This window comes from Triturus cristatus, chromosome 5_2 (genome assembly GCF_964204655.1).
Source record: "Triturus cristatus chromosome 5_2, aTriCri1.1, whole genome shotgun sequence".
NCBI lineage: Eukaryota > Metazoa > Chordata > Amphibia > Caudata > Salamandridae > Triturus > Triturus cristatus.
Window position 1 is genome coordinate 670,974,986 of NC_140588.1, and position 72,089 is coordinate 671,047,074.

Consider the following 72,089-nt stretch of genomic DNA (forward strand, 5'->3'; position numbering starts at 1 on the left):
TACACCATCAGCGTGTACATTCATAAACTGTGTGTAAAAACATTTTTCATAGAACAGTTTCTAGAAATTAATAGTCTTTGTTATCAGCCTAAGGCAAGTTATTCGCTAAAACAGATTGGTTTTATCAAATGCATTTTAGGTGAGCAAGCGGACTATAAGAGAGACCCATTTCATAACTAGAGTTCTCCCTGAATTCCAGCAGTTTTCATTCAAAGCTACTCTTAAAGAGTTACAGACATGACATGCAAAAGCATCTAGCTAAGTTTTCTCCACAGCCTAAAACATTTTTTTAATAATCTGTTGAATTGAGGTACAATTAAAGATCGGTAGAATAGACTTCTTTCTGGTTTGAATGAGTGGACGCCAAAAAATAAAAGATTTGGACGAGGTCACAAAAGTTGTGAGTAAGGGTTAATTGAGAACATCGTACTGGACACTGCTTGGGAGAAAGATTAAAAAAAACACTCAAACCCTGTTATGAAATTATATAGGTGTCTACTCTCAAATTTATTTTCAAGCATAAATATATGTTTATGACCCAAAATACCTAATTTACGTCTGCCATGAATTCACAAAGGGATGTCTGTGCCACATGTGTATCCACACAAGTAAATACCTCTCAATTTATGGAAAGCAGGGGTTCTAAGGCATGGATAGCCTTAGAAATTTGAGAATCCCCATAAATATGTCCATTTATGGGCATTCCCAAATTCCCTTCCATCCAGTAGTTGATCAGACATAGATGTAGTAACCAATCACACACAAATTTACCGGGGCCACAGGGATTTTTTTTTTCCTTAAGCTGAAAAAAGTGGTATTGCACAAGAAGCTCTTTTCGCCCTGTGTGAGTTTCTACCCTGTGTAGAAATCCACAGATGGAGAACAGGAGTCCTCTGGAATTGTCATTTCCAGTAGTGCATCTGAAACCCTACACCAGACACAGCTATCGAGGCATACTACTGGGAATGATCACGAATTCCACAATCTCTTTTACTTCGGAGAATAGAGCCCATAATGTGCAATGCAAGACTAGCACACGATTGACACCTTGAAATAAACTCTCAGCATTTTCTTCCATACACTAATCCTTGTATCTCGAACTAGTGAAGGAATTTAAATCACCTGTTTGCCTTGCAGCCAATGAGAAATGAGACCTCATTCGTAAAGCTGGTACAGTAAACATATTCTACATATTAGCCACATGAGGATAAATGCGGACGACTGCTGAAGCATTCTACTTATGCTTTCAAGGAAATGAACCTGCCTTATTTATCACTGCAGCCCAGCTGCAAATTATTATCTAAATGGCATGTTAACTGCATTTGTATGCTGTTCGAAAGTGAACTCACAATGGTATCACCAGTGTACTCTGCATGCATAGTTCTCTTCTCATGTTTCACGTGTATAAACACAGATAATGTTAACTATTTTTTGTACTCCCCATGTGACGCATTTCCTTGTAAAAAGAATACTACTTTAAAAGTGATGTTGTAATAATGTGTCAAAAACTACATGAAGTTGATATTTGCTGAGCATTTACCTATTTCAAATTATTGGAATTTTCCAATATTTTGTTTATTATGACACAGCCTTCAGTTGTTAAAACAATGTCAAATGCAATATCTTAAGGTGGCTAATCTTGTTAGAAATTTCAAAATTGTTTGATCCGAATGACAAGCGTTTCTGGGAATGTACTGGGTTTATTTTATTTCTCAAAAGATTAAGAAGAACTTCTCATTTCAGTTCAACTCAATCCGATGATCTGGTTTACGCCCCAAAATATTATTGACTATATTTTCTTTTTGTATCCACTTGGAAGTCACTCAATTGAATATTCTTTTATGTAACCAACAAATGTATGTACTCTTTGATCTATGCTGAGTTTTAATTAAACATACTGGTGCATATGTCATCTCTGACATGATAATCGGCCTCTCATTCTGGGTTTGCTTTAAGGGATGTGCACATTGGTGTTGAAGCTACTCTTTTTGTTTTAGCAGTCATATGGGGACACATTTCTGTTTATAGAAAACGAATTGCACTGTTTTAATCTGCTTTCATCTACAATTGCAAAAAATATTCCTAAGAATGCTTCTTTGAAGCGTTTGTGAATTATGGTGGTGTTGGGAGCATTTATCCTTTGGTGTGTTTGTGATACGTCATGTTGTCTTAACTTTTACTGTTATTCCCAAAATCTGTCAGTAGAGTGATTTTTTTGTCACTAACCTTCTCCGTGTGACAATGCTGCAGAGGTGGTGCATTGGGAAAGAAACAGGATTATAGAAGCAGACATTCACCTAAAAGGAAAACAATCTTCCAGGCAAAACATGGCATCACCGGTAATTTTCCTTGCACGGATTCTCCATTCAATCCTGGTTAAGGACTACAAATGGTCCTAATGCACAGACAGTGAATTCCCTGAGAATCAGGGCAACAGTCCTCTGTATATCTCAAACAAACTTCCACACTAAGAGCTTGTTTGAGAAAACAAAAAAGATCCCTAGGTGGCAAATAAAATATGATGCTCTTTTTCACACACCTTGGCAGATGTACTGTGGGAGCAAATATATTACTATGCTGGTGGGGACCTCTAAACATCTAAACATGGTGAGTGCGCCTCCATCAGGCTAGGGCCACCTCAGGAGTCTTTTCACTGCGTCTAATTCTTTGCATTTGTAACAAATACCTACATATTTATCTATCCGTCGGTCTATCTATCTATCTATCTATCTATCTATCTATCTATCTATCTATCTATCTATCTATCTATCTATCTATCTATCTATCTATCTATCTATCTATCTATCTATCTATCTATCTATCTATCTATCTATCTATCTATCTATCTATCTATCTAACTATCTATATATCTGTCTGTTAGACCCTTTTTGCAGGTTTACCCCTAAATATTTTGCCGTTTGCCTCCTATTTTGTCTGAGGACAGTGGGCACTTTACCACTGCTGATCAGTGCTATAGTCCATATGCCCTCTTTGTAAATTGTAATTATTTTTGGTTATCTATAATTGGCATATTTGATTTCCTGGTAAGTCCCTAGTCAAGTGTGGGGTGTCTGCCAAGGCCTGCAACTCAAATGCTGCTAGTGGGCCAGAAGCACTGGTTGTGCCACCCACACAAGTAGACTTTTTCAGATATAACTCAGACCGCCTACTCCAGTGTCTGTGTGCAAAGTTTTTAAACTGCCATGTCCACCTAGCAAGTGCAGCCACTTGCCAGGCCCTAACCTTCCCGTTTCTTACATGTAAGTCCCCCCTAAGGGTGGATCAAGATACTGCCATGGGCAGGGTGCAGTGTATGTTAAAGGTAGACATGTATTGATGTGTTGTACATGTCCTGTTGGTGAAATACTGTGCATTTTATTTTCTACTATTACAAGGAATAGCTCTCCATTAGCCTATCATTGGAGCTGCCTTGTAGCAATTTACATATGTAACTTTCAATTAGGAACAGCTAGAAATTTGGACTTTAGGCTCTCTGATAACATACCTTTTAATAAAGGTGGTTTTTAAATTGTGTGTTTGAAAATGCCACTTTTATTCAAGGACACAAATGTACAAATGCCAAAACTGACTAAACCTTCAAAACTCAAATGAATCCATAATTGTATTACCACTGTTGTGTATCAATTGTTGTTGGTGGGAGGGAAGAATTTTTATGATTTAATTTTGTTTTTGTCTTCTGTGTGTGACAAAAAATCAAAAGCGTTTGTATGATGTTCCTAAGAAGGTTAAATAGTCATCGTGTTATTGAATAAAGCGACTATGGTTTATTTTGAGTTTCAAAGGTTTAGTCAATTTTGGCATTTGTATGTTAGTATGATTTTCAGGTGGCTCTGCCTAACTCACTATAGGAGCCCAAACCCTATGTTGGGTAAAACATTTGGAAAATGGGCATTTCTTGTTTTACCATCCTGTGTGCCTCTGCCTGTTTGCGTATTCACCGTCTGGTTTTATAGTGACAGGAGCTGGAGATGTGCTTTCACTCTAGAGTCTAGACAGTCACAAAGAGGTGTGTCCTGCCTTTCCGGGGTGACTCTGAGCCAGGCATCTGCATTTAAAGTGGTTGGAGGAGTTCTCACTAGCACCTGAATAGGCTGTATCTGCTCTACATAATGCTGTATCTATATCCTGTAGTGAAGATGGACCAGGGAGGACAGAACTGGTTTTTATTGAGCTCAAGGACTCTTGAAACATAGACTACAAATAGATAATGGTATATAAGTAGTAGATCTTAAACCCTAGAACTTTAGACTACTTCTAGAACCATGAGGAACCTCTGCCAAGGAGAAGAGCTGTAAAGAGGAGTACTGCCCCTTTGCTGTGTGTTGCTTTGCGGGATTGGTCTTCAGTTGCTGCTTTTGTGTTATATACAAATGCTTTACACATTGCCTCTGAGATAAGCCTGTCTGCTCATGCAAAGCTACCAAGCTGGTGAGCAGGAGTTAGTTTAGAAATGTAAACCCACTTAACCTCTATTAGAAGGAAGGGTCCCTACTTGGACAGAGTACAAACCTGCCAACTTGAGACCCTCATTTCTAACACTATCTCTTTCTATCTGAGAAACTAAACTGCCTTTCAATGCCGAAATTCTGATGGTGGTGTAGCATGGCAACCAGATGCGTCCCTCTGATAAATTAATGAAAAAAAAATCCAAATACAAGGTTTAATCCTCATGATGTGCTTCTGTTGCAAAGGCCCTTGAAAAGAGTGGATTGTGCTATTTATTAACCTTGTTAAGGAAACACGTGGTTACTAATGACATCAACAGTGAATGGAGGGAAAAGATGTACACAGAAGGAAGCATCCAACGAAATCATGTAATAGAACACATACAGTCCACTATCAACAGACTGAGCCTCAGAGATTGCAAAGCCAGAACTATACTTGCCTAAACATGCAAAAGGTATAAAAAATGTCTCCTAAACTGTGGGTAGCTTCCGAGACATTCGTACAATGTACACTGTCTACTTGCGAACAATAAGCTACACCTTTTGTTTCTGATGGAGCCATGGCTTTCTGATTGCTCTTTGCCTGACTTTGCTTTTGCTATCCCACAGGGTTTCTATATTCAGTTTATGAACAAAGCTGATCAGAAAGGTGGGGGGATAGCTGTCATGTGCAGAGACACCATGGTTAGTTATACCTCTAAGTTGTAAGACGTCGATCCCATTGAAGGTCTTACCTTTTCTATCTCATTGAATCTGGCTTCTCCTTTGTCTGGAGTTTTAATTTATAGACCCTGAGCAGCTCCATCAAGTCCCTTCCTCTGCTTTTGGAACTTCTGGGCCAACTCTCTGTTGTGCATTCTAACTTCTTAGCTGTGAGAGATTTTAATCTTTATGTCGGTCATCCAAACTGTTCTAGCGCATCACAGTTTGTCAATACCTTGGAAGGTTTCAACTTAGAATAACATGTAAACGGTCCCGCTCACACAGCGGGTCACACATTGGATCTAACTTTCTCTTGCTCTTTGAGTATCCGTGTATGGGCTACCATTGAATTACCATGGTCTGACTACTTCTTACTTCCCTTTACAATTGTACTAGTTATCTCTTAGAGCAGGTGCCCCCTCATCAGAAATGTGGATGACCATGGCGACAACTGTCCCAATCTTGGCTGGGGGAAGCTTTGTTGGCAACTCTTTGACTCTCACAGGCCCTGTCAACTGAGATCAATCTGGAGCTGGTGGACAGTTGATTCTCTGAAGCTCCAGATTTTGTTGCCCTGATTAAATCTTCGGCCCAGAGATGTTCAAGGCCACTTGCCTATTTGTTTATGAAAGCTCTTTGTGAGGAAAAGGCACACTGCTAGTGTTTAGAGCACCTGTAGTGTCCTGCATATGACAAGGATGCAAAATCATTGTATAAAAAGGCATTGGCTAGCTTTTGCAAATCTTCTTGTAGAGTGCAGAAAGAGTTTATTGTGCCTTCCATTGATGCTACTGCTAATAAACCGCAGACCCTCTTCAGCCTCATTAACTCTTCTCTTCCAAATGGCTATACAAAACTCCTTTACTCCCTCTGTTCAATTGTGTGAGGAACTTGATAATTTCTTTGTAACCAAAATTATCACAATGTATGTTCAGTTTCCCAAAAAGGGTACAGCAGACGTTACCCTAGAGGGGGTGTCTCCTACAGGCCCGGTATTGAGGGATTTTGAGACTATCACACTGGAGGAATCTGCCATGCTACTGGCTAACTGTAAGAACCACACTCCAGGACTGTTGCTATCAGTCCCATTCTCAATAAATTACTGAACGCCTCCTTGGAGTCATCTACTGTTTCAAAGAGGTGGAAACAAGCCCTCTTCCTTCCCGTGCTAAAAGAACCTTATGCAGATTCCAAGCAACTCAGTAATTGTAGACCAATCTTCCTCCTTCCTGCAGCAATCAAGATGCTGGAGAAGGCAGTCAATACACAGATCTGTCAGATTCTGTTATCTAACGCCCTCTTACATGATATGCAGATTGGCTTCTAGCCAGGCTACAACACTGTATCTGCCATAGTGAAGGTATCAGAATTTATCAAGCTCAACCTCAATCTGAGTGTCTCAGCATTGGTCATTCCTTTAGTCTTGTCATCGGCTTTTGACAAGGTTTCACACCCCATCCTACTGAACAGGCTAGGGAAGATTGGTATTCAAGGGAAGGCGCTGGCCTGGATCAAATCATATTTGGAGGATGGATCTGAAGCAGTGTTTCTTGGAAACTTTTTTTCAGAAACCAAGCCTCTCAAGTACAGGATGCCTCGGAGCTCTACCCTGAGTCACACACTTTTCATTGTCTACCTAGAACCCCTTGCTTAGTCTTTTAGATTCATGTGGTTTGAAGAACTCCTACACTGATGGCACGCAGCTTCTACGCTTTTTCCAGGATGATGCACCTGTCATCTTCAAGTCCTCAAAGCAGTAGGCAACTAGATGGGGTAAATTCCGATAAAACAAAAGTTCTATTTTTTGGTACAAGCTTGATCCTTGACTCCCTCAGTTTAGTTTGTGGCCTTATGAGCTGGAGGCCTCTTCCCCTCCTCCTGCATTAGAAATGTGGGCGTACAATTTTACGCCGCTCTGTCTTTTGAACCAAAGATCCAAGTGGTCTCTGCCAGCTGCTTTGCTACCATGAAGCCCCTGAGAAGGATGCTACATTTGGTTCATGTGGCATCTTGTAAGACCATTGATCAAGCTCTAGTCCCCACTAAATTGGGCTACGCCAACAGTCTTTACCTGGGTTTGCCAGCTTACCTTCTACAGCGATTGTAGAGTATCCAAAATGCCACCACACACCTCATTCTTAAGGTCTCAATAGCTCAATCGGTGTCCACTCCTCCCCGCAGTTGCACTGACTCCCTGTTAATTGCTGTATCAAGTTAAAGGCTCTAATCTCTGCCAATAGAGCCTTGAAGAACAAGGAACCATGGAATCTGAGATGCAGACTCCAGGCCTATTGTCAGGTTAGATCCCTCAGGTCAAATTCTCTGAAGATCATGCACATCCAGAGGATCTACCGGTTGAGATTCAATGGAAGATCCTTTTAGCTATTAACAGCAAGACCTTGGAATTTGCTTCCATCCTTCCTTCGCCTTGTTCCCTCGGGAAAAGATTTATAGGAAAGGCTTGAAGAGCTACTTGCTTAATGCTTAGGTCGGCTGGCTATCATGCTATTCTGTTCTTTTGGGTAGTCCTGCTGTTAGCGCAGGGATGCTCTCCTGGGAATAGCCACATGCTATGTAAATGCCATGTATTGGAATTAAGTCAAATGTAAGACTTGAACAGCAACAAAGACGCCTTTTGGACAGGGCATGCCACACAGTCTATGTGGTTATAGAGGTATCAATGATCGCAGCCCTGGCTCACCCTTAGCAGCTTCAAAAAATCAATCAGTCAGGGTTTTTTAAATCACGCTACTCACCCGTGAGGGTCTCAAGGCGCTGGGGGAGGGGGGGTTGGTTTGGTTTAAACAGCAAGGTAACCCTTAGAGAAATTGCAATCATATAAATAACTTAAACTGGACAGACTAAACTAAACAAAATGTATGGATAAGTGATGTTTCAAATGGTATAGGCAAAAGTATAATAGTGTGAATAAATTTCAGTGGAAAAATATGTTGCATCAATAATAAATGGAAATGTAGAAAAACTTTAAAAAGTGCTGCATCAGACCCAGTGTAAAATGTCAGCTATGAAAACTAATGGTACAAATTCAACAAAAAAAATTAATGGGGCCAACCATAATTGGTATTCCCAGAGATAAATATTGGTAAAATAGTGTTGACCTAGAATACAAAAAAAACAAAAAGATGAAAGAAAATGTGAAACGGTTTCTATGTGATGTCAATACATTGATTAGGATTTAGACACTCCTTATAGCCAATTTTAAAACTGGTAAACATTTTCACCATTGGACCTAGTAACTTGAATGCTGCTCGAACGTTTTGTGTGGGACCGACTTGGAGGCTGTGAAAAATGGGGTCTGCACCATATAATCCCCCTGTAATATTCTCTTTTTTTACTTTCTTATTTATCGACTTCTGCTATGAATCTAACTGTCTGAGTCTCACTCACTGTAAGCCCTATTGAAATGGATTTGAGTGTGCTAACCACCAGTGTCTGCCTTTTAAAATAAGGCCTGCTATAGTGCAGCTAGGGTAACAGGCTATGAGCTGGTCGCACAAGAACATATACACATACTTGTGTGGACTGACAGTGTGAAACTGTTGTCTGACAGAGTCTGGCATCGCAGACAGATCTGACATTAATTTCCACATATCTGCACTCCTTCTAGCACTTCAAGATTCATTATTTTTTCTCTGACTCACATCCTCCTTAGATAAGAGCCTTTGACTCACCCTTCCGGGACTCTGCTGGCCAGCTGGAACATCAAAGGGCGCTGTAAACAATGGGATTGTTTGCCAGAAATTAGGCCTGCTTCTGGGAGAGGGGAGGTGGGGACAGATTATGCAATGTGCTAATTACTTTTCACACTGTACCTGGCCTGGGAAAGCTCATCCCCATCGAAAAAAGGAGGGTGGCCAGATCTCTGGAACTAGTTACGTGGGAGGACTGTCCTTTGAATTTCTATAGGGAAGGGGCCAGCAGCTATGGCAGTTAGGTGCCGGTCCTAAGACTCTCACAGTAGGTCTTTCAATAGGCCACATGATGACACTATCTTGGAAATTCCTAAAATTCTGTCCTGGAGGTTTGGGTGTTGTAGCGTAATGATTAGTCTCCCCAGGAATTGGTAAAGATTCTAGAACTTTCCACCCCCACTTAAAAATTCCTTCACAAGGGAGAGACTTTTGAATAGTGTCTTGACCTGGAGGAAGCAACTCTGGAAGAATGTTCAGCATGAAGACAACTGACCCACCTGCGGAGATACACTCAGCGGGAGCCTGAAAGGGTGGGGACTGAAATTTGTGTGGGATTTATTTTATTTTTTTATTTTTATTTTTGAAGTTCTATATAGCGCTGGCCTGACCCGAGGGTATCGGAGCGCTTTACAGTGGATACATTGCAGAGATTACAACAAACGAGACAGGAGAACGACAGAATAATAATGCAGGGCGTTGTTGAGAGGTCTGCTTCGTAATCAAGGGAACATCTGCTTCGTAGTCTTGCGGACATGATGTTGGAGCAGTGCGGGGTGTCTGTTACCCCATTCCGAGTGCTCCCATCTATTCCCTAAGGCACGATTGAGGAACAGGATTTTGAGTTCGCTTTTGAATTTGACAAAAGACGGAATGGTTCTGATGTGAGGGGGAATGGAGTTCCAGATTTTGGGCGCGCTTCCGGCAAAGGATCGAGCCGCAGTTTTTAGTTTTCGAGTTTTTGGCGGGATGAGAAGGAGGGAGTTTGAGCTTCTGAGGTTCCTGGCCTGACCGGCTTTTATGATTTTGGCCGCCAGGTTGTCGGGTTTGCCGGTAAGTAGGGCTTTATGAGTGAGGCAGGTTGTTCTGAAGCTGATCCGCATTTCAACTGGGAGCCACTTAAGTTCTCTGAGTGCAGGAGAGATGTGGTCAAATTTCTTGATTCCGGCGACCATTCTGGCTGCCGCATTCAGAGTTGTTTTGATGGGTGTGACTTTGCAATTCCTGAGAGGAATGCATTCCCATAGTCCAGTGTTGACAGTATCAGTGTTTGAGTGGCCGGTTTGAGACCACTAGGCGGAATGAAGGGTTTTATTTTGTTCAGCAGTTTAAGGTTAAGGAAAGCGCTCTTGGCCAAATTCTTGATGTGTCTGGTCAAGTTTAGTTTCGGGTCTAGTGTGATACCTAGTGATTTGACAGAGTCAGCTAGGGTGCGATGGGTTTGGTGCGGGAGTCTAGGGTGGTTGCAGCCAGACTATGACTGCAGCAGATGCAAAACTATGTGTGGACCTCCATGGCGTTCAAAATCCAGGGGGAGGGTATTGGCTACTTGTTGGAGGTCTGGTGACAAACGATGGACCTCAGCCCTGGAGTTGAACTGACCTGGCAAAGTTAAAGCTTCTGTACCTAGAAAACATTATTTGATAGCTTACCTGAAGGGAGGGGAACATGTCACAAACTACAATGCCCTTGCGCCCATCCAAGAATACCTAATGGTTGCTGTGAAACATTTGGCAATTCTGCTCATGTCCATGTGGGAAGCTGCTGGATTCCTTGACGGGGGAGATCAGTGCATTAGACAGCTGCCAGTGCCTGCTGCTTGTCTACCACATTTCCACAATTGCTGTGCTTTAAATATAAATGCAATAAGAAATATGTTTAAGCATACATGGATCATTCAGCATCTAATGAATTTCCACATGCGCTTTAAAGCTATTTGCTTAAAATGCATGGCAGAAAGAGTGATGATTTGTACGCTCTCCTATAGGGCTGAGATGCATTGGTAGAATTGTGTGAGTCAAGACACAGGTTGGCAGTGCTGTGATTAAGAGATGGTTCTAATATAGAACGGGGTGCTGCAAGACTTCAAGTGCGGAGGTGAATTGGGAGAACAGCATGTTAGATCAATTACCGGTTGCTGCTGGATAGGCAGAAGTGTGTTACGAGCTGTATGTAAGCTCTAGTACTGCTAGCAAAGTGACATGTCAAAGCTTTGTGAAAGCTCAATTACTGATATAGCAGAGGATGCTGATGGTCAGAATGAGTAGAGATCATTTAGCAGAACTATGTGTGAGGTCAAGAACTTCTATGGAAGTGTGGTACAGGTCCCAAAACAGAAAAGATAAAATGGCAGAGCTGTGTATGAGCCCTGAATATGGAGAGAGTTTGTGTCTTTGTGCAAGTGTGTATGTGTGTCTGTGTGTATGTCTGTGTTTTATCTCAAACTTTTATGGACGCCACTGCAAGAAGGACTAATCTTATCTAATATTGAAACATGGCAGTAAAGTGTCATAATCAGTTGTCACATATGTTTCAATCTGTGCTTGTGTACTACAGGGATGGCTGAGCTGAAAGGATGTCGGCTACGTAGGGACCAATTTCCAAAGGTAAACTTAGACCTAGAATCTATGGGCCAGATGTTTGAAAGCATTTTACATTCGCAAATGGTGCAAATCGCAAAATTCAGCCATTTGCGAATGCTAAATTACCTTTCCTTATGTATGAAAGGCTTTTTGAGTCACAATTTAGGTAATCACAATTTTGTGTGATTTACTAAATTGCAAATGCAACTAGGGAATCGCAATTTGCGAATCCCTAATGCACATGTAAGAAGACTTTCCTAAATGTGAGCTGTGCATTTACGAAATGCTAAATTCAAGTTGATGGTAACCATGTACGAAATTTGAAAAATGCACAAAAAGGCATTTTTCAAAGTGCCATGTTGTGCACACATGCCACTAGTGTATGTGTGCGCTCTACTTGTGCACTATTAACATTTTGGGGGTTTGCGTTCACAAATTTGCAAGTACTAATTAGGTAATCGCACATTAGCAAATGCACAACCATTTGCACCTAAGGGCCTTTCGGCCCATATGAACGAATGGAATCATATTACCTAATAGCGATTCACTATTTACCGAATGCCTTTAAGTAATATTAAGGAATCGCAAAATATTTTGTTATTCCTACATACATAGCATTTTGCGATTTGGTAAAAATCGCTATTTGAGAATTGCAAAATGCTCTTTTGATACATCTAGCCCAAAGTTTAGATCCAAAGTTTAAGTTTAGACCTGACGTCTCAGTGCCCCATTCACAAAGGGTCTAAACTTAGACTTCAGGTTCAAACATAGACTTCAGGTTTAAGTTTACCTTTGTGAATTGGGCTCATAGTCTCTGCTGAGTGTTTTAAACATGCTACAAACTTGAACTTGTTGTAATTAACATTGAAATCCTACAGCTGATCAGTTGGCTTTACAACCATTATGAATGCTAATTAAGAAAATGTAAAATACTTTTAGAAGAATGCTGGCATATCCTGAGAAATAAAGCCATTTGGCTTGTGGCAAGTTAAGCGGTGTGTGGAAATTTCCTGGGGTAGGAAACACTTTGCCAAAGCTACAATACAATAAAAGTGTGAACTTTCGAGAGGAGAGGAGCAACATCAGTGAGCTAGGGAGAAAGAAGAAACAGGGATAAATATTAAGAAGTAAACGCAAAGGATGAAGGAGTGAGTGAGTGATTATCCGAAGGAGATTGTGCAATAAAGGGAAGAAGAGGAAGGCAAAGATCTGTTATTGTTACTGAAACTGGAGATAGATTTGGGGAAAAAATGAGCAAGCAGGAGTGAGGGGAAATGATATAGGCAAAAAAGTGAGTGCATGCTGAAAATATGTTGTAAAAAGCACCATGTGCTGACATTTGAACAATTTTGTTTTGTGAACCCTGTTAAACCCCTTTAACAGTGATCATGTTCATGGTAGTTGTTCGCTCCATGCGGTATGTGGGTTGGTATGAGAACTTCTTCAGGAGTGCTTTTGTTTTCCAGGCTGGCCCTAAGGACAAGGACTTATTTTTCCAGTGTCAGTGGTGCTGGCACCTTACACCCTCACATTAACAGTAGAGGGATGGACCTGCTGGTAGGGGACCCTGAAAGGTTCACCTGGATATTCTTCAGACCTGGATGTTCTGCGGACTGGCCTTGTAGGAGGGTGGCCTTCAGAAGGAGAGGGACTCTGACTTCTTCTGACCCAGGTTCTCTGCAATTTTCCCAAGGAAGCTGTGGGACCATGAGGGTGCAGGCACAAAGGTCACTCTGCCTTGTGCTTCTACTGAAGAATGCCCCAGGAGAAGCGTCAGGCACCCAGACAGGCAACAGGTTCGTAGAACTGCATAGAATGGCCAAATTTAGAGGCCAGGAGGACTAAGAAAACCACTCCTGTTGGCTGGAGCATGCTATCAGGACCAAAGCACCTTTGTCTCTGGCCAGTGCATCAATTTAGGTATAATGAATGTCATTGTAAGAGGGTACCATCCTTAGTGATTTCAATAGTGTTGCATTGGTTTATCACAACATATTTCTATGTGCTATTATATTGTATCCAGTGTATGTGGGAGGTATCATGGTCTTACGGTTCAAGACGCAACAGGGTTGTATGCTATTAGGGTGATTGCACTGTAGGTATTTTCAACTTCCAGCCAGTAGATCATTGTGCATTAATGTATAGTTTTGGGTAGTGTGCGCATAATAAAGCAATGTTCCCTTTTTAAGTAAAAGTTGGGACTGGACAAGGATTTATTGGTTGTTGTTTATTGCGTGCCTGCAGATTGGGGCACTGCCCCACACCATCTCTCTTTTGTAGGTAATGGACTGCTGTACCTCATTACCATGAAATCAAGTACTACAAAGGGGTACTTGATTTCCAGTAAATAGGAGATTGCAGAGTTATTACTTGTGAATGGCTCACATTCTTCCTAATTCCTGATGGATTAGACTGGGTAGTGGAGTATAGAGCTAGATTGAGCCATTGGAATGCTGATGAACATTCCTGCCGGTTTTACTGATCTGACCACTCAACCTCTCTAGGTTACGTGTTATTGCGGGGTGGTGCGATCTGGGTGGGGGGGGGGCGTCGGTTGGGATGGTAAATTCCTCCTCATGGTTGCAGATGTGTATCCCTGCCCTGTGTGCCCAAATGTACTATTGTCTGGATCCCTAATGTTGATTTTTGTAGTAGGTAAACATGGATCATGCATGTGTGCCTTGACACTGCCCTGTCTAATGGATTGCAGTCTTGTTGGACTAGAAGAGGCACACAAAGTGCTAACCTCATAGTGGTTGAAAGTTATTGCCTTAACCTAAAATTAACCTGCACAAGCATGGTGGTGGCAACATACAGTGTACTGATCAGTAGGAGTGAAATGGTCCTTTTTACCCTGAGTCACTAGAGGGAGACCTACAGGCTTACTCACTTTTTTTTAAATGTTCCACTGTTGTGTGCTTAACTCAGCCTTGGCCTATGTCAGGTAGATGTGGAGTGCTGTGCAACCTAGGAGTAGTGACTGTGCAGTAGATGTATGTGTGCCTGGGATGGCTACAGTACAGGGATGTTAGAAATGGGAGTCTCTAGTTAATAGAGGTAGGTACCCTTGGCTAAATAGGGACCCTTGCTTCTAGTCAGGATAAGGGGGATAGACACTTTAGATAACCCCTGCTCACCCCCTGGGTAGCTTGGTACGAGCAGACAGGCTTATCCCAAAGGTGATGTGTAAAGTCTTTGTACTCAAAATACACAGTAATACAGTGATAACACCACAAATGGACAACACACCAGTTTAGAAAAATGAAGTATCTTGATCTAAACCCAACAAGACCAAAACAACAAAAAATCCAATATACAGGTAATAAGATATGACTTTAGAACAGTTATTTTAAAAAATAAAGCTTGTAGAAAACAAATAGCTCCACCTGGGCCTATTGTAATGTCGTGGCAGCAATAAATCCAAAGTACTGTGCCAACCGCAAGGAGAGCGGCGTCAGGCACAGAGTCATATGGACCTTCAAACAAAGAGTAACTTGGAAACAAAGTCTATAACAATGCACAGAGTCGTGGAGTTGAGGCGTTTGTGCCGAGGTAGAGGCTGGCTCCCTGGATGCCACGGGGGAGATGAGGGATCGTGTCCGCGAGGAGGTGACGTTTTGAGTCCAGGACTGGGGAAGACAGTTGCGTCACCGGTAAGGCGTCAGTTCCGGTGACAGTGCGAAGTCGCAAGTTCGTGGAGTCTCCCTCAGCGGTTGTCGTGGCACGATAACAGGATGCAGGCCCTGGCGATGACGGAGTCTGTTCGAGCACTGGCGTCGGGAAATGCCAATAACTACAGGCGTTGAATGGCTTTGGAGCTGCGGTGAAGGCCGGACGGTGCTTCGTGTGCTTCACTAGCGGTGCCCCAGGCTTGGGTGCAGGATGCATCATCACAGCGGCATCGGTGATAGTGTCGGAGACAGGTTTTCCTACTTCTCTTAGGTTTCCTCCAGCTCCCAACAGCAGGAACAACCTCAAGAGACCCAAAACTGGAATAGGCACCTTCTGGCAGGTCAGAACTCTCAGCAGTAGGGTTCAGGGGAGCTGTGGGTGAAGTCTTTGTGTCCCTGAGACTTCAGAACAGGAGGCCAGCACACTCAGGCCCTTGGAGATTCTTCTTCAAGCAGGTTCACAGCAAAGCTCCAGTCTTTGTCCTTTTCTTGGTAGAAACAGCAACTGCAGGCCAACCCCCCCCCCCACAGCACACAGCAAAAGGGGCAGTACTCCTCCTTACAGATCTCCAGCTCTTCTCCTTGGGAAAGATTCCTCTTGAGTCCAGAAGTGATCGAAGGTTTGGGGGTTTAAGGTGTACTACTTATACCCCATTTTGTCTTTGTTCTCTTGGTGCATGGGTCTCTGAGCCCAGTCTTAACCAGTTCTGTCCTCACTGGTGCAGTATGACCACATGGGGTGGAGGAAGCATTGTGCAAGGGAGACAGGCCCTATTCAGATGCAAGGAAAACTCCTCCCGCTACTCTAAATGCAGCCAAGCCCTATTCAGCTCAGCTCTGATTCATCTAGAAAGGGCCAGGCACACCTCAACCTCCCAGTGGCTGTCTACAGTGAATGCACATCCCCAGCCTCTGTCACTCCAAAACCAGGCAGTCAATCCACAAACAGGCAGAGGCACACAGAATGGTTAAACAAGAAAAATGCCAACTTTCCAAAAGTTTTTTTTTTTTTAAACAGCAAAGAACCTAGCCATCATTTAGAATGCTGCTTTTTATGTTAACAGTCTCAGGCCCAGTGTTTAATTTGTGCCGGTGCTTTCCGGTGCTAAGCACCGGCACTTATTTCTCGGGGCCGGGTCTACTACACGGGGTGGCTACCTCACTAATAGTAAATAAAAGAAAAATTCAGTTGCTTTTATGAAAGGCTCCGTGGTGCTTAGTTTCAGGCAGCACGTAACCTGAAACTTGTTGTTTAGCACTGTGAAAGTGTATGAAGCTGCGTATATGTGAGCTTGGCCTAGAGTGTACTCACCCTCGATGCCCAAGGAAGTATTGTGCCATCAGGATGGTGGCACGAATGGATCTCTCGTGGACCACCGGTTCTGGGCCCTTCCGAGGCCCCTGCCGTGCTATGTTCTCCAGGACTCTAAGGCCCTCATCAGGCCTTGGCTGCCCGAGCTCTGCTCCTTTTTCTGGGGCCGCCATGGCAGCTGGGGTGGGGGGGCGGCTCCCACCTGACACTCCCGGGCTACTTTCACTTTCAGTTCTGGGCGTGGCCTCCACTTTGAGGCACGGACTTCAAGCTGCAAAGCCATGCTGAGGGGCCCTGGGCCGATCCCCAGGACCAGCCATTTCTTCCCAAAGAAGCTGAAACTCCACCGGAACTGAAGGCACAGGTGCTGTGGCCGATGTCCGAGGCCCGCAGGGGGCACTACATGATGACCCTAGTGCTGAGTGAGGTGCTACGGAGGCGGTGGAAGCTGATCGTGAGATGAGGAGGTGAACAGAACTGCACTGACTGGGGGCCTGAGGAAAGGGAGGGGAACCCGAGACAACCAAGAGATTTATTTACGAGCATTAGTTATGTGGGAGTGGGCAGGGTTGTCATTTAGGGGCGGGAGGCAGTGGGGGTCACCTAGCTGCTAATGTGTGCTCACACCAGAGCCACAAAAGTGCCAGAGAACGGAACCAAGTTGTGGAGAAATACACTGCTTACATTAAAAACTGTAGGAGAAAATATCTGTAACATAAGGTTATTTTGTTCCAGAAATGTTTCAGGCAAACAACATTACAGATGTAAACTATTCCCACTAAAAACGTTGTCTACCAAAGAGAACAATTTTGCAAAGTGCAAAAGTTGTCCGATTTCCGGCAGCGGTCACATTGTTAAAATTGTCATAAACAAAGGCAGAGCTCGAAAAGATGCGCACTCTGGGCAATGTAACAACAGTTTAACCAGTGTTGGAATAGAAAAAACATTACTCCTTGAAGCCATAAATTGGGATTGTCAAGGTGTGGCAACGAAAACGAGGTAGCTTCAAAAAGCATCTTGACCGGTCAGTTCATACATTTACTTTATTTTAAAATCTTTTTCCACAAAGGAATTGGAAAGAAAATAAAATGTGACAGAGAATGTGAGCACCATTAGTTCTCTCACAGCAGCCCCCTTGCATAGATGGTCACAAGTCTTTTAGCTTTCGATTAGTCAAAGCTCCGCTGAGAGGAATTGATGCCAATAGGTCTTGCGTATGCGGGATATATTGGCTTTGTTAATATTTTTAGTTGTGTTGCATTGTGGTGTGGTATGCAATGGCCTGTCATTCTATAGTGTTGTATGGTATAGCCTGTCATTCTATAGTATAGTATGTGAGCAGTGTGCCTGTATGAATGCAAGTCGACTCGTGCCTGTATGAGTGCAGGGCGAGTGATGCGCCTGTATAACTGCTGGTTGACTTGTGTGCCTGTATGAGTGCAGGGTGAGTGATGTGCCTGTATGACTGCAGGTTGACTTGTGTACCTGTATTAGTGCAGGGTGAGTGGTGTGCCTGTATGAGTGCAGGTTGACTTGTGTGCCTGTGTGAGTTCAGGGTAGTGATGTGCTTGTATGACTGCAGGCTGAGTGGGGTGCCTGTATGAGTGTCGGGTGAGCGGTGTGCCTCTTTGACTGCCAGGTGAGCACTGGGCCTGTATGATTTCAGGGTGAGCGGTGTGCCTGTATAAGTGCAGGGTAAGTGGTTTGCTTGTATGAGTGCAGGGTGAGTGGTGTGTCTGTATGAGTGCAGGGTGAGTGGCATGCCTGTATGAGTGCAGGGGGACTGGCATGCTGTATGATTGCTGGGTGAGCACTGTGCCTGTAAGAGTGACTCTTGTGCCTATATGAGTGCAGGGTGAGTGATGTGCCTCCATGCAGGCTGATTGGTGTGTCTTTATGAGTGCAGGGTTAGCACTGTGCCTGTATAGGTGCAGGGTGAGCACTGTGCCTGTATGAGTGCAGGGTAAGCAGTGTGCCTGTATGAGTGCATGGTGAGCTGTATGAGTGCAGGGTGATCACTGTGCCTGTGTGAGTGCAGGGTGATCACTGTGCGTGTATGAGTGCAGGGTGAGTGGTGTGCATGTATGTGTGCAGGGTGAGAGGTGTGTGTGTGTGTGTATGCAGGATGAGAGGTGTACCTGTATGAGTGATGGGTGAGCACTGTGCCTGTATAAGTGCGGGCTGAGCGGTGTGCCTGTGTGAGTGCAGGGGGTGCACTGTGCCTGTAAGAGTGCAAGGGGAGCACTGTGCCTGTAAGAGTGCAGGGGGTGCGGTGCAGCTTTTGACTGCAGGCTGAGCGGTGAGCCTGTATGAGTGCAGGGTGAGGAATGTGCATTCATGAATGCAGGGTGGGGACTGTCCCTTTGTGAGTGAAGGGTGAGCATTGTGACTGTATGACTGCAGGTTGAGCGATGTGCCTGTATGGCTGCAGGCAAAGCGGTGCGACTTCAAGACTGCAGGGTGAGCACTGTGCCTGTATGAGTGCAGGGTGAGCACAGGGCCTGTGTGAATACAGTGTGAGTGGTCCAAACTGAAGCCTGCATAGATGGGCATTTCTGACTCGTGCAGTATGTGCAGTTTAAAGAACTCCATTATTTGCGCTGTAATGCCGAAGTCATTTGCACATCTGATAAGTGCCATTTCCAGATACCACAGCATTACATACTGTGCATATTAAGGGTCTGCATTGTGTACTCTAGACATATTTTTGACATTGCATTGTACATGAGCCTATTTTATATGCACATTTTGGAGACCTGATATATGCATATAATCAGAGGTTTTAAATGGCCATAGTGGGCATATTACAGGATTGAATGATGTGCATAAATCAGTTACAGGCTGTGCATGTATGTGCCAGAGAGGTGCATATTGTGCATCTAGCAGTGTCCAATATATTCTTCATGTGCCAGATGCCTTCATATTGGGCTTGATCCTCTGAACTCTATCATGTCATATATCTGTTGGCAACAAAATGTACACACATCAATGGTGAATGCACCAAATTCTCAGAGCAAAAGAATTGAGAAGTGTGTAAGGTGTGGTACTATCTTTTACTACTAGACTGGTCCGGGGCAGTTTAGAGTGCTATCTGAAAATCAAGCCTGGGGAGACACAAAATACAACAGAAGTAGATAGTCATTTCAGCATAACCATAGAGTCGGGCGTTCATGGTCAGAAAGGTTCATTATGTTTGGTTCAAAAAGTCATTACATCCAGTCTCTTTTGCGGTGTTGCCTTGATTTTATTAAGATAGATTTTCCAAGGAGCTGGAAAACCAACACGTGTTTCAATTCAACCATCATGTTGCCAAGGTAGAAATTCTGAGTATTACATTTCGCTTTCAGTGCCAGTTGAGGATGTGGGTGGAGCCAATTGAATAAGTGGGTGAAGCCACTGAAGGAAGTGGGTGGAACCAGGGAAAGTGGGTGTGGCCTCCTACAAAAATTTGAGCACCTGGACTTAAAATTTTACAAATTAAGCACTGCTCAGGCCACTCTATGAATTAAATGGTCTGCAGTATTTTTTTACTTCTCATTGACTCTTTTCAATATTCATATCATCTGTCAAACATAGCAATCTGAAAGACAGACCTCTTACTTCCATTGATAAACATACATGTGCATAAAGCTTTCGCAGTAAACATAAAAATCACAATACAATACATACAATGCACAATATGAAGGGAATTACAATCGTCATAAATACAGTCAATATTCAAAACTAAACGACAGCCATTATCTTAGTTAATCTTTTTTTTGTTTAGAAGGCTGGTGAATACCAGGGACACCTTTGCACCCTATCGGGGCAGGATTATTCACCAAACTGCTCTCTATGTGAAAGTGTGACTCAGTATGCGTGTTTCCTCAGTGGAGATTAATGCTGACGCATTTCGAGCCCCATGGGGGTTATCGGGGTTCTCTTCAGGGCTTAGACTGGGTGGGACCTGAAACGAAAGGCCCAGAAATGTTTAATTGCAGCTTTACGTACTCTCCTATTATGTTATGTCAGGCTCTCCAATTTCTCTTTTAAAGTGTTAAAAATTTTAACAATGGGGTACCTGTTGCAGTTCAATGTGTGCCTAAATATACTGTGTTTTTGTTAAGGATAAAGGGATATTCCCGGGGCAGGCTTTAGTGCTGGTGGCGCCCTGTGCGACAATGTTTGTGGGCGCCCCCCCAATGACCACCTCCACCACGGATTTTCTCACTAGCACCCTTTAACAGTGACCAAGTCTCCATAACCACACTCTCTCAGATGCATTGAATTAGTTATATAGCGCCACTCATACCAGTGTATGGTGTCCGAGCACTTGGCATCACACACACATTACACAGAGACAATCAATCATACGTGTGTAAATCAGTGCATAGGAAATGTTACATAAGCCAAAGGACTAAAAGTGTAGGAGTCACATGCCATCCATACTGGTAGGCAATATAGTTTAAGAGTACTTGGTGTGGAGAAGCATAAACTCAGAGTCGAAAAAGAAACAGCATAGTTAGGAGTTCTCTTTAATAATAAGAATCGATTTCTAGCCAAATTAATCCTTTTTGCAACATTAATCAAAGTTCTAATAATGTATACTTTGCAGTGTGTATGCAGTTCTAGGATGAAAGTTAATAGTTCACTATTCTATATTATGACTTTAAATTATAAATTGCAAGTAACAAAAGGATGTCTCTTTTGAAAGCAGTAACCTGCAGATCTGTTTACATCATACGCACTCTGTAATCTACTTGGTACACGTTCTCTGCAGCAGGCATATTAACCCTCGCACTAACTTCAACTAAGTCAAAACCTCAACTATACAAAATGCTGATCTCTCTCCAGGAAGAAAATTAATCACACGACTTAACTTGACATTTATGTGAGGCCTGGTAATTGCCGGGGGAAAGAAACGATGCAGCAGGTGCTTCAAAAGCATAATATACTTTCAAACAGGGCGCCCCCAGGAAGCCAGCACCCGGTGCGGTGGCACCGGTCGCACCGCCCTAAAGCCGGCCCTGGTCATATTCCTTTCAAGTTAAGGATCTCCGTCTGCAAGTGAAATGGAAAAGGGATTTAATATATACTCCAAAGTAATAGGCTTACTGAGTGGCATTTGTTGTGAAGGGACTTACTTTCTTTTTAGTTGGTGTCGGATTTATAACAAATTTGCAAGATCGTCAGTTGCAGTGTGTGGGTTGCTGCTGTCTCATCAACGGGCAGTGAATGTCAAATTCGGGCAGAATTAATTAAGTGGCACATAGATTTTGATGGGATGCTGAAATGGATAAAGAACATGCTATGAATGTTACAAAGTATCCCCGTAGACTGAGACTCTTCACACACCGCTCGCAGTAGCATTACACTCACTTTCTCAAGCTCTTGTCTTCCTTGTCATTTTCGATGCTTCCAAACTGCCGAGTATGGGGTTTCCGGTTTCCGTTGTATTTGACTTTTAATCTCCGCATTCGCGGACCTGAGGCACAGTCTTTAGTTCCTTCTGGAAATTAGGAACTAAGGGCCATATGTAGGTAATTTCTATTTACCGATTCCTAAATACCGAATTTTACCGATTCGGTATTTAAGAATCGGTAAATAGAATGTAGGTAAAAAATCGGTAATTTTTACCGATTCGGTAATATTCGTTATTACCGATTCGGTATTTTTATTTATTTTTTTTATTTTTTTTAAACTTGAAATGGTTTATTTATTGAAAAGGTCTTGATTATTGTTGAGTTTGAAGCTGTCAGATGCAGTATTGTAACTTCAAAATCCTTCTAAATTCAGTATTACCGATTCGGTATTTACCGAATCGGTAATAAGGCATACCTTCCCATTCATTCCTATGGGAACCATTCACTATTACCGATTCGGTAAATACCGAATCGGTAATAGGGGGAGCATATTCAAGGGTGGCAGGGTGTCACATTGACACCCTGTTGCACCCCTGAATCGTGCACATGTGGCGCACATGTATGTCTGCCACATGGCACTTTTAAAAAAACACAAAATTGCTTTTGAAAAGGTATTCAGTATTTACCATCAACTTGTAGTTGGTGGTAAATAACGAATCCTTAAACCAAAAATGCACTCACTTGAGTGCTCCCTACATAGGATTTAAGGATTCGGTAATTTACAGATTTGGTATTTTACCGATTTCTTAAAATACAGAATCAGTAAATTACCGAATCCTTCAATCCAGCCTCCTAGATCTCAAAGGGCTAAATACCGGTCGGTAACGGAAAATTTACCGATTTTCGGCCGTTACCGACCGGTATTAGCCCACCTACATATGGCCCTAAGTCCTACCAATTTCCAACATCTCGTTCAGTCCATTCCCAGAGCAAATACATCTGAGTATCAAATAAGCTTCTTTCCTCAACAATGCTGTCTCGGTATCTCCTCCTCTGGGATTGAGTTTTATAACGCACAGTACAGTCCATTTGAAATCCTTTTCACTGTGGTTCTTTTCAATGAAATGGCTAACCATCGGGGCAGAGGCTACTTTTGTTTCTATCCTTGATCGGTGTTGCACAAGTCGTTGTCTTATTTCTTAGTTCGTCCTCCCTATGACATGTTTTTTGACATGGGCATATCACTGCATACATTGTTTCCTTCCCAGTATAAGAATTGGCTTGGTAGTTTGGTTTGCCCTGTTCCCATCATGCACTGGGACAGGTACAGACTAATTTGCATGTAGCCTGGTTCTGAGCTGGGATGGTGCAGTGAGCTAAAAAACGGTGATGGATTAAAACCATGATCTCTTAACTTGGTAAGAGTATTCTGCATCATTCAGAAACTCTGTCCATCACCACCCCCTTTTTCCCAAATCGATTTTATCCACACTCAGTGTGGGAGGGTATGCTCAGACGTGAGTCCCTTGCTCATTGCACCATCAGGATTCAGGCAAGCCGGGCCGACGAAGGCTGTGATGCCAGAAACCGGTCCCCGGAAGCTTGTTTCCTTCCCAGTATAAGAATTGGCTTGGTAGTTTGGTTTGCCCTGTTCCCATCATGCACTGGGACAGGTACAGACTAATTTGCATGTAGCCTGGTTCTGAGCTGGGATGGTGCAGTGAGCTAAAAAACGGTGATGGATTAAAACCATGATCTCTTGACTTGTTAAGAGTATTCTGCATCATTCAGAAACTCTGTCCATCACCACCCTCTTTTTCCCAAATCGATTTTATCCACACTCAGTGTGGGAGGGTATGCTCAGACGTGAGTCCCTTGCTCATTGCACCATCAGGATTCAGGCAAGCCGGGCTGACGAAGGCTGTGATGCCAGAAACCGCTCCCCGGAAGCTTGTTTCCTTCCCAGTATAAGAATTGGCTTGGTAGTTTGGTTTGCCCTTTTCCCATCATGCACTAGGACAGGTACAGACTAATTTGCATGTAGCCTGGTTCTGAGCTGGGATGGTGCAGTGAGCTAAAAAACGGTGATGGATTAAAACCATGATCTCTTGACTTGGTAAGAGTATTCTGCATCATTCAGAAACTCTGTCCATCACCACCCCCTTTTTCCCAAATACATTACATTTACAACCACCACTGTTCGCCATGAAAAAGAATACCAGTATAGGTCAACAAATTGTACGGGTAGAGATCGCCCCGACAACAAGAACAAGCATTGGCTTAGCCAATAGGTCTCGCCTTTAGGACCTTATAAGTATTTAGCTATGCAGCACAATATCATTGGTACAACAGCATCAACTGTTGCATGGCTAAACACTTATAAGGTCCCAAAGGCGAGACCTATTGGCTATGCCAATGCTTGTTGTGACTTGACACCCATGAGTCTGTGGTTCATATTTTGGAACAAGACAGGCCCGGGCTTTAACCACAGGGCAGAGGTGCGCTCCAAGACCAGAGGGCGAAATCAAACTACACCCGTCTCCGAAAAAGCATAAAACCTGAACAGTTCACACATGCTTTCAACTAAGGCCCACTCTCCAGGGGTAGCAATTAAAGAACATTGAGCCGGGACCATCGTTTCAACGATTGAATTCTTTCACCTCGTAGACTGTAGCCACACAGAGCCCCGAAGTAACCAAAGATAGATATAGCGCTCTATGAAGACTATACATAAAACAAGCAGGTGGGGAATGGATTCCAAAGCTAAAACCAGAGGCAGAGCGAGGCAGGCTCGAGGCCTAAAAAGGGCAGCAATAACATAAGGCTCGGAGAAACACACATGTACCACACTAAGGGCCTCATGTAGGTAGCTAAATACCGGTCGGTAACGGCCGAAATTCGGTAAATATCCCGTTACCGACCGGTATTTAGGCATTTCAGATGTAGGAGGCCTGATTTAAGGATTCGGTAATGGATCGGTAAAATACCGAATCGGTAAAATACTGATTCGGTAAATTACCGAATCCTTAAATCATATGTAGGGAGCACTCAAGTGAGTGATTTTTTGTATTCAGGATTCGGTATTTACCACCAAATACAGGTTGGTGATAAATACCGAATACCTTTCAGAAATCAATTTTTTCCTGTTTTGACAGTGCCATTTGGCAGACATACATGCCCTTAGGGCATGTATGTGTGCCACATGTGCACACATGCACGAATCAGGGGTGCAACAGGGTGTCAATGTGACACCCTGCCACCCTTGAATATGCTCCCCCCCTTACCGAATCGGTATTTACCGAATCAGTAATGGTGAATGGCTTCCCATTGATTCCTATGGGCCTCCAGGCCCATAGAAATCAATGGGAAGGTATGCCTCATTGCCGAATCGGTAAATACCGATTCATAAATACCGAATTTTTCCGAATCGGTAAAATTTACCGATTTTTTACCTACATACTATTCACCGATTCTTAAATACCGAATCGGTAAAATTCGGTATTTATGAATCGGTAAATAGTATGTTACCTACATATGGCCCTAAGTGTGGGTGACCGACGTGTAACCAACCTTACAGACCACACATACGATGGCCGGTAAATAAAATCAGATGTATCGCATAATGTCACAGCTTCTATATGGTTCTTTGTGCCATAAGCCTTAAAAAGGGGTACTAGACTGCCGACAATGCAGCACTTTGAGTTTTTTGCAGTTCCCCCAATGCACAATCACAATTCTCTTAGTTATCCTCGAAGTACCATGTTAAAATGTTATGTTTACCATGTGTGCCAACATTCTGGGGACGTGTCGTCCATGTAACGTTCACACCCAACGAAAGGATGCAGCCAATGAAAAGAAGGTGAGAATAAAATCCTCTTAACTGGTTGGTCCAAGATGTGATTGATAGTTTCTCAAGCCAATTGCTGAGTGCTCCTGAGCCAATTAAGCCAATTGCTGAACCAAAGCCCTATAGATATAAACTCCATATATGTTTTCCATCAAATAGGATGCTCAGATACACGTACATGGACAAATCCTTAAGGCGAGTACTGTTAAAATGCTAAACACTCTGCTGGTTCATGCCCCCAAATACCAGCTCTTTTGTTTTGAATGCACTGATCGTCAGGCCATCACCCCAACCATACTCTTCCAAAGCACTCCAGATATCTCTGAAGTCCCAGAGGGTTAAGTTAGTGGTACCAGGACAATGTTTAGAGTGGGGGTGCAGGCATCGCCATCACTTGATTTAAGTGCCTTGAGTGTTCTTTCCCTGCTGCTGATATACATATATGTTGAGATCTCGGCAACGACATCTTTATGGATGTGTTAGCAAATATCCAGAATGCTAAGGCATTCTCTTTTGACCTATACCACAGCAGAATGCCACTACTTAAAATTAGCAAATTCCCCAAGCATGCAGTAAGAGAAAGGCAAGGAAAACGCAGCTCTGTTTTACAAGAAGTAGCAGCAGTTGGTCAAATGAGGCCGTTTGTACTTGAGTGCAGACGTCTTCATTGTTAATTCTCCATCTGAACTCCATCAAGGATTTATGGGGTGCAGCAGCAGCCCTACTCCCATCGCCACTGGGTCCAGCGGCGTAACAAAATGATGGGGCCCCCCTCGAATGTGATAAAGGGTCCCTCAGTCTCCCATATCTCACAGATATTTATTAGCCTTGGGCTATGTGTGGCCCTCTGAAGGGTTGGGGAGGCCCTGAAATTAGGGCGAAGGGCTGCGCTGCAGGGGCTTGCATTACACCTCCGACTATGGAACTGACAAGTACTGTTAAAAGTACTTGTCACTACTAAAATACAGACTAGGGTAATGTAAGTACGAGAAGTACTGAAAGATTATGAGGCACTGTGATTCCAATACTACCATATCAAAATCCGAGGGGAGAGGATGTTGTCTAAACAGCTAGAGCGGTCGACCTCGAAGCTGGGGAACTGGGTTCGAGTCTCGGCAGGGACAGTTAACATCTTATTGATTGTGGGCAAATCACTTAATCTCCCCGCGCCGAAACAAAATGAATGTGTTCGTCTGTAACGCAACTGGTGCTCATGTAAGCACTCTGATGCCTTTGGGTCAAGTTTGTGCTATAGAAAACTCAGAAAAAACCCAAAACGTTCTAACACTGACAAATACTAAAATACAAATGAAAAGGGCCTTATTACAACTTTGGTGGTTCTCCTGCGGCACCGCCACCATGCCTTCTGCAGGAGAACCACCTAGGCTGTGGCCTTGAATTGAGTCCAGGTCAGGCAGGCGATGCTGTGGCAGTCTCACGACGGTGGTATGTTAGGCTCGTAGGAGAACCTAACATGCAGACTGCCGCTGTGAAAGTGCCAACTGCACGTTCCTGCATGGTGTGGCATGCATGTGCCCCCCTGCATGCACCCACAGGCCCAGGTGCGGCAGTGCACCTCGTTAGGGCACCTTTAGTTGCCTCTCTGCTACCCTTTTCATGGCGGGCTCACCGCCATGAAATAGGCGGTAACAATGCAACTCATAATATGCTCTGCGGTGCCGCAGCAGCACCACCAGCATATAAGTGCCGATTTCCAGACCGCCAGCGCATTGGGATCCTTGATCCTGGCGGAGCTGGCGGTCTTGTGGCGGTCTGACCGCCAACTCATAATACTGCAGGCAGGCCCGCAGTGTAGTGGTGGTCATCCGCCACAACGAGTCTGCCTTTTCCCTTTCAGAGTTCCTGATTGCAACCTCTTTCCCTGGTGATGTCTGAATGTGACTTCTCACCTGCTGTAGGGTGTGATCCATTGGGTTTATCATTGTGCTCCCGTTTCCTGCCCGCAGGTGCTACAGATTAGTATCAACAGTTATAGCAAGGGATTTAGTGAAGTATAGCTATCGCCAACCCATGGCCTCCTGGCGCTGAATGGATGCAGGGTTCTGATACTGGAACTAGTACAGTGAGAATCAATTCATAGTGGAGTTGGGATCTACAAGGTCTTCAAAAATTTCTCAGAGATGTACATTTGCTTCTCTGTTCTTGAGGTCTATGGCAATGCGTTCCAGGCTTTAGTGTGTAGCATCGAGAATGAGCCTCTTCCACGTGGCATAAATGGTTTAAAGCACATGTGCAGTCAGGAGTCTTTGGGTTTAAATGTCCACCAGACGAGCAATGGCTATTTAGTACTTATGTTGTTAACCCTTTCGCTGCGGCGGGAATTCTGCCGCAGCGCTGGGGGGTGCGGGGGGGGCAGCGCGGTGGCGCTGTGCTCATGACGGAGCCGCTCCGTCATGAGCCACGGTTGAGCTGTGCTCATGACGGAACGGTTCCGTCATGACTCCGCCCATTTGCGTTGTCCCCCCGCACAGGCGGGGAAACAGCGCCGCGTAGGCGGAGCGGCCGCCAACGGCCGTGACATGACGGAACCGTTCCGTCATGAGCACACGGCAACCGTGGCTCATGACGGAGCGGCTCCGTCATGAGCGGGGAAGGGGTTAAAGATAACCAGTGACGCAAGTGAATTTCAGGGGACACGGCCCTTTCACTTGAGTCTCATAAGCAATCTTGCGGAGATGTTCTGTAGCCGCTGCGAGAGAAGCAGGAGGTATTTACATTGGGCCAGGTAAGTACTATTTGAATAGTTCACCATTGACAAAACAAGAGCTGAACCTGCCTGTATTCGGTGTATGAAGCTTACTAAGGGAAAGACTTTAGTCAGTGACTTTAGAAGGAAAACCTGTTGCTGTCCATCTTTGATCTCTATGTGCCGCACAGTTTTAGCCGAACCGTTTTTCTGCCATTACAGACTGGGTCCTGTATGCTAGGTGTTTTCTTTTTCTCCTCCTTGACTAGATCTCCAATTTTTCCCTTGATTTATTCGGGATTCCTGATATTTTTGAGACAAGGGTTTCTTTCCCCTTTGCTGTTGGATCCTTGATTGACCTTGACCGCAGTTTCATTATCTTTTCCGAGTAAGTGGTGTGATTTAGAGCCTTTTTATCTGTTTATTTACAGCCTCCCATTGTGGGTTATCCATTTGGCTGATAGTCACCTTACTTATTCAGGTGCCTTCTCACTCCTTCCCTTATTTGTCTGCGAGCCACCGAGCCTACTGTTTCTCCACCATTGATTTGTGAGAGGACCCTGCCTTTTCCACTTACGGTAACTATATTGACCACGCCCACACTATTGGGACGTACCCAAACCCTTTTCCATTTTTAGTATGGATGTAATACACCATCCTTTGTTTCCCTAGGTGCCCCGCAACCACACACCACCCACCCACTGTCCTGAGGAAGACCCTGCTAGTAAGGTCTGGAAGAACCTTTACCGATACTGGGGTCGAAACGTCGACACTCTATAAATGCCAGTCCTTTCAACAGTACTTGTTTTACTGTGGAATCATATGTTACATGGCAATTGTGCAAAAATACTATGTACTGTGGTGAGTATTTGATTGATTCCTGCTTTCCAGGCATATGAAGAATATATGCTTGAACTGTTTGTGATTTCTTCATCATTATTTTCACTTTGTCTACTTCACTACCTCACTTGAGTCACAGCCTTTCCCTCTCCACCCCGCTCCTTGGGCACTGCAATGTTGATATCTTCACAAAAGTGTATGACCTTCACTGCGTGTCCGAATAAACTTTGACTTGTTTCAGTGTGATTAAATAACACTGTAACAGAAAGTTTGCTGTGCTTTATTTTCTACAATTTTATTTAAATTCTTTCTCTTTTTGACACTAATGATGTTATAATACTGGGACCACCCCAGTATATACTGTCTTGTACCGAGGTCCCAGTGATTCCGGGTTTACCCTTTTGTGTAACCTTTATAGTGCAGGCGCACGCCTGGGAAGTATTCATTGTGATACCATACACTCCCCCTCAAAATGGTATAGAGTGAGACTTTGTCATACACAGAGGAGTACATTAACCAGCTACTTCAGGATCCAGCCAACCAATTTCTCTCCCCTGACACACCAAACATTGATTTCACCCTTAATGACAAAATTGCCAAACTTGAACGTCTAGAGAAGAAACTCATCCTCACCCGCCCCCACGGACACTTGCTCACTAAGTATCTACAGGCTAAAATAATACCCATTGGACTTCAGATCAAAAAACGAACCTGCGATGTTCATTGATATACCCAAATTCAAAGAAGGGTTTAGCTTTGTGGCAAACAACGCATCACGCCATTGGATGGTACTAGGGGTGGAAACAGCAGCCGAACAGGTTCAAACCTTATCTCGTGAAATTGCGGCCCTCAAGCAACAAATTGCAGGAGATACCACTCTGGCCAATGTCAAGGAGGCCATTGAAAATCCTGGAAAGAATCTGAAGGATTTTGAAACAACAACGCAAAACAAGAGACTTGACAAACTATCAAAGGATATTCGTTTTTATGATAAAAAGAATATGTACCCTTACCTAAACGACGACTACTACAAATAAGACAACCAGGGATGGTTTACGGGAAGGGGCAGAGGAGGTTACAGAGGCAGAAGAAATTACACCACATTCTCGTATTCATCAGTCAGCACCGATAGCGACAGCGAGCAACAGGGCCCTAGCGCAGCTTACGGTTATCGTGACAACTGGTATCCACCCCAGGGTTACCCTCTTTTTTTTAGGGGAGGGCCAATGGAGACCCCCTCGAAGGCGGGGCAGGAACTGGCCGAGGGACCCACCGAGAGGCCAACAGCCGAACAACACAGGCTGGGAGAGAGGCCGCGAAGCAGTGCCCAAGCAGGTCCGCTTCCAACCCGAGAATCATGGCAAAATTTCAACTCGACTCAAGGTCTACAGATGGTAGCTCCAAATGACAACCCAGTGGTGAACATCTCTTCATACACATTGAAAGATGACGAAGAGAAAATCCTATCGAAAGGTCTGGCCTTTGTACCGACTGCCCACCCCAACATTTTCAACACAAAAACTGAACTCCACAGATTTTTCCGTAAAATCTGCTTGAGGTATTTCTTCAGAATCTCTGCCACTGCACCAACAAGGTCACTAACAGGATTGAGGATTCCTTCCACTTTCTTTCCTCCAACCTATGCCATGACCAACAAAATATTGGACTACGAAACCATGGTACTGAAGGATGTGTCCAGACTATTAACCACATATAAGCATACCACTCAGAATACTATCAAGTGCGAGAAGGCAGCCCTTTTAAGTTTGAAAAATAACAAGAACATTGTGATAAAATCAGCGGACAACTGCAAGATGGGGTTAGCTACGCCCAACTCAGTTTAGACCCTACTAAGGACTTAGCTATTGAAATTTTGAATCTTACATCGAATGCCATGAAGATGGGGTTTCTGAGTAAACTGGAATTCGAATATCTTAATCAAAAACATCCCCATCACCCCACCATTTATACTTTGCCCAAAATTCATAAGGATATGGCCAATCCACCAGGCCGTCCAATAGTATTGGGTTGTGGATCTATCCTTGAGCCTCTTTGTAAGTACATTGATTTTTTCTTAAAACCCATTGTTGAGAATACTCGAGCATACCTGAGAGATACCCTGCAGACAATAACCCTAATCGATGGACAGCCATTCAAACCAGAGGACCAACTTCTAGTAACCTGCGATGTGGTCTCTTTGTACACAAGTATACCGCAGGACCCAGCATTGGAGGTGATGAAGAATGTTTTGAACCAACGGCCAGCCCCTGTGGAGGTGCCTACTGACTTCATTGTTAATCTACTAACAATAGCAATGAAGAAAAAAAAATTCTACTTCCAAGGCCATCATTATGTTCAAACCAAGGGTGTGTCGATGGATAATTATGAATAAACATTCGTCTTCTATAATAACCCTTTCCAACAGTCAATTTGTGGAAAAGGTATATAGACGACATTTTGATGATCTGGACCGGAGACAAGACGGAGCTAAACCTCTTCTATGAATGGTTGAACCAATGTGACCCTGATATCAAACTCACATTGCAATCAGATGCAACGGAAATTGCCTTTTTGGACATCAAGATCTGTTGTGACAACAATGAGCTCTACACCACCTTATACCGCAAGCCATCGGAGCGTAACTCTCTGCTGAGGTATAATAGCCATCACCCAAGGGCCCTACGAGACAACCTACCGGTTGAACAATTTTTACAGATTAGGAGGAATTGCTCCAAAAAAGCTGACTACATGAGAGAATCCGATGGCCTACGTACCCGACTACTGGTAAGAGGATATCCTAAAAGAATGGTCAAAAGGGCACAAAAAAGAGCCTGGTTCAGCCCTCGGGAAGAACTTCTGATGCCAAAGGATAAGAACGACAATCCTTTACAGCGCCTGATCTGCGTAACAACCTTCTCCACTAGGAGCAATGCTATAAAAAAGGTGATTAACAAACACTGGAACTTAGTCTCGGAGGACATTGCCCAGTCCTTGCCACCTATGCACGAATTCAGGAAAGCACAGAGCGTCAAGGACCATGTGGTTCATTCCTTCTTGGCAGTGGAAAAGGCCCCAACAATCCAATCAATATGGAACCTGCCACCCATCAAGGGACACTATAAGTGTGGTCAGTGCAAAGCATGCTACACCACAACGCAGACAAAGAACTTTACCTACAATCAACAGACGATTGACTTGCAGGCCTTCACAAACTGTAACACTATGAATGTCATTTATGGTTTTATCTGTCCCTGTGGACTACTGTACGTGGGCCAGACGCAGCAGAAGGCCAAGGCCAGAATACTTCAACACCAAAGCAGAATAAGATGCACAGTCCAAGGGGCCCCACTCGTGGAACACTTCTCTGCCAAAGGACACAATCCCGACCAACTACAATGGCTTGTGCTAGAGAAAGCGGAATTGGGGCCTAGAGGCGGTGACATTGGATCAATTCTGAATACACGTGAATCAAAATGGATGATACGTATGGACACGATCTGCAATGGGCTCAATGAATCAGACACAAGTAATGCCCAATTAGCTTGTTTAATCACTGAATGACTAATACCTATCTTTAGGGAGCCTTTGTTTTGTGTTACTGTTCCCTTGGCTGCCAGTGTCAGCCCTAATGTGGTTCCAATATGACTATGGTCAAATCCTAGCTGACCTTGATCGCCCTGCCAAGTTATGTCCAGTAATCTGACCACCTTTGTAGAGGCCTACATTTCATTTTAAACTAGCGTGGCAAGAACACTTCTTCTATACAATTGAGGATTTTATGCTTGACTACAGATTCATAATGCTTTTACCCATGTTGTACATCTGCCATTTACTTAGGCTTGTTGAACTAACTCTGTGATCTTAACTGTTCCTTCACATAACATGACTGTTTTTATGTAACTGTGTATGCTATGCTTTCTTATATACAGGGACAATGCTGTCATAATGAACCTGTTCTTGACTACACTTCTAACCTACATGGGAGCAATTTGTATACCCCAATCTACTTTTCACGCTGTGCTCGTGTCTCACAATCAGTCTGACATGTGTACAATTTTCGTAACCACCTCTGGTGGTTTTAACGTGTCCGTAGTTATACCACATAGCTTGCATACGTATTCTGAGACCTGCCACCCGATTTAGTTTTGTAAATACACCTTTTTCCAGAATGATCATGTTCGTCATTTTATCGATTTTACACGAGCGGAGTACATTGAGTATTTCTTCTCACTCAATCTGTCATGGATGCAAAGCATTTAGCTTCTGCCTGCCTGCTAACGTCATGCGCCGCTTCACGCGGCACGTCCCGGGTTTATAGAAACTGTGGCTTGCACAACCCGGTCGATCTTTTTGCGAGGAGGCCGACGGAGATACTTGCGGTGAGTGCTATGGGCGTTCAATAGCCCACCCGACCTTTCACTACCTGTTTTTACTATCACTTAGGCCATCGACCCCCGACATCACGGAGAATAGTGTTAGCTGTTACTCTCACTTTCTACTGACTCGGTGATTTCTGGTAATGTTTGCTAACTATTTACCGGAGTGTTCACTTGCGTTTATTTTCGGTTTGGCATTAACCCTTTGTACCGTGTTTTACTCCGCATACCAATCCCTGCCATTTGTCTAATTGTCAGTAACGCTGTCTGGCTTTGTCTCCTACGAGGTAACACGCCTCTTTTTTGACATAGACTCCCCCTTTTGTCATTAGGCTCCATTATCAATATTGTCGCTCTTGTTTCGTCAACTACCTGTTAGCTTCGGCTTCATTATTTCCCTTACTCGAGAGCACAGCATCCACGCTCCTTTAGGGATATATGCATGCCGCACAGTTTTAGCCGAGCCGTTTTTCTGCCAATACAGACTGTATGCTAGCTGTTTTCTTTTTCTCCTCCTTGACTAGATCTCCAATTTTTCCCTTGATTTATTCGGGCTTCCTGATGTTCTTGAGACTAGGGTTTCTTTCCCTTTTGCTGTTGGGTCCTTGATTGACCTGGACCGCAGTTTCATTATCTTTTCCGAGTAAGTGGTGTGATTTAGAGCCTTTTTATCTGTTTATTTACAGCCTCCCATTGTGGGTTATACATTTGGCTGATAGTCACCTTACTTTTTCAGGTGCCTTCTCACTCCTTCCCTTATTTGTCTATGAGCCACCGAGCCTACTGTTTCTCTAGCATTGATTTGTGAGGGGACCCTGCCTTTTCCACTTACGGTAACTATATTGACCACGCCCACACTATTGGGACGTACCGAAACCCTTTTCCATTTTTAGTATGGATGTGATACACCATCCTTTGTTTCCCTAGGTGCCCTGCAACCACACACCACCCACCCACTGTCCTGAGGAAGACCCCGCTAGTAAGATCTGGAAGAACCTACACCGATACTGGGGTCGAAACGTCGACACTCTATTAATGCCAGTCCTTTCAACAGTACTTGTTTTACTGTGGAATCATATGTTACATGGCAACTGTGAAAAAATGCTATGTACTGTGATGAGTATTTGATTGATTCCTGCTTTCCAGGCATATGAAGAATATATGCTTGAACTGTTTGTGATTTCTTCGTCATTATTTTCACTTTGTCTACTTCACTACCTCACTTGAATCACATCCTTTCCCTCTCCACCCCGCTCCTTGGGCACTGCAATGTTGATATCTTCACAAAAATGTATGACCTTCACTGCGTGTCCGAAGAAATTTTTCCTTGTTTCAGTGTGATTAAATAACACTGTAACAGAAAGTTTGCTGTGCTTTGTTTTCTGCCATTTTATTTAAATTCTTTCTCTTTTTGACACTAATGATGTTATAATACTGGGACCACCCCAATATATACTTTCGACCAATGGCACTTGTTATCAGGGCCATACTGGCCATAGCGGGCACCAGGCAATTCCCGGTGCGCCGCACGGGTGGGGGCCGGTTTTGTACCCCTGGGGGCCGGTTTTGTTACAGGGCTGTTTTTGCAGCATAGCTGCAAAATCGTCCCTGTAACAAAATCGGCCGAAAACCGGCCCTGGCAAAGAGCTCGGCGGCAATCCAGGGGATGGGAGCGGGCCGAGCACTTTGCCAGGGCCGGTTGTGGTTCTCAGTCCAGTCCTGCTTGTTATCACTCCCAGGGTTGCCCTCATGGTAGGCATGCCCTCAGAGCTTCAGCCTATAACTCGCACCTAGGGTCACCACAATCAAGATTTCCTCTTTGGTTGGACTAATCTATAGATGTGTGTTACACAACCAGGAGTAGATAGGTAATATATACTTTCGACCAATGGCACTTGTTATCAGGGCCATACTGGCCATAGCGGGCACCAGGCAATTCCCGGTGCGCCGCACGGGTGGGGGCCGGTTTTGTACCCCTGGGGGCCGGTTTTGTTACAGGGCTGTTTTTGCAGCATAGCTGCAAAATCGTCCCTGTAACAAAATCGGCCGAAAACCGGCCCTGGTAAAGAGCTCGGCGGCAATCCGGGGGATGGGAGCGGGCCGAGCACTTTGCCAGGGCCGGTTGTGGTTCTCAGTCCAGTCCTGCTTGTTATCACTCCCAGGGTTGCCCTCATGGTAGGCATGCCCTCAGAGCTTCAGCCTAGAACTCGCGCCTAGGGTCACCACAATCAAGATTTCCTCTTTGGTTGGACTAATCTATAGATGTGTGTTACACAACCAGGAGTAGATAGGTAATAGGTCGACTGTACGAACATCATCTCATGCAGCTTTAGCTGCTCATTTGAACAACATCTGTGTCTCATCTGCACAACTGAAGAAGTGGATCCCAAAGACATGGATCAATATTAGAAGAAACACACTGAAGAGTGGAGGAAGTGCAGCACCCAGGTATACTCCACATGCCAGCGATTGTCTCTAAAGAATACAGCTGATGCATTTCATTCTGGTGGACGTTATCTTTGTTTTATACCTATGTGGAAAGTGTTTCCATGTCATGCGTAATGACCACCGAGGTGCAGTTATCGCTTTATGGCAAGCAGCGGGTAGCAGTATATTGGATGAAGAAGTTTGAGCGACAGATGCCTAGTTTTATGGTTTTCAGTATGCTGGTATTATTGAACAGATCTGCAGGTCTCTTTATGGTATTTCATAAAACAGTTTTCTTAGATGGTTACTGCGCTGGGTTGTCCAATCTGCGATTTTGTGTATTGTTGTGGTCCTGAGCTGGCATAGTTCGGAGAGAGAAGTGAGGAGATCTGTTGAGAGGGGCATTTTTATTATCATCCCATTTTTAGTGCCATTGTGACATGAAAGATTAAGCTATAGTGGTGTCTACAAAATATCCAACCATTGTGACGCTGCAACGGTTTAGGGACCGATCTGAGTGTTAAATCTGGTGGTGTCTGCAGGGATTTTAAAGTAATAGGACACTGTACCACAATTTCAAACACACAAAAGTTGGTGGGGTGAATGCTCGCAAATAGATAAAACAACTCTCAATCCATGTGGTTAGCATTCCAAGCCATTGTTTTCACCCCCTGTTACACTCTAGACAGAACCCGCATTATCCAAATCAGTACTGACACTGCTCCTCATAGAAACAATCCATCCTAAACTGCTAAATGATGTCACTCCCAGAAGGAAACACAAACAGCCCCAGAACAGTTTCAGCATTTTTAGGACTCGTCTGTAAGGTATGGCTTGGATCATATGGCACGGCGAAAAAGAGACCCATGTCTGGGCATACCTTTGGACACTTAGGGCATTACATCAAACACACAGAAAGTGATGGGAGAATGCTTGCATATTGTCTAAACCAGCAGGGCACTGTAACAGACTGGGAACTGCAGGTCTTCACTTGTTTCTAATGATAACAACAGGATTCGTAAACAATACATTACATTGAAAGAATTCATTGGTGTGATTAGACAGAGAAAAACAAGCATGGACTGTAGTTCTACTTAATCATATTTTGTGTTCTAGAAAAATGTATCCTAGAAATGCTCTTGTCACCATCACAAATTTGTCATTAAATAGTATGTTTCACTCTTAATTCATTGTAGATCATTGCCACATCATGCAAACATTATCCACAGAGTGAGTACTACAGGCAACAATGCCAATTACAGTGTTAGTCATTCACATAAGCTTCATTCGATTTATCAATAAATCATAAAAGCATACAAATACAATTTATGCAGACAATTAAAGAACAGTTTTCATATGAACAAAGTTACAAAAATGGATAAAACATTTCTCCAAAAGTTAAAATCTACAGCAGTCATTTGGAAGAGGGGCCTCGTTTTACACTAATCAGTCAATATTAACATGTGTTAGTTAACTCATTGAGTTTCTAAATTTCATCACTGACATTAAGAAGCGAGAAACAGCAAAGATGACATCCACATCTTCTAAAAGCAAAAATTTTAAATATGCAGGTTTACATGTTCTTATCCCCCAGCGTTTAAGTAAGGGTAGAAGAAGTAATTTCCTCGGGCTGGTATACAGATTACAAAAGAACATGATGTGAATGTTACTTTGTGTTGAATGGTCGTCGCATGGACATATTAATTTCAATGAGGCCCAGTCATTCTGTTTCGGCAAAGTGACCAAGCGGAAGAAAATCCCTAGGCGCAGCCTAGTTAAAAGCATGCGAGCATAGGGTGCTTTTTCAATCCCAAGGTAAGATTGTAGGCCTTCAGTAGGGGTGATTTGCTGATAGCTCAGGGTTGTGCCTTTAAGTTTCTCAGTGTCCCATCTAGCACTCTCTAAGTGTATAGATAATAGTTTTTTAAGGGCCGGTCTAGTCAAGGTTTGTAGGGTCTCTGGTTCGTCGTAAAATTCAGAGTGTCCAATGTTAGAAAACATCGTTAGTACGTATCGCAGCCACTTGACTTTTGCTACACCGTCCAAAGCCATGCAGTCTTTTATGAGATTTCTATTCAATTTGCACTCCTCTGTGGTCCAAATCTTATGCCAGAGCAAACAAGGTGATATTTTTATGATGTCGCTAAGGTATTTGACGCCGGTCTCAATGTGAGTCATAAAAGTCGACGTGGTTTTGGACACACCTAGTAAGTAACAGATGAAAATATTCTCGCAAGTTTGTAATGAGGACACATTCTCGAAACCCCAGAGACCTGCGCCATATGTGGCCGTAGCTATACACTTTGCCCGGTAGATCTGTAACATTTCTTGAATGGGTTTACCCCCAATTTTGGCTGCAAAGGTTCTTAAAGCACCTATGGCACGGCTAAAGGCGAGTTTCCTAGCTGACACTGCGTGTTTCCACCTTCCCCACCTGTCAAACATAATGCCCAAATAGCAAAAAGTGTCTGTGCTGGCAATCTTTTGCTGATCTAAATATATTGAGCATGATGGTCTGTTGTTCTTTTGGGAGCAGGGCATGGAGAAAGTTTTGGAAATGTTCACCTTTAAATTTCTTTTACCCATGTAGGATGAAAATTCATTTACTGCTCTCTGCAAATCTACTTTTGTCCTAGACATAATTGCCGCGTCATCGGCATATAAAAGAATGGGTACAGGCCTACCATTAACAGCCGGATAATCGCTTGACAGAGTTATTAAGCTTTCAGCGATAGAGTTTATGTAAAATGTGAAAAGCAAGGGCGCAAGTATGCAGCCTTGCCTCACCCCTCTGTTTATGGCAAATTTTTGTGAACATTGCCCCTGGGTCCCAAATCTTACTCTGGCCCCCGCTTCTCTATATAGTTCTTTGATAAATGTGAGGATAGCTGAGTCCACCCCGATGTCTTCCAGTGTCGACCAGAGCGTCGCATGGTCCACGCAATCAAATGCGGAGCTGAGGTCGACAAAGGTAACAAATAGGTCCCCTTTTTTGGCCTGCGTATATTTAGAGACTAATAGGGACAAGTTTAGGGATTGCCCCAATGTCCCTAGTCCCTTTCGGAACCCATATTGGAACTCCGAGATAACCTTCTTCTCTTCTTCCCAGTGTTGTATCCTCTTAAGGACAATCCTGCCAGCAACTTTCATGAGTCCGTCCAATAGCGATATTGGACGGTAACAAGCCAGGTCGTCCCTATTCCCTTTTTTAAATATGGGGACTACGATTGCGTCCGACCAGGTGGTAATAAAACCACATTTATTTCCCATATTTAATACATTGGTTAACAAGGGAACCCAGAAGTCCGGTTCTGATTTATAGAGATCCACTGCGGTGTGGTCAGGGCCGGGGGCTTTACCTAAAGGACTTTCTCTAAGGGCATCTTCCACTTCTAGTGTGGTAAATACCAGTTCAATAGGGTAAGGAGGTGCTGGGGAGACAGTTAGGTGGTTATCTTGAATTATGCTAACTGGGGGTGAATTCACCTTGCATAGGTTCGGGGCATTACCCTGTGTGTTGTTGGAATAAAGATTACCATAATGTTCTACCCAGAGCTCAGCCGTTATAGCCACTTCTACAGAATTATCTCTGTCTTTTGAGTTATAAACAGATCTTATGACTTTCCAGAAGGCATTGCTGTCCTTATTCCTGGCGGCTTCCCCCAAAGCTTCCCAGGCCTCCTGCTTCAGTTTCGCCCTCCGCTGTTTAATTGCCAGCTTATAATCGTATCTCGCTTGACGAATTTGAACTCTATCTTTTGGGTCGGCAGACAAAGCTTTCTTTAAAATTTTCAGTATAGATGTACATCTAGAGTCAAACCACCCACGAGTATGCCTCCCCTTGTCTTTGCAGTTCCTAGTCAGTGCATTTTTTATATGGCGCTGAATGTTAGAAAAAGCAACCATGATGCTCTTTGGGTCAGTATCTTCCTCTAAGCAGGCAAGTATGTCCGTGGAGCAAGAGGATAGGAAGTTTTGAAAGAAGGATGTTGGGTTCATTTTCTCCCATTTAATTACATACCCATTGGTCTTAGATAGGGTAACCTCAAATGGATATAGAACCCTACTAGGTTCCTTTACTTTGCCCTCCATGAGATTTACCCCGAAGGTGATGGGATAATGATCGCTCATGGGGTCATCCCCCGTTTCCCAAAAGGTTATAAAGTCAGGATAGGTGGGTGATATCAAGGCAAAATCGATTGTGGATTTACAACCTCTTCCATTGTACGTTGGGGCAAAGGGAACCGGGGGGGAGCATGCCTGGTTAATAAAGGTGAGGTCAAAGGTAAATATGACATTGTTAAGAAGAGACCCCATGTTGGTGTGGGAGAAGTGCAGAGGACCGTCCTCCCCGAGATCTGACAGGCCGCACAAACCTGGCTCAGAAGACGGACAGACGGAACAATTGAAGTCACCCACCCACAACATTATGTGATCCCCCGAACCTTGATCTCTCAGTTTGTGAATATGATGGATCATAATATTCAAATTTGATTCCACCTCACTAATTGGCAAATTATTATAAAAATTCACAAGAATCACCTTTTGCGAAGTGCCCCATTTAAGTAGTATGATTTGGAAGTACTGATTGGATTGGAAATCGCAAACTTTTACATCCCCTGCGTTAGATATGTATGTGCACAAGCCCCCCTTGTTGCGACCCTGGGCTGATGGCACAGCTGGGGAATGGAAGGTTCGGTAGCCCAACATGTGCACTTCCTCTATACGCCAGGTTTCTTGTAGGCATAGGATGCCATACTTCTGCACAATCTCCAGCCAAGGTTTGTGGGTGATCTTACTACCGAGGCCTGCAACATTCCAAGAAAGGAGAGAGTGCATTGGGTTTCTAATTTCCTGTGGATGATGCCCTGCATTCCCCGTTGTGCCTATCCGAACTTGCAGGTGTGCAAGGTCTGCCTGTAGTTTGACCTGTGCAGTAAGAGGGTGCTGTTCAGGGGGGTTTAGGTCTATCCCAATGTGGCTTGGAACTTGGGGTATGGGCATTAATTTTTCACTCGGGACAGTTTCCGTTAGGGGATTTTGGGCATTGGTAAGGATTGGAGCGACACTAATTCCCAGTCAATCCACCTGATCCAGACATTCAAACCTGTTCATAGTGGGTGCTCCTTCCCACCAGTTGTTAAAGGGTTGCCAACCATCCCCATGTCCTTTCCATCTACGATTGTGGGCTATTGACCAAGCCCCAGGTGGCTCAACAGTCTGTTTTGGAGGATAGAAAAAGGTGAGGGGTCTGGTGACAATAGATTGGTCAGTATCCTGTGAATCCCATATAGTGATATGCTGGGCTGTGTGAGGGTCTGCAAATGAGACCACTATGCAGTCTCCAGGGATGGATTTATGGGTACGACCCACCCATGGCACTCTCCTAACCATTAGAACCCTAGTCCTAACAGTATTGGGGAGCTGTCTATTGATGTTGAGCCAGTGAATCACCTTATTCTTTAGGGACCACTGGGTCTCCATAGAAAGCGGGTCAAGTGGTGGTACACCAGCCAGTATGACGACGTAGGGCCCGGCGTCAGGAGGAAGATCAATGTAGCCCCCACGAAAGTTCTGGCGGACATGGTACTGGTTGGTTATGCGCGCAGTAGGGGGGATATTAGTCTTATTGGGCTTGTGGGCGGCCTTAGGGATAGGGTTGGGTAAGGTCTGGTTCTCGGGGCCTTTTGCCACTGGTATTGGGATTTTTGGTATTAGGGGAAAGGGAACGATTGGCTTAGAGCGGGGTTTGGGTATTGGGGTTGGCTTTGGTGGGGGTAGGGACAAGACCGGAGGTAGCATTTCAGGGGAAAGGGAACTAACGTTAGTTTCTGGAGCCGGGTGAATACCATCGTCATTCTCCTGAGGAGTACTCTCAGCAATATGAGGATAAGTTGCTTCCAGTTGTTTTAGGCTAAGGGTGGCCAGGGAGACTAAGGTCTTATCCATCTCGAGGAGATTATTCTCGATACGAGAGAGTCTGAGTTCCAGAGGTGACAGTAATTGTTTTAATGTACCCCAGACTATCTTAAGAAAATCTTCGTCATCACCCCCCTTGTCTCTATCCCTCCCTGGCTCACTTTGCCCTCCCTCTTTGGGTTTCTCAACATATGTGGGGAGAGGCCCTTGAATAGGGTCAAGGACTACGTTAAGATTGCTGTGTTCCCTGTCCCCCCCTATTAGATGGTTAACCAAATTTGGCGCTTGTATGGTCTCCCCAGTGGTGGGTAGTGTTCGCCTATTATTAAAGAACTGCAACCTTGCAATTTTTTCTTTTTTGCGGGCATAAGCAGATCTTGCATTGTTTTTCTTTTTTAGAGTTAGGCCATCTTTGTTTTTATTTTTTGCTACTGGGGGAGAAAGGTCAGGGGGGTCAGGGCTATCCGACAAGACAATGGCAGTTCCAGGTCCAGTGGGCGCGATTCCCTCGAAAGTTTTGGGGGGCACAGTAGTTAAGGTGGGTATAGACTCTAATGGAAGGGAAAGAGGTGGGGGAGCATGGTGAACATCGGCATGGATTATCAGTTGGGGAGGGCAAGAAGCATGTTGCGGAGATGCAGCAGACGCGATTTTCCCTAGGGAAGATTTTTTAGAGTTAGCAAAGGTCTGGGAAAGCCTACGTGCCGCGTCAAGCTCAACTGACACCCTCTTCTGCATTTTAGTGATTTCAGCATCAATTGCTAGATTAGTCTTAACAAGGAAATCATCCAATGTCCCGCTGGGCTTACTCAGCCCCATTGCAGTTTTACTGCGACTGCCCCGTGTACTCATGATATATTTGAATTGCAGTACCCACAATGTACTTACTGGTGGAAAAGGGACGAGTCAGATAACAAGAACCAAGGGGGGTGGGCCAGGCCAGTCCTCTATGTCCTCGAACGGCCTCAAACGGCCCGCTCTTTGCCCGGTCTTCACCCCGGCCCTTGCCCCGCGCGCGTCCAGCGTGCGCGTGGCTTTGGCAGATTATCAAGGGGAGTGACAGGAGGGGGCGGGAAGAGGACCAGCTGCGGCCGATCAGCGCCGCTCAGCAGGCTGGTCCTCGCAGTCCCGCCTCTGAGCTTGTGTGTTGTGAGGTGGTTGCAGTAGACGCGTTGGTGCTCCTATGCACAACAGGGGACCAAAAAAAAAAAAACAAGAAAAAAAAAACAGGACCCTGACACAGTCTTGAGCCTGCGAGCGGCTCCCGCGGAGCGGGGGCCGTGAGGCGGTGAGTTAGCAGCTGGAAAAGAACAGGCAACCGGGACAGCACTCCCAACACAGCCAAGGGACGAACCCAAGCAGCACAGTCTCCGTGAGGTTTTAAACAGGTGGAGGGGGCGGGAAGAGGACCAGCTGCGGCCGATCAGCGCCGCTCAGCAGGCTGGTCCTCGCAGTCCCGCCTCTGAGCTTGTGTGTTGCGAGGTGGTTGCAGTAGACGCGTTGGTGCTCCTATGCACAACAGGGGACCAAAAAAACCAGGACCCTGACACAGTCTTGAGCCTGCGAGCGGCTCCCGCGGAGCGGGGGCCGCGAGGCGGTGAGTTAGCAGCTGGAAAAGAACAGGCAACCGGGACAGCACTCCCAACACAGCCAAAGGACGAACCCAAGCAGCACAGTCTCCGTGAGGTTTTAAACAGGTGGAGGGGGCGGGAAGAGGACCAGCTGCGGCCGATCAGCGCCGCTCAGCAGGCTGGTCCTCGCAGTCCCGCCTCTGAGCTTGTGTGTTGCGAGGTGGTTGCAGTAGACGCGTTGGTGCTCCTATGCACAACAGGGGACCAAAAAAAAACCCAGGACCCTGACACAGTCTTGAGCCTGCGAGCGGCGCCCGCGGAGCGGGGGCCGCGAGGCGGTGAGTTAGCAGCTGGAAAAGAACAGGCAACCGGGACAGCACTCCCAACACAGCCAAGGGACGAACCCAAGCAGCACAGTCTCCGTGAGGTTTTAAACAGGTGGAGGGGGCGGGAAGAGGACCAGCTGCGGCGGATCAGCGCCGCTCAGCAGGCTGGTCCTCGCAGTCCCGCCTCTGAGCTTGTGTGTTGCGAGGTGGTTGCAGTAGACGCGTTGGTGCTCCTATGCACAACAGGGGACCAAAAAAACCAGGACCCTGACACAGTCTTGAGCCTGCGAGCGGCTCCCGCGGAGCGGGGGCCGCGAGGCGGTGAGTTAGCAGCTGGAAAAGAACAGGCAACCGGGACAGCACTCCCAACACAGCCAAAGGACGAACCCAAGCAGCACAGTCTCCGTGAGGTTTTAAACAGGTGGAGGGGGCGGGAAGAGGACCAGCTGCGGCCGATCAGCGCCGCTCAGCAGGCTGGTCCTCGCAGTCCCGCCTCTGAGCTTGTGTGTTGCGAGGTGGTTGCAGTAGACGCGATGGTGCTCCTATGCACAACAGGGGACCAAAAAAAAAAAAAAAAAACCAGGACCCTGACACAGTCTTGAGCCTGCGAGCGGCTCCCGCGGAGCGGGGGCCGCGAGGCGGTGAGTTAGCAGCTGGAAAAGAACAGGCAACCGGGACAGCACTCCCAACACAGCCAAGGGACGAAAATAGGTAGATGGGTCACTCGCAGAACAGCCACTAACACCATGGATTCAAAATAAAGTACACACTTTAAATGGGGGCAGCTCTAATCCAAACATCGACTACGGACCCAACATCAAATATCGCGTCTGTCGAACTGATTTGAAAAGAGGTATTAAGATGATCTGACATCTCCTCATCAAAAGAAGAGGATCCAGTTCAGTGTTTTAATGCAGATCGCAGCGGGCTGAAGCCTTTCCAGATTCAGGGCCTGATTCACAAAGGGCCTTCGCACTCGTGGCCGAGGCCCCGCACTTGTGCGGGAGTCTACGCCCCCGCAGTCATGGCAGAGAACCCGCAGTCATGGCAGAGGCCCTGGAGTCATGGCAGAGGCCCGCAGTCATGGCAGAGGCCCCGCAGTCGTGGCAGAGGTCCTGCAGTTGTGGCAGAGGTCCTGCAGTCATGGGAGAGTCTACGTCCCGCACTTGTGGCAGAGCCCACTTTTACACATGAATCTGAACTTCCTTGATTTTCTACACAATATTTTAGAAGAAGCTACACTCTCAATACAGACTAACCAGACTAACAAAGTATTTAACTTCAAAGAAAGTGTCATGGAGCAGCTCGCATGTGACGGCATGTCATCAGGAAGTACAAATGGCTGCAGCCTGCTTCGCATACCTTCCCTTTCTAGGCTGCAGTTACTGACATCTGCATGATCTGTGGACGGGGCAACATGCTCAGTTCAGATGTTATTCACGTTTTTACTGTGTTGCCACACCTGTACTTTGTTTTGCTGAATTTTCCTTTTATTTCATTGAGAAGAAAGGGAGTAGCAAGTACCCGCATGTGCCTACGGTGACATGTCCTTTAGTTGGACACCAGGGGGGGCCTGAGCTAGAGTGTTGGCTCGAGCCTGCCTTGGCTCGGTCACCTCTATTAACTCACTGTAAGCACGAGCACTGCATGCATGAGCAGAGCTGCATCAGGTGAGCAGCCTACTATACGCATGACAAAAATCCGTTTCCCACGTAGGCCTTACTGCATACACACACCTTTCTCCGTCAGGAGGTGTAAGCGTCCTACCCCTCCGTCACTCCTATCACTTTGCTTTACCCCACGGTGCAAGGACAAAAACACAACAGAATAATCACACACGTGACACGCCCTTTGCGTGCCATGGAAGAGTTCCACAGCCTTGTGAGAAAATATCCACGTACTCAGTGATGTTTGCCAAAATTCATCCGGTTTATTAACAGTTTTCTCCATCCTTTTACATCACGCCAAAGAAACAAAGTTATCGTCTTTTCAAGCATCTTAAATTGCACAAGAATTGCCCAACCGGGCCTATTCATAGGCACGTAGAACAAACTTCATTACTCCGTCACATTTAATTCACCCAATGCATTTCGGTCGGTCAACGACCTTCTTCAGGGGTATCTAAAATAATTTATAAATATGCGTCAATCCCACAAATTGTCATTCAATAAAAAATTACAATATTGAACTGATTTTATACCTTCTATTTATACCTCCTATTTTCCCATGACGTAAAGCATAATCCTCCCTTCTAGAACATCAAAATAATTCGAAACAGACTCCCTCACACCCACATTATCTCTGCAAGATTATTGTACGAACCCCTTTAGCTTCAACATAAATGAACCAAATAGTGTCCAAAAGCAAATTAACTCTCTCGAATCCGTTGTGATTAAACTGTCACTCTAACAAACGTTGGACTTCCCACTCACACATTCCCTCATCTACCCCCAACTTGCTGTGATTAAACAATACAATCCCCTATGTTTACCTGTAAGTGACTAGCAACTTCAAGAGCAGTCTATTCGGCCCCAGAACTGTGGGTGTGAGGGAGTCTGTTTCGAATTATTTTGATGTTCTAGAAGGGAGGATTATGCTTTATGTCATGGGAAAATAGGAGGTATAAAATCAGTTCAATATTGTAATTTTTTATTGAATGTCAACTTGTGGGATTGACACATATTTTAAAATTATTGTAGATACCCCTGAAGAAGGTCGTTGACCGACCGAAATGCATTGTGTGAATTAAATGTGACGGAGTAATGAAGTTTGTTCTACGTGCCTATGAATAGGCAATTCTTGTGCAATTTAAGATGCTTGAAAAGACGATAACTTTGTTTCTTTAGCGTGACGTAAAAGGATGGAGAAAACTGTTAATAAACCGGATGAATTTTGACAAACATCACTGAGTACATGGATATTTTCTCACAAGGCTGTGCAACTCTTCCGTGACACGCAAAGGGCATGTCACATGTGTGTGATTATTTCAGAAGGCGCATTCGGAACGGAGCGTCCAAAGAGAGTATGCACGCCAAACTGGCAAAACATGATGAATTTTTCAGAACTTTAAGGGTGTGCTTCAGGTCTATTTCTAATAAAAACACAACAGAACCACAACTCTGGTCATTCCTCAGATTCACAAAGTGACGGATTGTAATATGATGCCCCCCCTACAGACAGTTGTGAGGGACCACATGGACTACAGCGTTTCAGATCTTGCCCCCACGCCTCTGCAGCAGGGGGCTGCGTTATTACTACACGGCCAGGCACACCTCCGTCACACCGAGGTCTGGAGCGCAACCCTCCCTCACACAGAGGCGTGGAACGCAGCCTGCAGGAGTGAGCTCGCGCAAACTACCGTGCAACCTGCAGCTGCACGAACCATTCTTGTTTTTACAGCCGCGCAGGAAGGAAAGCGTGTTAAGACACAAACTAGAGGAACAGGATTGAGGGAGGAGAGAGAAGGGAGGGTGGCAGGAAAGCGCGGGGGAGAGATAGAAGACAAAAGGTGGAGACGAGACAGAAGGGGCAAAGTAGGAGTTAAGGGAGATGAAGAGGTAAAGAAAGCAGGTGAAGATAAGTACGTGAAAAAGGGTACGGTGCGGGTACGGTGGGGGAGACTGCTTGGGACAGTGACTACAAGGTGAATGGAGGACAGATGAGGAAAGACAACAAGCGCTCGCCATGACATTTTCGTTTCGCTTTTTCTGCCGTCCCACTTGGACGGCCTCGCCTGCTAAAAGGTTTCTTATCTTTATGGGGCCATGTGTTTTGCCCCATACAGATAAGAAACCTTTTACTTCAGAAGGAAAGCAGGCGGGGCTGTCCAAGTGGGACGGCAGAAAAAGCAGAGCGAAAACATCACCAACAGCTCTTTCCCAATGGCTGGCAGCCGTTTAGCATAAACAGTGACGCCGGCCAATGGGAAAGAGGGGCGGGGCTTAAAGCCCTTTACTGAAAAATCCCCAAAACGTTAAATCTCGCCAGCGAGGCTGCGCATGTGCGCAGCCTACGTTAGCGAGACCCAAAAAGGGGCCTCATAGCGCAGTGGAACCTCAAACCCATTGTAGGTCACCACAAGTGTGGCAATTGCTCAGTATGCAAATCAACGATTGAGGGCACAGAATTTGTACACCACAACATCAAGTGGACGCAGAAAGAATTCTCGAACTGCAAAACAAAAAAGGTAATATATGCAGTGATATGCCCATGTCAAAGATTTTACATAGGGAAGACGAACCAAGATATAAGCAGCATTCTAAATGACGGCTAGGTTCTTTGTTGTTTAGAAAGTTGTACAGCTCTACCCAGTCATCTGTGGGCCAAACCCCTTTATCTAATTACTGTCTGAATGTGGCATTTTCAAACACACAATTTAAAAACCATATTTACTAAAATATGTGTTATTAAATTCTGAGTTCAGAGGGCTTAAACTTTATTTCTCTATCTTTGCCCAAAGTGGAAGTTATACTTGTAAGGGTCACAAAGTATCTCCCATTCTATCCAGTGGGACAGATAGCATTTCAATAGTGAAAAACGAAATTGGCAGCATTTCACTATCAGGATATGTCAGACACACCAGTATATGTCCCACCTTTCACATACACTACACCCTGCCAATGGTGGTAGTTTGGGCATACCATAGTGTGTCTTACATGTAAGAAAAGGGAAGGTTAGGTCTTGCCAAGTCAACATGACAGTTGAAAACTGTGCATAGACACTGCAGTGGTGCCACTGAGATACCTTTTAAGGGCTATTCCTGTGGGTGGCACAATAAGTGCTGCAGGCCAACTAGCAGCATTTGATTTACAGGCCCTGGCGCACTCAGTGCACTTTACAAGGGACTTACCAGTACATCAAATATGCCAATCAAGGAGAACCAATTGTAATCACAATTTACACAGGGAGCACTTGCACTTTGACACTGATCAGCAGTGGTAAAATGCCAAAAGCAAAAACGAAATCCATCATAGCATCAAAAATACTGGAGGTAGAGGCAAAAAGTCAGGGAGAACAATGCTAAAGAGGCCAAGTCTAACAAGGGGTTAAGCAGTTCTGCGCAGTATATATGTGGTTAATGTATGGGCTAGGTGTAGGTATGCTGGCTAAGAATACATACATGAGAGATGTAGTGCTGTGCAGTACGTGCTCAATGAAAGCATATGCTGGATATATATGTACTTGCGTGAATTACAACAGATGAAGGGTGAAGTGTTGTGCAGCGCCACATGGGGAGTGTATGTGCTGGTAGTGTGTGTTTGCGAATAGTATACCCTGGTACAATACAGAAAAGCTACAGTATTGAACAGTGTGCACAAACTGAATGTTTATGCTGAATGTATGTGTGCTTGTTGTGGCACAATGCATAGAGGTAAAGGTACTAGAGAGTGACTGTGCTGTGAAAGTTCACTGAGTGCAAGTGTGCCTGCAAAGGTACATAAAATGGAGGATCCTGGGTTCCATTTTTGGAAGCCCAGGCCTGTGTGAATTCTGGTCACTCCCATAAATTGTTTTGTGGGTCACTGAGCTTCCCAGTCTTGCCTGCTACGACAGACATCCTTTCAAGGGAAAAGAAAAAAAAGAGAAGTGTACACTTCAAAAGAAGCACAACCTCAAAATAAAACTTCAAAGACTCGGACCCTAAATCACATTTTGTTTTCTGGAATTGGACTATAAAAATGGGAGGTTGAGACCCCAAACATTTGTCATTTACCAAGCACCAAGATGGGCTTTGTGAGGAGGGAAACCTCTGCAAGACTTCTGCCTGTGACCTGAGCGAGGCCGGATGAGTAGGGGTGGATGGAACTCGTGGAGTTTATTCCATGGAATTCCGCAGGGTTACATAAAAACTCAGCAAGATTGAACTGAGTTCACGGATGGGTCGTAATTCAGACCGATGCGCTGCTTGCACTGATTTTTAGCAGTGGTAGCTTATTCTGCACTGTAGAATCAATGTGAATGGTACCATCCCGCGTGCCAGGGGGCCCTGTGTCTTTCTGCCACTCGAGACGATTTTCCACTCAAGCTGTAGCTTTCTCAACACGAATGGCCGTGACCTGCCACAAGCTCCTGTGTTGAGAAATCTCGCTGTGAGGCATTCATGCTAGGGGACAAAAATTCTCACTTGTGCTCGCCAACTTCATGTTGGCGAGCCACACACAAGAAAAACCTCCACCATGTGGAGTTTGGTAGAGTTTTGCCAGAGCTCCATGTTCCAAGCGGAATGCAGAGTGAGCAGAACTCTGAGAACTGTGCCGGCGGAGCCAAACATTTCACCCACCCATAGTGACAAGAATGGCTGTGCACTGATCGGGTCATTGCCTGTGTACAGGAATAGTCTAATGACCCCATATGCCATGGGATGGCTGCTTTGATCTAAGCCGTGTAAGGAGCACCATGCGGGAAGCACCAGGACCGCATTGCCTCAGTGCGTTGAACCCATATGCCAGAGGGAGTCACCTTTAAAGTTATTGGACCAAGAGCTTTGGGACTTGTGTCCCCCTTTATCATCAACCTTGTATGCTAGTAGGGGCCACTGTAGTGAGGGAGATGACACCAGAAAGGTCTAAACCAAGATGAAGAGTATTGCAGCAACCCTGTATTCCAGGAGGGGCTGCCAGTACTATTGTGGCCAAGAGTTTGGTTTGTTGCCTGGCCAGAAAGATTTGGGCTTTGACCAGTGGGTCAAGCCCACACTATGAGACTTGCCCCTGACCAATTCCCTGAGGACATCAAGGACACCATTGGAGATGTTGCATCCTGACTGAACTCCAGCCAGGAGTTAGAGGATAAATACCCTACCCCCGCAAAGGAAAAAATTATTTATCTTCTGTTTTCCAAGTGGGAGCAGCTCCGATCACTAGAGCAAACCAGCAGTCCTGATCTGTGGAGAGAGACTACAACTGCTGGGTGCTGCTTCATGAACCACAACCAGCCCATCTTCGCTGAACAGGATCAGGACTCTGCAGATCCTACAGAGAGGGCCCCTGCTACACCGCTGAAGCACCCTTGTACCGTTGGAGCAGGTAAGACTGGGACTTGGCCTTGCACCATAGACACTTTTTACTAATTTCTAAAGAGTGATAGGGGAATTCCTGAGTACGACCTATTAGTGACAATATGCTCGATGCAGCTACCATTGAATGGGAAATAACCCCAATCACATTGTAATGAAGAAGGTGTCCATGCACCAGCACAACCACTTACATACCCATTCACACATCCATACACACACTGACACGTCCACTCATTCACCCATACTCCCATTCACACAGACACTCAGTCTCCAATATAGTCACTCACATGCCCACTTAGTTAACCAAACACACTAAAACAGCCACTCACTCACCTATACAACCACTTACATGCCCAGCCACTCACACACTCACTCACCAATACAACCATTCATACAGCCACTCCCTCACCCATACAGCTTGTCACACACCCACTTATTCACCAATACAGCTGCTCACACCCCCACTTATTTACCCATACAGCCACTCACACACCCACTCACACACAGATGCAGGCAGTCACACAAACACTCAGATCACATATCAGCAACTGTATCACTGATCAATAGTACAGAAAGAATAGTAGCTCAGTATATATATTTAAGGCTAAGAAACATTTATGAAATACACTCACTGGATGATGTCATCAGTGGTGAGCAGCCAAAATATCGAAACTAAAATATCTACCTACACAAATATCGAGTTTTAAATATCGAAGGGACAGAATATCGATGTCAAAAATATCTATGGACAGAATATCGATCCTAAGGTAAGTATTTTAATATCGATGTTAGTAATATCGAAGTTAGTAATATCGACATCAAATATATCGATTTTACTAAGATTGATGTTACTAATATCGATATTTATATTATTGTTATGTATTTTATTATGTATTTAATATGTATGTGTTATATGTTTTTAGTTAAGTGTTCTACTGGTTTTAACATATATGTATTCAATTTTTATATGTTAACAATGGTTTTTTAAGTCAATTTTGTGTTTTAGTACCGTAGCGGGTTGTGGGTTTATAGGGGAATAGGGTGGGAAGTAATTTAATTATATGGAATTAATTATACATTTTTAGGAATTATAAATTAATTTTAATTAATTTTTGCGTTTAAGTTCTGTAGCGGGTTGTGGGTTTATAGGGGAATAGGGTGGGAAGTAATTTAATTATATGGAATTAATTATACATTTTTAGGAATTATAAATTGATTTTAATACATTTTTGCGTTTAAGTTCTGTAGCGGGTTGTGGGTTTATAGGGGAATAGGGTGGGAAGTAATTTAATTGTAATTAATTAATAATTTATTTTCATTTATTGGTATTGATAATTATATTATTGTTAATTAAGTATTAATTGGTAATTAATTTTTATTAATTGGCAATTAGTTTTAATTAGTTGATTAATTGATAATTATGTTAAGTGTATTATTTTATTAGTGGAGTGTGTCATGCGTTTATAGGGGAATAGTGTTGGAAGTAATTGAAATCTAATTAAGTAATTATTAAATTAGTTGTTGGGTATTGATAATTAATTAATTGGACAATAATTATTAATTGGTAAATATTTTAAATTATAATATTTTGGTTATGAAAAATAATTAATTGTTGATTAATCATTAATTGTGAATTAAATATTATGCATTGATATTTCTAATTAATATATTAATAAGTAATTATTAATTGGTAATTAATGTGTAATATTTATTATTTTGGCGTATGAAAAATATTTAATAGTTCAATATTTTTTAATTGGTAATTAATGTTTCATAATTATTATTTTGCGGTATATATTTTTTTAAATGGTTAAATATATTTTAATTGGTATTTACTTTTTAATAATTCATATGTTTTTGGTTATGAAAAATATTGTATTGTTTAATATTTATTATTTGGTAATTAATATTTATTAATTATTATTTATCGGTATTTATTATTAATGTATTGTTAATTAATTATTCTTTGGTAGTTATGTTTGTAATAATTATTTATTGGTATTTGTAAATAATTGTGAGTTATTAAATCACTAATTATTTTAAATAATTATTTTATTTATAACTATGGTATTTTTAACTTCTACGCTATCCAACACTTTCCCTACTGTTGCATTCTCTGGAGTTGGAATAGTAATTTTTACCCCTACGCTATCCAACACTTTCCCTACTGTTGCACTCTCTGGAGTTGGAATAGTAATTTTTACCCTTACGCTATCCAACACTTTCCCTACTGTTGCACTCTCTGGAGTTGGAATAGTAATTTGTACCCCTACGCTATCCAACACTTTCCCTACTGTTGCACTATCTGGAGTTGGAATAGTAATTTGTACCCCTACGCTATCCAACACTTTCCCTACTGTTGCACTCTCTGGAGTGGGAATAGTAATTTTTTCCCCTTCGCTATCCAACATTTTCCCTACTGTTGCACTCTCTGGAGTTGGAATAGTAATTTTTACCCCTACACTATCCAACACTTTCCCTACTGTTGCACTCTCTGGAGTGGGAATAGTAATTTTTACCCCTACGCTATCCAACACTTTCCCTACTGTTGCACTCTGTGGAGTTGGAATAGTAATTTTTACCCTTACGCTATCCAACACTTTCCCTACTGTTGCACTCTCTGGAGTGGGAATAGTAATTTTTACCCCTACGCCATCCAACACTTTCCCTACTGTTGCACTCTCTGGAGTGGGAATAGTAATTTTTACCCCTACGCTATCCAACACTTTCCCTACTGTTGCACTCTGTGGAGTTGGAATAGTAATTTTTACCCCTACGCTATCCAACACTTTCCCTACTGTTGCACTCTCTGGAGTTGGAATATTAATTTTTACCCCTTCGCTATCCAACACTTTCCCTACTGTTGCACTCTCTGGAGTGGGAATAGTAATTTTTACCCCTACGCTATCCAACACTTTCCCTATTGTTACACACCCTGGAGTGGAAATAATAATTTTTAGCTCTACGCTATCCAACATTTTCTTTACTGTTTTTTTTTGGAGCTGGAGTAGTAGTTTTATTGTCGGTGCTATTTAATATTTTTTTAATTATTTTAGCTAATGTAATATATAAATAATTTTAACAATATTCAAATTAAATGTAATTTTTTAAATGTGTTATATATAATTATTTAATTTTTATTCATGTTATTGTTTTATGTGTATGATGTATTTGTAATTTATAATAATTTTTAACAAGTTATAAGTTATTAAAATAATTATTAAAATGTATTATTAAGTATATATATTATATATTGTATGTATATGTTTAATTAATGTTTTATTACATTATATATATTAATTATTAATTTTAAACATTGTAACATATATTTAATTATGTTTATTTTATTTATAAATATTATTTGGTTTATTTTACATATTTGTTTTTAACTAAAAAATACTTTATATTTTTAATAACGATATTTTTGACATTCTATATTTTATTTTCGATATTTTTGTACTTACCATGTTGTAGATAGGATCTCGATATTCTTGTCATCGATATTTTTGTGTCGATATTTTTGTAGGTCGATTTTCTGTCCGTCGATATTCTGTCAGACATTCGTCATCAGTGATATAATTTGATATTTCATCAGTGATGTCGCAGACCATATCACACGTGATGTAATATGTGAGGTCATAAGCAGTGCATTAAGGGGGTGTAATTGATAGTTAACTATGACTGCTGAATTTCTATGGTTTTGTATGTGTGTAATGTGAACCTAACTATAACATTCTTGTAACCTTTGGTTGTTTCAAGGAATTTCTACATTTTTAAAACTTTTTAATCCTAACTGAAACTTATCACCTTTGAGAGTAGGTATGTGAGTGGCTGTATGGGTCTTTGAATGCATGTGTGTATGTGAGTGGGTGTGTGAGTGAGTGTCTGTGTAGGTCTATGAGTGGGTGTGTGAGTACCTGTGTGAGTGTCTGAGTGAGTGTGTGAGTGCCTATGTGGCTCTGTGAGTATGTGTGAGTGCCTGTGTGAGTCTGTGAGTAGGTGTATGAGTACCTGTGTAAGTCTGTCAGTGGGTTTTTAAATTCTGTTATCCATTTTGGCCATTTGCATACTTAGGGTATTTGAAAGGAAAAACCATGAACTCTGCTATCACCAGGAGACGACAAGGAAAAGCCACTCTGCACAATCACTACACATCAGATAGTGGTCCAATAAACATTGATGAATTAACCTCCATTAAGCATTTTATATCATTGTTTTATGTGGAATACAAGAGGAAACACACTTGCTTTGCCTTCACCAAGCCCAAGAACTTAGGATGATTGGTGCTTTACTGAAGTGGAGCTTCAACTGGGGCACCTGCTATGTTGATATTTGTAAGTGCTTTCCTTTGAAGTTTAATTTTATATCAAATAAGCACCAGGGCCAGAAACGAACCTCATTTTTTCCAGGAAGAGTCCCAGTTTTGCCAAAAACGTCTACCCAGCTAGAGTACTTTCATTTGGTTAATTAGTAAGTGCTACCTCATTGAGTAAATGTCTTGTGTATATTCTACATTACAGATTTGTAAAGGGCCACAAGGTGTGCATGTAATTTCGGCAATGTGATTGTTCTTTGAGCGTCTTCATCCACAAATCTGTGATAACATGAATACTCGTCAAGAGAAGATGACAAGACTACATGTATGCACATATGAAATTGAATTCTCTGTCAGACACCACTTTCTTGGGGAACCCCACTTGGATAAAAATCCACTTCAGGGCCCAAGCCATAGCAGGTGCAGTCACATACCTCGGAACGATGGCCTCTGGGTATCTGGTGGCATGGTCCACCAAGACCAGGATAAACCTGTTGCCTAAGGCAGTCTAGGGGCCCAACAATATCAATTTCCACCTTTCTAAGGGGGCTCAAATGACAAGAAAGGGAACCAGGAGAGCTTTGATCTTTTTACTTGTTTTCCGACTGGCCTTGCAGTTGGGACATCATCTGTAGAAGGTATCAGAAGTTGTCTTCATCTTAAGCCACTAAAAGTGTGTGACAATACTCAATTCCTCTAGAGTTGGGTACTCTTGCTGAGTTCTCCAGGACTGCTCCCTGGTGGGCTCACCCTCAACTTGCCATCCTGCAATCTCAGGCAGGTCTCCCAGGGCTGCAAAGTTCTCCGCAGTGGACTCCAGAATGGCCTCCTTAGGTGCCCTTCAACCTGAACTGCATGAATTTCAGGGGCTGGTTTATCACACTCCTTACCCTTCCTCTTTTTGGCAGAAGCCTTTGCCATTTTTCCCAGGCTCAAGGCCTCCTTGACTCCCCTCCTGGGGACCCATGGACCGTGTGGTCAGGCACATACACTCAGGCAACCTTAACATCTCCAGGTGAGGTCCAAGCTCCACTTCTTTCCATAAAGTGTGCTCCAGATTAGTGTGCAACACACAATCTACAGGCATGGCAGAACTCACAGCGGCTTTTTGAGAACCTGAGGTCCCCCATGCCCCACTCAAAGGGAACCAAAGCCACTGGGTAGTGACTCTCAGGGTTGTCTGCGACTACAACCTGGTAGAATGTATTGGGTATTTTTCTCTGAGGACACCAGATAACACATTACAGTAGTCATACTGGCTCCTGTGCCCTTCAGAGCCTCCACCCTCTACCTATGGATGAGGATCCATGGCTTGTACTTGCACGTATTAGAAGGCAAGTGTGTTTTGGGCATCTTCTCTTTGTCACCTAAGGACACTTCGGCAACCTCTGCTCTACTCCCCCAAACTCCCTGGGCAAGCTCCTCCCCAAGTGCTACACTGGCCATCCCTTGGGTCTGTTCACCAGTGCAGGGCCTCATGGGACACTTGGTATCCCACTTCATGTGTCTATACCTCTAGCACTCTTGGCACTTTAGAGCACACTTTCCTCTCTTGTCAAAGAAACCATTATCTTTCTGGTCATATTGAGGCTGCGTCTCTTTCCCCTGTGAACTGTTTTTGGGGCCTTGAGGGAACTCCTTGTTTTTATTTTTACCACACCCCTCTTTCTTCAGGTGGGAACGCTTTCCACCCTTTATGAATCTGCCAGATGCATTTTTGGCCACTCTGGTGCTGTCCCACAGGTCTGCTTCCTTTGCAGGCTCCCTGGGGGTTTAGTGAGCTTACTGTTGGTGCAGCTCTATAAAGCAGTTACTGAGCATGTGGTCCCCCAAAATTGTACTGTACATTGCAGTATAGTCACTCACTTGCTGCCCCTCATCTAACCACTCAGTGCGCTGCTGGAGTAGTCCAGCAAATCCACCCAAGAATGGTTTGGTAGTTTCTGGCCTGCAATACTTCTCAAGGGTCCGCTCAAACTTGGTGAGTAAAATGGCTTCCATGGGAGTGAACTTCATTTGATTCCCTCATCTCTAATGTAAGAACTGTTCCCTCCCCACTACAGGTATGTATTTCCACAGGCTGGCTCCCCAATTCTCCTGTGGGAACCTGTGCATCTTCAGAGCTATCTCATATGCAGAAAACCATTTATGTATATGATCTCCCACCACATAGGTGGGCACCAGAACTTGGGGTTTGTGGATTCTAACCTGTCCATAGGACACTAGATTGTTGCCACCATTCTTGCTGGACCCTGCTGTTTGCTTGGCTTTTAGGTACAGATCCTTCAGGCTCTTCACATGAGCCATCTTCCTTTCTGCCAGAGCCAGTTTTTCTCCATTTTATGTTTGGCCATCTGCAGTCTGGACTCTAGTTCTGCTCTCCTGTCTGGCAACTCAGGGGACCGGCCTTGGGAGGACACACTGGCCTCAATTGCTGCCTCCAAGTTGCCCTCCTCCTCCACAAGCTGCTGCTGTTCACTTTCTGTGGTTAGGCATTCCTCCTCCAAATCAACTCCCTCCTCCTCAAGGTTGTCGTTCTCTTGATTCTCTGGGCTGGACTGCAGCCTCTTGACCTCCTTTAGGCATGAAGGGCTACCAGGAGGGATACCTTTGAGGCCTCCCTTCGGCATTCATTCCTCTCTCCTTGCAGACCATCTGCAGCTCAGCCATGTTGAGGTCATCCGCCATAATCAGCTCCATCTCCATTGTAGCAAAAGGTAGGTTAGGTAAACATGAATTTGGAAACGGAGAAAGAATAGCCAATCACAAACTAACTAGAACTTAAAAAGAGATCATATATGGTATCATGTTATTTATAGTGGGGTTTTAGTGTTACACACAATTACTGAACGTCACTGCACAAACACAAGCATTGAATCCCACCACTGATCACCACTGATCACCAATGTGAGAAATTGGGTTATTGGTTGAGGAGGGATAAACTGTACTCAAGCAACAAACACAATCCTTATCAGGGGGCACCACAAAAAGTCATTAAATTAACCTGTGGTTAGCTCTCTGGTAGCTTGGCGCACAGGCAGTCAGTAATAACTTCTAGAAATTTGTAAAGTATTTAGGCAGCCCTCAAATAGCAATAAAGTGGAAACCCAACACAAGAAAAATTCTAAACTAATCTAGAAAAATAGAGTAATCTATAGTAAATAAAATGACACCAAAACAAACTAAATGCAATCAGTAGATCTGGGGATAGGCAATTTCAAAGATTTTAAGAAAAATGGCATTTAGAAGCAAATAGTGGCAAGGAGAGGATGTGGCCTAATAGGCCGAACTCGAAGCTGGGGAATCGGGTTCGAGTCTTGGCAGGGATGCTTAACATCTTGTGATTCTGAGCAAATCCATGAATCTCCCCATGCCTAACAAAATGAATGTGTCTGTATGTAATGCAACTGGTACTCATGTAAAGTGTTCTGATACCTGTGGGTCGAGTTAGCGCCATATAATATTCTCCCCCAAAAATGTACGATTATCTGCTCCGGATCAAGGTCACAAGTTCAGGCTGACTGAAATTTGGCCCGCTGAGACAGTACCTTGTATACTTGGAGTCAAGCTGCGAAGTCCGCATTGGCCTGCGCCGTGCTATGTCAAGGAGCCGCTGAGAAGAAGCTGTGATGCGTGGTCCCTCGAAGATATACTTTGCATTGAGTCGGTGCTTATAAAGCAAGCGTTCAGTAGCTGTGATGCTGGTGTTGAGATGCATTATGCTGCGCCTGGTTTGGTGCTGGTGAAGCAGCCGATTGGGACCTGCAGTGTGAGATTAAAGATCAAGATGCAGCATGCTGCTTGAGTTCTGACAAAGTCACTGGGTTGGAGCTGGTGATACAAGGGACCTGCATCAGGATGTCTTGCACTGAGTTGGTTCTGATGAAGCTACTGGTCAGAAGTCTGTGGTATCCATGTATCTCAGAACAGGAAGCCAGTCGACTGACCCTTGGAGAAACTCAGGTAGTCCTCAAGCAGCCGGGCAGTCCTTCATCTTGTGGAGTCCGCAGGTCCAGGAGTGTTCTGAAGAGCTGTTCTGAACGCCCTACTTTTATACCTGGTGCCAGATTTGAAGTGGAAGAAACATCTGGAGTTATCTCCTCACAGAGGGTTCTGGAATACTCTTCCTCCCTGCTCTGAGATGACAAAAGAATAGTGTGAAGTTTTTTGTGAGTGCAGGAAGCAGCCCCTGCTGCAGTGCAAGTGTGGTAGGTGAAAACTCCGCCCCACTCATCTTTCCAGGAGGGTCCATCTTGCCAAAATCATGTCCCCTGTGTGACACTGTCTCGTAGAAATACACAGAGACAGATTGCCAACTACACCTAGTCATTTGACACAGGACACAGCTATAGGCACCAAATGGTTAGGACAAGGGACAAGTCACTTAAAATCCAGCTTTGCAATTAAAAAAAGATACCAGCTATTTTATTCAGGGTTCATATCTGGCCTTTCAGGCTGCATAGTGTTTCTTTTCACTTGAATTCATATTTCCTTATTTGCACAAATGAAAACAAATTGTGAGAAAAACAATGTACGTTTTATAAAATACACATTGAAATGCTTTACAATCTTGAAAATAATAAACAGCATCTATTTAGTCTAAATCAGTATGACAAAAGATGGAGCAGGTTTTTTTTATAGCTTAATCTTCAGGTTTCATAATTAAGTAACGCCTGCTATTGGCCTATGGATCTTTGTTTGTTGAACAGGAGAAGTGAAAAGGAGCGATCAGCTACATCAAAATATATAGGCAATAAAATCACTTACTACCTTCAGTACAGTCAATGAAGAAAACTTGTGTGAGTTAAAGTTTTTTTTATTTCTTAAGTTTTCATTATTTTATTCGCGCTTAAGCCTGACCTATATGTGCCTCGCTCCTCCATTGATCTCCCGGTATTGCAGCCATGTTGTACTTAATTTTATGCATATTAACACGTGATGATATACTGTTTTTTAAAACTTAATTTTAACTGTATACCGCACATATTTCACTTAATTCATCACTGTTGTTACCTCTTTGTTGCGATCCAAGATCTCCTCCCCCGGTCCACCGCGCGCTGGCCTGTTTGAGTGGAGGGAGGCTGCGCTGAAGGAAGCGACCAGGGGCATTTCTGGCGGAGACCGGATAAGAGGGTAGCGGTATAGAGGCCTGATTCCCTATTTTAGTTCATGCCTGGCGATTTGCGCGCAGTGGGCGCGCCTAAGGCAAGCCCGTCTGCCCCTGCTAGTTTTTCCCCAAACATTTCCAACCCTGTGAGCCCTCGGTGCTCCTATACACGGGGCGAACTACTAATGATCAGGCATAACTCTTGTGAGCACTTAATACACTCACAGCTTACTAGAAGGCCCTTTTTCCTGCAGTATGTGTAGATTTCAGAGCTTTGCTCCCCAACATACTCTGCCTCATAGTATGCCTCCTGAACTGAATAAAGGATTTGGGCCCTACGGGAATACCACACAAGACCGTGTCCAGACCCAGGCCACCAACATGGGCTTGAGCTGCTTCTCAGCCAACGTCAGATCCCTCCCCAAACATTCCTGACTGGAAATGATCCACACATCTGGTTTCTTACCGAAACCTGCATCAAACCCTCCTCAAACCCCACTATTGCGGTGGCACTCCGGGACGGCTACCGAATTTTAAAACTAGACAGGCCGGGCGGGGGGTGGCATAGCCTTAAATATAAGGAATCCATATCTATCTCCATTCTAGATCAGATGTGTATGGACGCAATAGAATGCCTAGTTTTCAGACTCGACCTGCACCCACAACATAGCTGGAAAGGGGCTCTCATTTATAGACCCCCTGGCCGTTACTAGGTTCTACTAGCCAACTGATGGAATTAATTTTCACCCATGTCGTTTCTACCCGAACTTCCTACTCCTGGGGGATTTTAATATCCACAGTGAGAATGCCTCCAATCCTGATGCCACAGCTTGCCTTGAAGACCTGGCCACAATGGATCTCTTACCCATTCTGCAGGGCATACTCTAGATCTTATCTTAACCAATTCCCGAACATCATTTGTGGGGAAACCTGTCGTCTGACCTGGTCTGACCACTCTCTAGTGAATTTCCAACTTATGAGTCCCAGAAATTTCTTCACACATATATCCCACACCACGCGCTGGTACAGACCTTGACACAAGCTGAAGCCTGACCAATTTCTGACCCCTTTTTTTTCTTGAAACATTGATACTAACACATATAGTGTAGAAGAACAGCTAGCTCATTTTAATTACATTGTACAAGCCACCATAGATGATGTAGCCCCAATGAAACCACAGACCCACCCTCCCAAACTCATTCCCACTAGCCGGTATTCTCCTACCCTCCAAACTGAAAAGAGCCAATGTAAAAAATTGGCACGGAAATGACGACACTCACACAGTGTACAAGACAAAGAGAGATACAAAGCTGCACTGTCCTCTTATCATAAAAATCTAAAATCTGCACGTAATCTACATATCGCTAATCAGCTAGAGCAAGTTGGGAACAATTCTAGGACCCTCTACCAGATCTTGAAGACCTATACAAACCCCATGGCATGCGACTCTGCAGAGACTCCCTCACAGTCGCTGTGCGACAGTATAGCTTCCTTTCTAACCCAGAAAGTCGAAGCCATTTACCATAAAATCATTACTTCCAATGGAATTCCATCTTACCCCTACACAGTACACCCTGTCTCCCCCACTAGCACCTTGCATCTTCACTGCTTTCCCTCACTCACCCCGGTAGAGGTTGAATCTCTCCTTACCAAAGCTAAATCTGTATCCCCCTAGAGGTAATCACCGCAAAGATCTCTTCCAGACTATCTAAACAACTAGCTACACCCATATGCACCATTCTCAATAGTTCCTTGAAGGCTGGCAGACTCCCCTCAGAATGGAAAGCAGCTCAAGTTGTACCCATTCGCAAAAATCTTGAGGTCCCCACCGCTGAGCAGTCTGCTCCCCCTTCAGAGCAAGCTTCTTGAAAAGCATATAAACAGGCATCTGTCCAAATTTGTTGAAACCTCGCAATGCCTGGATGTCTCCCAGTCAGGTTTCCCGGCCAAGCACAGTACCGATAGAGGTAACTGATAACATCAGAATGGCCCTGGACAATGGTCAGGCGGCACTTTTGGTGCTGCTTGACCTATCAGCGGCGTTTAACACCATCTCGCACCATCTCCTACTGGAGAGACTTCAGGGCATTGGCGTACAGGGGGTTGCATTAAAATGGCTGACAGACTTTCTAACAGACAGAACCCAGACAATCACATTGGGCACCTTTAGATCGGAAACCACAAAAGTTATTAAGGGAGTACCGCAGGACTCCTGTTTGAGCTCTACTCTCTTTAAGATTTATGTTACTCACTTGGCTAAACTAATAAGGAACCATCTCCTATGGGGACGACACCCATCTCCTCCTCACCTTTAATAAATCGAGCCCTGATACACAACTCATCTTTTCAGAGGGCATAAAGACCATTGCCATCTGTATGAGGACCAACTTCCTTCAGCTGAATGCCGAAAAATTGGAGATCATGTTGTTTGGAGGAGCAGCCATAAGCTGGACTCCCAGGTGGTGGCCGGAGGAGCTGGGCGCTGCCCCCTCTCCAAAAGAAGTGGTCAAGAATTTAGAAATTGACCAGAATCTTACGCTCAAAGCTCACGCCGCTACTACCGCTGGTACCTGCTTTCACACACTCAGCATACTCAGAAGAGTATTTCCTTTGTTACCTTCCTCTACGCGAAGAACACTGATGCAAGCCCTAGTGTTAAGCTGTCTAGACTACTGTAATGCACTGTTGGCCTCGGCCAATGAGGATTCCTTAAACAAGTTACAAGTAGTTCAGAATACGGCAGCCCGACCAGTAGCAGAACGGCTTTGACTCCACTTCTTAACAAACTCCACTGACTCCCTGTAAGAAAGCGGGTGTAATTCAAGATCGGCTGCATTGTTTTCAAAGCCCTCAATGGTCTGGGGCCTTCCTACCTGTCTGAAAAACTGACCAAGTACACTCCCTCTCGGCCCCTCTGATAAGAATCCAAGCTTCTCCCTTGCACTCCAAGAATTAAAAAAAAAAGTCCCGCAAGGGTGTCAAAGCATTCACTCACCTTGCCCCAACTTTCTGGAATGAACTCCCTCGCCAGCTTTGCGACTGTCAGAGCCTTCCTCAATTCAGGAAGCTTTTAAAAACCTATCTGTTCTGAGGCCCTCTGGTTTGACTGTAGCATACTGTCCTAAGCGCGGAGATACCCCTTATGGGGTGATTCGGGCGCTATAGAAATTAATAAATATCAAATAAGCATTAGGCTTTTAAGCATCAGCATTAAAAATTAATCTAATCCAATAATCAATATTTAAATATAAGGAAGAATGCAATTTTTTTCAGAATAGCAGTTAATATTGTAATAATACGAGTGGGCTCCAAAAAGGAATTTCCCTAATCTAAGTTAATTTAGATTGAAATAATATAAGGTGTCAGTTAAGGTACTCAATAAAGAGTTCTGATGAGAGAATGAATGTAGGCATATAAATTTGGCACATCAATTAAGAAAAATATCTAGTTGGAAAGCATCCTCAGCTATTTATTGCAGATATCTGATTAATCAGGAATAGGCTAATCAATCTCCCATGAATAGAGGTCTATCCTCAAGAAACAGCAATGAGTCTCTAGCAAATGCAGGTGAGAGAACTCTAGGAACATGCACTAATAGAAACGCACAATATTCTAAATGATACCACATTTCTTTTCTTCATACACAATGTCCAATAGGGTTTTAGAAAATTCTTGGGAATAGGAAAACTCCCCAGTCTGCACAATGGGCCATGGACACAAGTCCTTGGAAAGATACTTTGGCCACATTTTGCGGTTCAGACAGTTCTTCGCATGAATTTTCCTTCCGGTTGTCTCCTCTCCTCCTGGTTAGAACCTCACTATCAATTGTCTAATACAAAACAAATGCCTACTAACTAACTAATAGAAGGCTTCTGAAAATTTTCAGCATCTGAAGTAAAAGAGAAAAACATCTTGTGCAAAACAACAGCTCAATGTGGAAATACAGGCCTTTCAATGCTGGCATATTATATTATAGTTAATATGGCATTGTCAGTAAGCCGACTTAAATCAGCACATTGTCATATCCTATATATTCTTATATTGTCTAACTATGATTACCTCCTACAAAGTGCATTCAAATATATGTCTTATTTATCATCGACTTTTGCACTTTTCGTTTAAATGAGTTTTGTTTGCAATACAAAGAAATTTGCTGGGTCACCAAATACTCCTGACATTATTAGATCTGCTTGGTGTCTTTTTTCAAAATCACTACAGTATAAATATGATGATCATCATAAACTGAACTAAGAATTTATGATTTTTTTCTCTGACTTTGTATGCACAGCTTTAAGCCTTAAACATGCAGTGCATAACACCAATCTGCCTTGCTGCACGGTCTTGCATTCCACTTGTTAATATTTGCACCCTAGGAGTCATATTTATCAAACATGCATGCAACACTATGCAACAAGCAACTTTGCTGAACTTCATGAAAGGCAAAGGGCATGGATTTCCCATATTTCCCATTATATAGGCCATTCCTAGCGCACTGTTGGCTGTCTAGAAGCAATGCAGGCACTCTTGTGTCATGGTGCAAGGGTGCCTACGTTGTAGACAGGATTGTTTTTATGGTGGTAGAGGCACCTTCTTCAACAAAAACAATCTTGAGAGGCATTTCCCTCTTGCTGAACGCAGCACACATCATAAGAGGAAACAAAAAGTTAAATATTGAGATTTCTCATTGTAGCACCTCTGGTGGGGAGGAACACAATTCTGACACATTCCCAGGTCTACCAATTTTGAAAAATCAAGAATTGTGTCATACTCCATATGTGGATGCTTGGGAACGCCCACTCTCCACCCATGGCACACCTCCATGCTGCACAGTATTGCAAGGGAGCCATTTCCTCTGCCTTGTGTTACTCTGGGCTTATCAAGCCTCTCTTGGCCATGTAAAGGGGCCCTGCCTAGATTGATGAAACAGATTGCCTCACACTTGCATCCCTTTGCTTGTCACAAAGTCAATGCTAAACATTGATAAATGTGCCCCAAGGTTGTTGTCCCAAGAATCAGATGGAAATTCTATTTATCTGCCCCTTATTTAGCAATTGATCATACTGTCCTTGTACACTTTTCTATGACATTACACACCTTGTTTTAACTATCCTTGTACTTCTTGCTAGTCCTCTACTTCAGCACTGCTCAGACATTTCACTCCGGTTTACAACTCTTTTGGAATGAGTGATGCTTCCTGCTCCACCAATGGGTCATTCATTCATTCAAAAGTAAAGTTTATTTGGACTAAGTGGCCCTTAAAAATGTAAAATCTTCATGAATACCACTCATAAAATCACAATTATTTAAAAAACAAGCACCATCATAAAAATTCATATACATAAAATCATTAATGTTTCCCTCAATACGTGATGTGCGCCATATCATATAGTAAAACAGGTTTTTCAGTTCTATTCACATTTAAAGGTTTCTTTAACTTTTTTGCATGAACTTTCCCATTGTGCACGCTATATCTAAATTTCTCATTTTAATTAAAAGATCTACGACTTGTATCTTATTGTTACTACCATACTTTTAAAAAATAGGTCGTAGGATCTCTTCCCGAGTTTCTAAAAACTTCTGACAATCCAATAAAATATGTAAAATATCACACGTTGTTCCCATGGTACAGACACATTTCCCCTTGCTCTCAATCATTGTTCTTTTTACCCCGTTGTTAGCAAAGCAAGGGTTAACGCCTATTCTCAGCTTTAGTACTTCTCTTCTTTGCCAGTGACAGGGTAATCTATCTATATAAGGGAAGTATTATTCATTTTGCCAAAAGGTAGCCATACAGCGTACAGATATTTTCCCCAGGAGGTAATCTTGGTCCTGGGCTCGAGAAATTTCTTTCCCCGTGGTCCTAAGTTCCCTCTTGTCAAATTTGACGTGCAAAGTCAAGGGGCACAGCTTGAGCCTCATCATACTACAAGCCTTGATAATAGTTTCTCTTATCCCCTTTGCCCACAACAGCTCGCTCTTCACTACCTCATTTCTGCACCATTGCGAAATTTTATGTTCTTCACCCATTCCCAGGCGCTGCCAGAATCTTAATAGGGCCATGCAGGCTAATATACCCCAAGAGGTGGTTCCAGTTTCAAGTCTCAGTGCCTGGACCATTGAGGATTTAGGCAGTGATAATACGTTTTTCAGGGTTTTTCCCTCCTCAGTGTACTATCTATTTTCACCACTCAGGTAAAGCAGTTCCGCTCCACATAGGAATTGTGGTGGTACCATGGCAGTGTAAGCTTTTAAAACCGGTCTGTTCGATTTTTCACCATAGACTCCATTACATTTTATTTAATCCTCTTACTGATGCTGATGTCCTCAGTTTTAGTGCATCAAGATGAGTATGCCAGTTCAGACTTTTCTGGAACCACATAAGTTTTTTAAAACCACAATATTAGTTAAACCTATTCAGCTTTCTTTGCAGACCAATCTCTGTGTGATCTATTGTTACCAGATCATCCGCATATAATAGACATGAAATATGTTTCCCATCTAACTTTGGGCTTGCCCCCGTTTCATTGCCCAAGACTGAAGGAAGATCTGCAATAAATAAGGAAAAGAGTAAAGGGGCCAATACACACCCTTGTCTCAGCCCGTTTCCAAATTGGATTTTCTGAGATAAACTCCCTTCTAAATCCAAAATTATCCATGCCCAGTTATAAGAGTGTAGTTCTTGTATTAGCCTTAGCAAATCCCTTGGGATATTATATCCAATCAACGTCTCCCACAGCGTCTCCCGGTCCACTAAATCAAATGCTGCGCGGAAGTCCACAAAGCAGCAGAACAACCTTCCTCTCTACTCGATATACTTCTGCGCCATGGACCAGGGTGCAAAACTGTGGTCCACAGTTAAGTGCCCCTCCTTAACCCCCCCTGTTCCGGGGGCACAACCTGATTTACTTCTGCCGAATCCTTAAGGCTTTCCAAGATTACTTTGGCAAATACCTTTTCTCCTATATCTAAAAGATATATCTAAAAGATTAATTAATCTTTAGTTCTTTGGGGTTTTTGTGTCTCCTTTTTTGTGGATGGTTCTCATGATTGCTCCTCTCCAGTTCTCAGGTATAATGCCTGTGCTGAGTATTCGCAGGAAACTATTTGAGAAAAACTCAGCCCAGCCTATTTTTGATAATCACTGAGGGGAGATTATCTGGGCCTGCGGCCCGAGTCAGGGTTACATTTAATATATATTTTTTAATATTACAGGGGGTAAAGTGTTCCTTAATATCCTCCCTCAGTCCTGGCCATACTATAGAACTAAATCTCTTTGATACTGGCCAATTTCCATATGTTTCCTCCAGATATCTTATCCAGTCATCTTCTGGTACCACGCAATTCAGGGACCATGATGACTTGCCTGAGCTTTCTTGGACCAATTTGCAATAGCCTTTCAAATCTTTGGATTCTATTGCAGCTAACAATTTCACCCAGCAACTCTCTTTATACGTTCTTTTTTTATTTCTTATAATCATTTTATATTTATCCTTAATTTCTGGAGGTTATGGGAGGATTCTACATTATACTTTACCCTTAGTCTTCTTTCCCTTTTCTAATACTTGCTTATGGCTTTACGGCATTCTTCGTCAAACCAAGTCCTCTCTTTGCTTTGGGTTCTGTTTTTCCTACCAACCCCGGGTTTGATTTTGACCCTTAGGCCTTCCACCAGCTGTATGAGCGTATTTTCAAACCATGCATTATCATTCATATTCGGGATATTTTCTAATAGATGGGTCTGCTGTACATCAGCACATTTTTTTTATATATTCCTCTGATATACGCGTTGGGAGCCCCCTAGGGTAATCAACATGGACCTGAAGAGCTGTATCTCTTTGTTTTTTCATTGCTCCATATATTTCGATCCTCAGGGGGTAATGTTCACTTCCTTCCACACTTACCACTTTAAAGTGCTAGATTAATTCAAATTACCAGGCATGTACAAACGCATAGTCGAATGGGCAGGGTTGCTGCCCTATCTTAAAAGTACGCTTTGCTGGACAATCTGTGTCCATTCTGCTGTTCACGCAAACTAAGCCCATTGAGCCCACAGCTTGACCTAAAGCCATATCTTGTGTAGACATATCCCCCCTCGGAAATATGGCGTCCTTTATCTCATAGGAGATCAATAATTCTTTACACCATGTATCTGTCCTACAAGGGTATAATTTGTGATTGAAGTCGCCCAGCACAAAAAGTACATCGTTCTGGTAATTTGTGGTCACAGTTAACAAATCTTCTTTTAATTTTCCTAGTTCAGCCTTATCTTCATTCTCTTTCCCCTTCTCTATATATATTAATTTACAATGACTATACCTTCGTATCGTAGGTGGGAATTCAACAACAATACTCTACAACCTATTGCCCATTTACATTTTACTTCCAAAGGTTCTACCTTCCTGGGAATTTTTGTAGAGATCAGCGTCATTTGCTCACCTGAAGGTCTGCCAAAATGATTTTTTCTCGCTACTTTCGTCTGTTGGACAAACCCTTCGATTACTAGGGTTTCGTCGTACAACCAGGTCTCCTGGAAACACACAATCTCATTGTTGTCAATAGCATCTTTAAAACTTTCCTGATTTGATATTCGATTGTAGCCATTTATGTTCCAGGATAATGTGGCAAGGTTGTGCGACGACCCCAACTCCTAATCAATCTCACTTAGATACCCATCTTCCTCATACACTGGGGATGCTAGGGCTCTGTATCTATTTACAGCTAGTATACCTTCTCCAACTCTCTCTGATTCCTTGCATCTTAAGGTAATTTCAAGATCTTCCTTTTTATTCCAGCAGGTATCCATCATCCTTACCTACCTTGAGCCCAGCCCAGTGTGATTCATAAGGAATGGCCTCTCGTGCTTGTTGTGCTCTAGCATTTCTACCCTTTTTACTAATCTAATTCCTTCCTTAGGTCAATCGTGTTCTGCATAAACTAATACTGACTTTACAAGTCCTGAGTAAAGGAGAACCTTGGTTACTTCATTCCCTTTATTATTTAACAAAAAGCCTACTTCTCTAAGATCCTCTGTGCCAATATTCCAAAGACTTGCACTTCTAGATAGGGAGAAGAGCAGTTGTGATCGATTTAGTAGATTTAATGTCCTCCCTTTTTCCCTCCTTTACCCTGACCTTTCGGCTCAAGGATTACCCACAGATCCTGACTATCTTCTAACATTAACTCTTGTGGACCACCCTTTGGTTCGTCCTCCTTTCTTTCTTGTTCTTCTAATTCCTTATTTTTCTCTGCTTGTCCTCTATAGCCACTAAACCCTACTTGCATACTCTTCTCTGTCCTTCTTTCCTCGTCACCCTCTTCCATGTCCACCCGGTATTTTTTAGTACTGTTTTTCCTTCTCCTAGAATTTCCTGTACCTTTTTTCCTCCTACCCACTTCTCCTAAGTTACTAATGCCTATTCCTTTGTCTGGGATGTTTTTCTTTTTTGGGGCAAGTATCACGTTCTTTGTTAGGCTCTTATGCTCTTTTCCTACTACTTCCTCCCTCATCTCCTGCTGCATTGGGGTTTGGCCCTTACTAGGGTTTTTCTCCCACCTCTTTGGGTGTGGTACACGCTGCTTAAAACTCCTCCTTTCCCGCCATTTTGTTATGATCATAGGGTGTCATGATATAAATACGCTGGGCTCCTCCATCTGTGTTGAAGTATCCCTCATCACACCTTCCTGATGAGTCACCCTCCCCCTCTTGCTGAGCCTTTCCGACTGGTCTGACTATGGAGGGCATAAGGTCTTTAATTTGTTTCAACTCCCCTATCATAGATTTAAACTGTTCCCTTTGAGACTTTAGAATTTCATTATTCATTACTGGTACCTCTAACAAGCCTTGTAATGTTTTTGTAAGATTAACATTACTTCCAACATTGAGGTACTTGAGGTTCCTGTGACCTCCAGGCTAAGCATAGAAGGACCCAACATGTCATTTCCTATGTCCTGGGAAATTTCCGTTCCTTCCTGCTCATCCTGGTGTTCCTTTGTGTGACTATTATGCCCTTTACTCTGGGCCTCGCCACCTATGTCCGACTCTTCATCCTCACCCTCTGTTTTTTTAATATTCGAGAGGGGAAAGAGTCTAGGTGATGACGACAACCTTGGGTCCATGAATAGCCCGGAAATATAGGTTTGATTTGGAGAGTCTGTCTCCGGGTCCACTAAGTTAATTGGAGTAAAATGATTCATGCCATCTCTCTGCTCTTTTTCTATCAGTTCCTTCCCTTTAAAGTTTTTTCCCACAAAGGGCCTCATGTAGGTCGCCAAATACCGGTCGGTAACGGCCGATTTTCGGTAATTATACCGTTACCGACCGGTATTTTGGCTATTGGTATGTAGGGGGACAATTTTTGGATTCGGAATTTACCGAATCGGTAAAATTACCGAATCGGGAAAATTACCGAATCGGTAATGTTACCGAATCGGTAATTTTTCCGATTCGGTAATTATACCGATTCGGTAAATTCCGAATCCAAAAATGAGATGTAGGGGGAGTGTGTGGGTGTGTTTAGGAGTCGGTATTTACCACCAACTAATAGTTGGTGGTAAATAATTAATGTATGTGTATAAGCATTTTTCAGCGCTTAGCAGTGTGCAATGTGGCAGACATACATGCCCTTAGGGCATGTATGTGTGCCACATGTGCACACATGGCCGAATCAGGGGTGCAACAGGGTGTCAATGTGACACCCTGCCACCCTTGCATGTTCTCCACCATTACCGAATCGGTATTTACCGATTCGGTAATGAGGCATACCTTCCCCTCAATGGGAAGGTATGCCTCATTACCGAATCGGTAAATACCGATTCGGTAATTACCGAATTGTAACGAATCGGTAAAAATTACCGACTCATTACCTACATACGAGTTACCACTTCTTAAATACCGATTCGGTAACGTTCGGTATTTAAGAAGTGGTAACTGGTATGCTACCTACATGAGGCCCAAAGTCTTTAATTGATTTTGTGATTGAGTGTCCTCCAATTACCTCCCCTGGCTTGGATTGCTGCGGGGTTGTATTCAGGGGTTATTTATTCCTCTGTACTGTTTTATTTTACCTTTAGTGGTATCTCCTCAGGGCCCTTTTGCTTTTCCTTTCTCTTTATGGCTTGTGTCCATATCCTCTACCCCTATTTCATTGTTGTCAGTTTTTTGGGAATTTTTTACACCTTTCCGTACTTTTACTTTATCAGGTGCCATCACCTTTTAGAGTCCTTTTCTCTTTCCTTTATTGCTGTTATCCACCCTGCTATTTTCTTATTATTTCCTTTTGGATTTTGCGCAGCACTCTTCTGGTCCCCTTTTCTAGCCTGGGATACTTCTCCTCAAACTGGGCAATTTCCTTTAATACTAATATTCCACCCACCAGTGCCCACCTTCTCTGTACTTACCTCTGTTCCACGGCTGTATGCTTTCCGCTCTGCTCCTCAGCTAAATCCTGCCTGTGCCCGTGTTCCTCTTATCGGCACCTCGGGCCCGGGAAATCCGGGCACGGTCTCAGCAAATGAGGACAATAAGGGCCGTCAGGACCCCAGGGGGCCGGGGGCCGGGGGCCGGGCCCTTCAACTGGCCCAGAGTCAGGCTGTGGCTGTGTTTCCAATTATCATGGGGGCTCGAGTGGGCTCTTTAATGTTGCACCGTGTCTCCTCGGCGTTCCTCAAAGTTCCGTGCTCTGCCGATCGGCGCGTCACGTTCCGTCACATGGTGATGCAGAGCAGAGCGAGCGGAGCGTAGACGGGAACAGAGGACCTTGGATCAAATTCTTCCTGGAATCAGGTCCTCTTCCAGTCCTGATGGCTTCCTTTAGGTTCATGGCCAGTTTTGTTTTGTCCTATGTTTGTAATCATG